At 38.0% G+C, this 72,089-nt stretch overlaps 1 protein-coding gene across 2 annotated transcripts; it reads left to right on the top strand.

Annotated features, from left to right (window-relative positions):
- Nucleotides 1–11,718: 11,718 nt before the first annotated feature.
- LOC148407925 (polypyrimidine tract-binding protein 2-like) lies at nt 11,719–22,208 on the top strand. Of its 2 annotated transcripts, none has more exons than XM_088402273.1 (14): nt 11,719–11,823; nt 12,281–12,308; nt 12,839–12,899; nt 13,166–13,338; nt 13,431–13,571; nt 13,997–14,152; nt 14,234–14,344; nt 15,279–15,486; nt 15,590–15,705; nt 17,469–17,502; nt 18,009–18,101; nt 19,437–19,653; nt 19,773–19,850; nt 20,286–22,208. In XM_088402273.1, the coding sequence occupies exons 1-14, from the start codon at nt 11,816–11,818 to the stop codon at nt 20,413–20,415; spliced, it is 1,554 nt and encodes a 517-aa protein (XP_088258399.1). In that variant the 5' UTR covers nt 11,719–11,815; the 3' UTR covers nt 20,416–22,208. The 2 variants fall into 2 exon arrangements, with proteins under 2 accessions (XP_088258399.1, XP_088258400.1); XM_088402274.1 differs by having other exon boundaries at nt 15,279–15,474.
- Nucleotides 22,209–72,089: the final 49,881 nt, after the last annotated feature.

Raw genomic sequence — 72,089 nt, forward strand, 5'->3', positions numbered from 1 at the left:
CAAAAAAACAAAAAGGTCAGAATGTGCAGCGCAGATGCAAAATTGCGCAAAATATTGCTCCAATTTGCCATCAGATGAATGCGATGATGACAAAAGACGGCTTGCGGATCACTGAAATAGTTTCGACTTTTGTCCGTCATTTTACGTCACGTGACGACCTCATTTGGACTCAATCAAGATGTGCAAAAATCCAACGTGACGAACCGATGATTGCCTAGCTTGAAAAAAATGACGGAAAGAGGGGCGGGACCATGACGAATGACGACTGTCGGACCAGCAAAATACCGTAAATTGCCCAACTCTGCTAATTTTCAGCCGTAAAATCCATGAAAATAACCAAGGTCTCTTCACTATACAGTGGACCCCCGGGTTACAGGTCCCTGAATTACATTTTTTTCACGTTACGATGTGGAATACAGAGTTTTTTCTTCCCTTCTTTAAAGCATTTATCACCGCTTTACGATTAACATCAACAACTATGGGGCTGGTTGTGTTTGTTGTTTTGCCTCCCTCTTGAGGTGTTTTTAGGTAATTGCTCTTATTTTCTGTTGGTGTCAAACTGCCTCCACTGCAACGCGTCACTACAATGCTGGTCTACTATTGGTTGACGTCTCAACTCCCTAATATACTGGTCTACTGGTCTGCTATTGGTCGGCAAACAGGGTCACCAAAATGGCTGCCTAAAGACTTGATCTCATGTGAGAGTGCTTTCAATATCGTATTTTTTCTGCATTTTAGTTCTCAATTGAGACTTGAATTGGTTATACATGAGTCCCAAGATTGCTAGTGATGTGAAAGAGAAGTAAGAAGATGATTTACATGGAAACCAAGCTGAAGATAATCAAGAAATACGAAGAAAGCTAAGCTAGCCTAGCCTAGGCTACCCTAACTAGGGAATATGGCCATAACTCATCACTCAAAGGTAAATAAATCCTTTCCATATTTTATAATTATGTTATTGAATTTGTATACATGTATATTATATATACGTAACACTTACTATACTATTTTGATATGTATATTCAATTTTGGTGGTTTTTCCTGGGGTTTTACACGCATTAGCTATTTAGCATAGGTTTGGATTGCCCGTTCACGTTACCAACCCAACGCATTAATCTCGTAAACCGGGAGCCCACTGTACTCACCTTTTCATCATCTTGATTAAAAATTAAAAAAAAAAAATCGATGACAGTTTGTAAATTTGGTAAAAGCATCTCAGCGCGCCCCAGTAAGATTTAGTTTACTCCGGCGATAAAGACGAGCGCCCTAACCGATGAAGCTTTTCTATGTGCCGGCTGATTAGCTAGCGCGGCCCCATTAATCACAAACAACAGCTTTGGTGAAGGCTAATCTATTCTAATCAAATCAAAACAAATTGGTGCTATTGTTTGGAGAGGAGTGTGACTGCTTGGCACTGAGAGAAATTACATGGCTGGAGAATGAGGTTTGCCTCAGAAAGCCCTAATTGAGATATTGGAGTCGTCTCATCCCGGCAGATTGGGTTGAAGGAAGTAAGAGATCACTGGCGCCAAAAGAGTGGGCTTTTTGCATAAAGGCGCTTCCACTTTGATGGCGAGTTAGTCACGGAGGTGCCAGAGAGCGCTAACGCGCGCTAAGCCAACTTGGCTCCGATGGACGCCTGCTTCCAAGCCAAAAAGCCCGAGAAGCTCACGTTCCTGGACGTACATCTCTCTACGTCCGGATCTTCGGTCTCAACGCGGGTCATTTTGTCCGACACCAAGAAAAAAACAAAACAAGCTTTTCTCGGATTCCGTCTTTCATTTGGAGAAGTATCGTATTTTCCGGACTGTAAGGCGCACCGGCACAGGCTAGGTATCGGCCAGATACCAATACAGTGGGACCTCGTTTCCCGAGATCGATCCGTTCCGCGTTTGGGGTCGTGAGGGGAATTCGTCGTATGGCGGGCAATACTGCGGAGTTAAATAGCAGTTCAAACTGGAAATCAATACTCCGATAGCATTTTGTCTCCCGTTGTTTAATTGATACATTTACTGCAAATAAATAATATATACAAACATAAATACCGTATTTTCCACACTATAAGGCGCACCTAAAAGCCTTGAGGGTGCGCCTTATAATCGGATGCGCCTTATACATGGAAAAAGTTTTAAAATATGTCATTAATTGAGGGTGCGCCTTATAATCCGGTGCGCCTTATATATGGAAAAAGGTTTTAAAATGTCATTAATTGAGGGTGCGCCTTATAATCCGGTGCGCCTTGTATATGGAAAAAGTTTTAAAATATGTCATTAATTGAGGGTGCGCCTTATACTCCGGTGCGCCTTATATATGGAAAAGGTTTAAAAATATGTCATTAATTGAGAGTGCACCTTATAATCTGGCGGGCCTTATATATGGAAAAAAGTTTGAAAATATGTCATCAATTGAGGGTGCGCCTCATAATCCGGTGCGCCTTAGATGTGGAAAACGTTTTGAAATGTGTCATTATTTGAGGGTGCGCCTTATAATCCGGTGCACCTTATATATGGAAAACATTTTGAAATATGTCATTAATTGAGGGTGCGCCTTATAATCCAGTGCGCTTTATACATGGAAAACGTTTTAAAATATGTCATTAATTGAGAGTGCGCTTTATAATCCGGTGCGCCTTATACATGGAAAACGGTTCAAAATGTGTCATTAATTTAGGGTGCGCCTTATAATCCGGTGCCCCTTATAGTGTGGAAAATATGAAATACAATCATATATACTGTATACCGTATATCAAATTTACACGTCACAAACTTTTACACAAGATCATATTCAACCTTTTTTAAATATATTTCAATAAAATAATTTAAAATTCTTTTGATTGATTCACATCTTTTCAGTTCTATTTCCGAGTTTTTGCTAGACCGGTGGGGAAAAACCCGCAGATAAGCCGCACCGGACCATAAGCCGCAAATCATGAAGAAAAAGTCGCGGCTCCTCGTCCGAAAAATAAGATTGTTAAAAACGGGAGACTTCAATTTCCCCGCAGTACAATATAACCTTTATCTTAGTTTTTTTTTAAATTGCACATAAACAGCGCTTCCCGAAAAGCAATGGAAATGTCTCTCAATATGCAAAAACTGTGTTCACAGACCCCTTTTCCGGGTATCCTGTGATGTATATTTGAGATATGCAAATATGACATTTCTCTCTTGTGATTGCTTCTTCAATCCCTTGCTCCGCTTTTTCGCTCTATCGTCGGCGCTCAGTCGGTAAAAGGTGAAACGTCACCTGTTCATTTACCAGAAACTGAGCGGCGGATTAAAGAGGATGTTTGTTAAATCTAAGGATGGCGGGATATGCTTATTTTGTTTGGTATTATGATCGTTTTTTTTTTTTTTTTTTTGGGACTCATTTAGTTTTATAGAGCTGCGACGATTAATCGATGAAATCTTTCACCGTATTGGAGGTTAGCTGGGAATATGTCCCATTCACTGACGGCTCACTTGGTGAAATTTTCACATTTTTTTGGACTTTTTTTGGTAGTTGTAAATAGCGAGTGTCAAAAACCCAAGATGGAATTCTCGATTTAGTTTTTTCGACGAATTTTTTAGCGCTACGTATATCTCCGGTAACCGGCAGTTTAAGAACGCAAAACAAACTTTTGCAGCGTAATATTTGGTTTTATTTTGTATTTCATATTTAGTTGTACATCGAGAAACAACGTGTCCGAAAACCCATGATCGAATTCTCGATCCGATTTTCGGCAACCGCCATTTTTTAGGACAACGCAAAAAAAAAAACATGGAGCGTAATATTTGTTATAAAACAAACCATTGACTTAATTTTATTGCAATTTAAATTTGAAATTAGGAACTGTTAATGGAGGGAAATTAAATGTTATCCCGTTCATTGTATAAAAGACAAAATAAAAAAAAGAAAAAAAAAAAATATATATATATATAATGAAAAAAATATTATGTATTTTAAAAAAATAATTTTAAAAATGTTATTTAAAAATGTTAATCATGTTAACTACTAAAATATTTCCAGGAAGAAAAAAAAAAAATAAATAAATATATATATATATATATATATATATATATATATATATATATATATATATATATATATATATATATATATATATATATAGATATATATATATATATATATATATATATATATATATATATATATAGGACACACATATTTATATATATATATATATATATATATATAGGACACACATATTTATATATATATATATATATAATTCAATTCACCGATTATTCAAATTATATATATATATATATATATATATATATATATATATATATATATATATATATATATATATATATATATATATATATATATATATATATATATATATATATATATATATATATATATATATATATTGGACACACATATTTATATATATATATAATTCAATTCACCGATTATTCAATAATCGGTTCAATTTCATACTCTCCCCTGTCCTATTTTCCCGTCTCGTCTTGCTCGTTTTTGTTAATCTTGTAATTTGATTATTTTTCCACACAAAGCTTAATTTCAGGCTCATTGTCATGTTTCCCGGCAAATGTCATTGGCTAAGAATAGTGTGTGTGTCGTCAAGTGGAAGCCTGGCTTGGGAAGCTTGATGCTGTGAAAAAAAAAAAAAATGCGGGAAAGCAGATGCCTTTCAGCGAAAGTGTGAGATTTTTAAGCCCTGTTCGTTTATTTTGTCTGTAAAGCACATGCTGCGCTGGGATTTGCTGCCAGTAAGCTCTTGCATCTGGGAGGCTCTAGGAATTAAAGTGACAATTGTTTTTTTTATTAGTTAAAAAAAAAAAACTGCAAAAACCTGGAGTCAAAAATCCTACTAAATAATACCAAGATTTTAAAGGGACAGTGTGTAAAATTGAGATTGTTTTTCATTCAAATGGAATAAATTAAATGATTGTAAATTTCAGAAATATGCAAATGAATGTGTTCTTTATGAACAATTGTATGTTTTAAATGGAATCATAGGTCGAGTTATCATTAAATGATATCACATATGGCTGGCACTTCTCCGGAGGCGGCCATCTTTGTTATAGCTACAGACAATGGTGAATGCAGCACCTGCAGCAACTCCTGCTGACCGTAACGAAAAACATCTAAATCTTACACACTGTCCCTTTAAATGTTTATGGCTATTTTTTTTTATTTATTTTTTTTTTAGCAGCACCGTTATCTACTAGCTTTTCCATTGTTTTACAATGAAAACATAACGCCAAAAGGAGAAAAAAAGGGAAAAATGTCAGTATTTGTCTTGCTAAAATTAATGTAAAATTAAAATAAAAAAATTACATTAAATTAAATTAAAAATAAATAATTTAATTTAATAAATAAATTAAATTTAAATTAAAATTAAAATTAAAATTAAAATTAAAATTAAAATTAAAATTAAAATTAAAATACTATGAAGACTATTTTTCTTTAAAAGCATATTCAACAAATGGGGACCATTGCATATTGATATCACATTCTGTGATGCTTTGGAATCTTTTTTTTTTTTAACATAACTTTTAGGTGCCATTGATGTCAATATTGCACATCATGAAAATGTATTTTTTTAATATATTTTTTATATATATTTATATTGATATATATTTATATATATTATATATATATATATATATATATATATATATATATATATATATATATATATATATATATATATATATATATATATATATATATATTTATTTATTTATTTTTTTCCTCATCCCATTTATCTTAACAGAAAAGTTAGGGCATATTGTGTTGTTGTTGTTTTTTCTCCCAAGGGGAAATTAATTTGGATTTTAAAGCAACTTGTCCCTTTTATTTTGAACATCATTGTACGCACTTGTACCTGGCCTTTCTGCAAAAACACATCTTGAAACAGTTTTTCAAGTTGACCAAATTCAATTAACACGGCCCTCGGTGCAAAGCACTTGACAGCTGTAGCTTTTGTGGCGGCAAACGCGTTTCAAGGCAAAACATTTTTTTGCAGTGAATGGGCAACGCTGACTATTGTAATGAGCTGCAGGTGTTAAGTGTTTTCAATCCAAGTTTGCTTTCGCTAAATGCTTTTCACCGCGACGGCAGTCAGGTTGATGGCGCTTCGTTTTTGCCCAGGGTGGGATTTAGGTGCGCTTTCTTTCGAATTGAGATAAAGCATCCCCAAAAACACCTGGCTGAGGGACAAAGACAAAAAAAAAAGAAGAAGAAAAAAAGACATCGCCCTTGGGTGATGTCAATGAAATTGGCTCGGCTTGGATGCTACACAAATTATCATTATCTCCGTGTGTGAGGCTGACTTCATAACATTTACTCTTTAACTCGTTCGCACCACAAAAAAAAAAAAAAAAAAAAAAAAATATATATATATATATATATATATATATATATATACTATCTAGTATCTACACTATATACATGCCATATTTTATACTTTTCTCTCATGATTTGAGTCCTGCGGCTTATTGTCTAGTGCGGCTTTTCTGTTTTTTTTTTTTTTTTCTCGACACCAGGAGACTATTATGAATTGAAATATGTGAATCAATGGCCGTGCCAAAAATAATTTTCAAATATAGTGTTAAAAGTCTTAAAATTATTTTAAAATTATGTATAGATTGAAAAAACACTTTCATAAAAATTCATGTAAATTGTGGATATATATTTTTTTCTGTAAAAAAACAAAAAACAAACAAACAAACAAACAAAAAACAAAATCAAAAAACTATCTCTATAAATATATATATATATATATATATATATATATATATATATATATATATATATATATATAATATAAATAAACTTTTTTCTCATGATTTGAGCCCTGCGGCTTATAGTCCAGTGCGGCTTATCTGCAGTTACTTTTTGTATAGAAAAAACACTTTTATAAAAATTCATGTAAATTGTGTATATATATTTTTTTTCTGTAAATAATATATATATATATATATATATATATATATATATATATATATATATATATATATATATATATATATATATATATATATATATATATATATATATATAAAATGTACATGAATTTTTTTATAAAACTTTTTATTATTTTATTTATTTATTATTTAATTTATTTTCCTGTAAATATATTGGTGCTAAACATCCAGGCACGTTCAGTCTGTTGAAGTTAGGATGTTGCTGTAAGCATGAAATTAATAAAAGTTTGAAGTAAAAATACCATTTTTTAAATTTAAAAAAGGCGTCCATATACCATCTTTGTGTGTAAATATCTGGTGTTACGACCCTTGGCTTATAGTCCTTTGCAGCTTATCCATGACAATTTTATTTCTTTTTTGCTCAAATTTTGATGTTGCAGCTTATAGTCCAAAAAAATACAGTATTTTTTTTTTTTTTTTTCTCTGTTGGGCATGGTAAGGTTCTGAAATCGGCTGGTACCGAATGAGTTTATTGAATTACATCCCAGCATTTTTTTTTGTAAATAGGAAATGAAGAATCAACCCCGCCCCCCTTATCCCGCCTCCTCCCAGCACTCGCCCGATGCCACGGGAATTGTTTTTGGCTCCGTTCCGTTTTTACCCTTCACATTTCATTAATGTACGGCGTTGCAAAGCTGCAGAATTCAAACCTTCAATTAGTGCTTGCGGTGATGATTTCTCAATTGGCATTTGGAGGCACCTGCAAGAAAGCGCATGGAAACACTTTTAATGTTTATAAATGAGCTCGGAGTGCTTAAATGTGCACGCGCGTGTGCGTGCATGCGTCCGCGTGTTGATCACGGTGAGGTAGGAAGGAACTCCCATCCAGCTGGATTTTGGCGGGTTCTAATCACTCACTCTACAGCCAGGATACAATATACAGCGTTTTGCAAATGAGTCACAAAGCAAAATTTTGTGTCATGTTCCAATCAATTTGCTCTTAATTTGAAAGGAAAACATGAAACACATATAAGTTATATTAATAATTACCGTAACGGGATAAATTAGGTAAATGGCTCATGTCAGTTGACTGTTAGCATCCAGATGAGGTTGTTATACCACTATTTCTAATAAAAGAAGCGAGCAGACTGAACCAACGTGCGAGTCCACCCTTGTTCAAACGCAGGAATATTACTAAAACGGAGAAATTCAACGCGGCAATTCAATCCTTCAATTAGTGCTCAAAGTTTGCTTTATTGTCAATTCTACCACATGTGCAAGGACAGACAGAGAATTGAAATTACGTGACTCTCTAACCTCAGTGGCAAGTATGTGCATGCGTTGATCACGGTGAGGTTGGATCTCCATCCACTTCGATTTTGGCGGGCTCTAATCACTCACTCTACAGCCAGTATACAATATACAACGTTTTGCAAATAAGTCGCAAAACAAAATTTTGTGTCATGTTCCAATCAATTTGCTCTTAATTTGAAAGGAAAACATGAGACACATATTAGTTATATTAATAATTACCGTAACGGGATAAATTAGGTAAATGGCTCATGTCAGTTGGCTGTTAGCATCCAGATAAGATTGTAATACCACTATTTCAAATAAAAGAAGCGAGCAGACTGAACCAACGTGCGAGTCCATCACTGTTCACACGCAGGAATATTACTAAAACGGGGAGGGATCATGTAAAAGTTATGTTGTCTCCAGCTGATTCAATTAAGAGTGCATTGGTTAGGGAACAGAAAGGTGTTCCATTTGACACGTTTAATTCGCTTCTTTTGGCTTATACGCACAATCATAAACTTGTCGGAACACAAATTTTGCACAACCTCGAGTATTTATAGCAAAATGAACTTGAGCTGCGTCGCAAGTCAACGAAAAAACAACCGCTTGGAGCGCGTTCGACGTTACACCGGCGCTGCGTTCACTTGACCGCTCACAATGTGGGAAATCTGAAACACACCTAAGCCAAAACACATATATAACTCACAATTACGAACATAACAAAATCTGACGAATTTACAAAGGTGAGATTCATTCTGTTTTGCTATAATTTTTACGCGGTCGGTAACTCTACACAGTAACGCAGAAAATCGGCGAATTTGGTAAATTATCATCGGTGTTGTTCCTGCATTCAGTGGTTTCATCCAGTCTCGTTAGCTTCCCGCCCTGCGTGGCAGCGTTTAGTTCCTTCTCTTTTCTTGTCTTCCCCTGCTGTCTTTTCCTGTTAATTAGTCGGAGCGTATTGAGCTCCCCTCTGCCCGTACGGTTTTTATTTGTTTGTTTTGCGGCGCCGTCTTGTCATGCTTTGTTGTGTCACGTCACGTCAATTTTTGGATCCGCGATCTTAGTTGTCAGCTGCTTCATGAGTTACTCATAAATATTTGAGGGAAAAAAAAAAGAAGAAATGGTCCTTTTTGATTGGCCACTGGGGTTTTCTTTGCTTCAGGGAATAATAAGTAAAAAATAAGTAAAATTGATTTGTTCTTTTATGCCATGAAAACAACGTAACTTTTTTTTCAAATTAAGAGCAAATGAATGGTAACATTAGAGCTTATTGCCAAATTAGCGATGTTTTTTTCCCCCACAGAACTAGAAATAAATAAAAAATCACAATCTATCACATCGTTTCTCAACTTTTTTTTACCACCTTTTTTTTATACTTCCCATGTATTTTAACCAGCAAATTTTTAAGATCAATCATGTAGCGTTATCGGTTTTACAAAATAAAAGCATACAATATTTTGCAAAGGAGTCACGATAACAACAAGCAATGCAATACAATGCTCAAAGTTCCAATCAACTTCCTTTCAAACTGAAAAGGAAAAAAAAAGTTTCAAGTTCCAATTCATTTGCTCTTGATTAGAAAAGATAATTATACTGTCCCTTTCACGACACTGAAAACTATTGAATTAGGTTTGATCCATGCTTGGTTCATTGATCTTCAAAAGTACATTTCGCCAGATGCAATTTATACAGCAGATTTTTAAGATAACTCATGTATTATAATTGGATTTATAAAATAAAGACATACAACATTTTGTAAAGGAGTCACGATAACAACATTTAGCAATACAATGCTTCACGTTCCAATCAATTTCCTCTCAAATTGAAAATATACCTTATTCGGCTTCCAATTCATTTGCTCTGAATTTGAAAAGATAATTATACTGTCCCTGTCACGACATTGAAAAGCATTAAATTCGATTTGATCCGTATTCGGTTTATAAAACTTTAAAACTAAACTTCTCCAGATGTATTTTATTCAGCAGATTCTTAAGATAAATCATGTAACAATCGGTTTTACAAAACAAAGACATCCAACGTTTTGCAAAGGAGTCACGGTAATAAGATTTTGCAAAACAATGCTTCATGTTCCAATCAATTTGCTCTTGATTTGAAAAGAAGCACGTACAATTCCTGTCACATCATTAAAAAGCATTATATTAGACACGCTAATACCTGTTAAAATATCACATACCCCCTAAAGTGCCTTCTTGAACCCTTCTTGTTTGGAACCGCATTAGTCAAGTGTGAGAATTAGGGCGTTTTTGTAAATACCTCGGGGTGCCTTGGATGCAGAGTACAGAAGCTTTCGCATCGCTGATAAAATACCGTTTGTCTGCGGTGACCCCCGAGCTTATTACTGAAACATATTCACCCTCCTATTTTAACCGCATTGTTTGTTTACATATCACATTTTGATAGGGTTGTTTTGTCCCCTTTTCTCGTGATTAATGTCATTATGCCATACAGGCTTTCAGTCAGTCCACTGTTATTTCCTGAACAGCGAGCAGGGCTGATAAACGGCGGTGATTTGCCGTTTGACAGAGTGTTTGACAGTTTTCTTATTTCCCTAGCTCAGAGGGCCCCTCATCAGCTAATTTCAACACGGCAGCCTCAGAAGCTGAAGTCTTCAGGGAAATGTCATTTTTAATTAAATCCCAGGTCCTTTAAGATAAGCAGTTGGGCGTTAATTTCACCCAGGGCGTGACGTTGTCAGGAGCCCGGGAGCATGACGTCTGTCTGTCAAGATTAATCGTCATGCGTAAACTGTCCTCTTTTTTTTTTCTGTCGTATTCTCCCCGTAAAGCGGAGTTCTTTGCCTCGCACAAAAAAAAAGAGAAAACACAGGCCATTTATCAAATCAAATAACGTGGGGAATATCCATCCATTTTCTCAGCCTCTTATCTTTGCTTGTGTCACCAACATGCTGGAACCTAGCCCAGCTTTCATTGGGCAAGAGACTGGATACGGTCTGAACTGGTTGCCAGACGATTGCATATTAATATGGCAATATAATATAAAAAGTATATTTTTATAGTAACTTCAAAACTTCCATTTAATGCTTTGAATGCTCTAATAAAATATTTTTAAATATATATTTAAATTTACATACGTGTCTGTTTTTGCAACTATATTAGTGTGCGAATGTGAATGAGTGGGATAAACTTAATAGAATTCAGTTTTGCATTATTTGAAGAGGCAGTTAACACATTCAATATGGCGGATGGGCTGACGCATCCTATCGAACGAGCAAATAACAAGCAAAAGTCACCCCATGTGACCTGAGTCAACCAATCGAATTCAGATGACTTGTTTCAGGGCAACCGCGTTTACCCGACCTAATCTCAAATTTGGGTGTTCATATAATTTTTGTTTCATGTATTTTTCCTTCGGTTGTCTAAAATGGAGGGCTTTTGTTTATTTTGTTTGCATATTTTACTTATTTATTTTTTTGCTCGGAAAATCTTCGGGCGTTTTCGTCCATTTCCGTTTAACTTCGTCTCCTGTCGGAACTAACGACGCCTCCATTTTGGTCTGGTGTGTTTTGTTAGTGCACCGTGATTGAAAACTGGAGGTACAAAAGGACCGACCGCAGACTTATTACATATCCAGAAATGGACGGGTAATATTTTGTTATTTTCGTTCTGAATCCCACCGAATGAACGAATGCTAATTTCATTGGGTTAAGCTCGCCATTAGAGCGTTAACGGCTCTATATGACTCTCATTATAACCTAACAAAATTGTAGCAGCTTTTTATGCACTATATATTCGTTTCAGTTGTAGTAAACGCGTGGAATAAATGCAAAATATATTGACGTTGAACCACTTGAATTGAGAAACGCTATATCGGTCACTCTTTGTGTTTAATGTATATCTAACGTTAGCTTAAATAGCTAAATGCTTCCCACACACTTTGAGACTGTGCCGTAATTAGGTGCACGTTATTGTCGTGATTTTTTTTTCCACGACGTGCAACGGCAGTTGATTAGCGATTAGCACCAATATTGATAATGAATTCTCAATCAAGGCTAAGCTGTCTTTTGACCTATCAGTAATGAGAAATGATTTCTTTTTCAGCATCAGCGATGTGGCGGTTGGCGTGAAGGTGAGTTTGCGACGCTCATTTCACCGATTTCAGCCGTAAAAAGTTCATATTTTTGGCTGTAGTTGATTCGATGACTAAATTATTTTTCACGTGGAAATATTAACAATTTACCACCTGCTGTTGACTGAAAATGACGTAACGTAAAACAGCCAATCATAGCTCAGCTTATGAATGTCACATGACCGACAGGTGAACTGTGATTGGTGATTCTTGAGTAGGAGTTGACGGCATCATTGGAAAATAATCTACAAAATAGTAAATAAAATAAAAGTGCTATCTTTCTAATATTTCTGCGTCACATGCTACATTTAAAAAAAATACAATTTTATTTTAAAATAAATTTCTCATCAATTTATAAACCCTGCCTTAAAAACGTAATATTTTATTTCTTTTATTAAAATTTATTCTAATATTTCTGCGCCACATGCTACATGTAGGTTTAAAATATAAAATGCTCATTTAATTTCTAATCCCTGCCTTAAAAACCGAGTATTTTTTTCAATATTATTTATTTTTTATTTTTATTGTAGAGAGGATCCGATGAGCTGAGTATGTACAACAGTCCCAACTCTGGCACGAGCAGTATGAGCGGTGAGTTCTTGACGACCATTCCTGAAAAGTAAACACACAATGGAGCACCTCAATCAAATAAAAATATTCTAATATTAATTAAAAATAATTATAGGTAATTGGTAACTTTAGGTACTAAAGTAATCATATAGAACAATTGCTTTGGGATGCTTAAAAACACCCCAAAATGTCTTTGAGATTGATACTTTAAAATGATTGAATAGAGAATCTTGATGTTTACACAATTTCCTCACAAAGTTATATATATGTATATATATATTTTTAAGATGGGAGTTCGAGCGGCAGCGAAAGCAAAAAGCTGAGGGTGGAAGAGGCGCCGCCATCTCGTGTGCTTCACATCAGGAAGTTACCCAATGAAGCCTCAGAGACGGAAATCATTGCACTCGGCTTACCTTTTGGAAAAGTCACAAATATCCTCACGCTTAAGGGAAAGAACCAAGTGAGTTACCAAGTGTTTTTTTTTTTTTGTTTTGTACTGTTTTTTTACATCATTTTCTTTAATGTTCGTCTTTTTTTTTTCATAAATACCAGGCTTTTTTGGAGATGGGCACCGAGGATGCTGCAGTCACTATGGTGAACTACTACACCACTGTCAATCCTCATATTCGCAACGTCCCCGTCTTTATTCAATACTCAAATCACAAGGAGCTCAAAACCGATGCCGGCAATCAGGTTAGTAGTATCGGAAAGAATTAACTCTGACCACACATGATAACAATCACAGTTCACACTTGAAATTCCAATTTATTACAAAATAATTATATGAAAGAGATTTACAAAGCTCCGGTACAGCACTGCTCTTTTCTCCTCTCCCTTCACCTCTACCTAACAGCGTGTATGAGTTTCATGAGGGAGACGGGCACTCCTACAAGACACGTGATTGGCTCCCGAGGTGACTATCGATGAATGTAGACAGGAGTTGTAATCTACTCCTGCCCAGGAATTGTATCTACTCCTGCCCTCATTGGTGGATGGTTACGCTAAGAGCCAATCACGTGTCTTGTAGGAGAACTCGGATGTGTGCATACAAATCAAATATTCTTGTCACTCTCTCGCTGGAGACAGTTTCTTCTCAATGACTCAAATTTTGTTTGCAGCGAACCCAGGCGGTGCTGCAGGCGGTTTCGGCGGTTCAGGCCGGTGGCTCACCTGCCTCGGATGTTCAGGAAATACTCGCTAGCGCCTCCAGTCCAGTTCTGCGGATCATCATCGACAACATGTTTTACCCTGTAACACTGGATGTGCTACAACAGGTAGAAATACAGTGGTATAAAAATGCTTCGTAGGTCTTGTAGTGGTTTATTCATTAAGAATCTAATTAATTTTGTTGTTAGATTTTTTCCAAATTTGGGACCGTCATGAAGATCATCACATTTACCAAGAACAACCAGTTCCAAGCCCTTTTGCAGTTCAGCGAACCTGTCAATGCACAACAGGCTAAACTGGTAAGAAATGAGACATTTTTTGTGGACTAAAGCTTACAACGATGAATCGCCATTTAAACAATAATTATTCTTCAAACTTGATTACATTTTTAAAGACCAAAACTGTCCAAATCCCAAGGATTCCAGCGTCTCGATAGCAATTATTATTTAGATTTATTTACTCCCTTATGGAAGCAGACTGATAATAATTTTATGAATTCATTCACTGCCCTTGATAGCTAGATCCATCTGAGAGACAGCCTGTTTAGTATTGTCCACTGTTGTGGACATTTGTTTTTGTCTATTGTCTTTTGACTCATATAAACTACCCCACTAAATCCGAGTGTCCTCAGCAGAGGACATTTTGGACATTATGCCTTTAGTATTCTTGCCTAGGATGGCACACTCTTGGACGTGTGATAACTATGTGGTTGTGCCATTTTGAACTTTGACATAATGCCACCATCTGAGTGAAATTTCAGCTCCCTGGTGTTTTATTTCTTTCTTTGTGTATTTCCTTTGATGTTACACACCTTTGATGTTGAAAGTCCCAAGACGTGGACACAGTACCACGCACGGTTAATGCTGTAACAGGAAAAGCACATTTTTCTTTTCCAATCAAGATCAAATTAATTGGAACATTAGGTGACTAAATTATTAGTCACGCCTTTGCAAATAGTCGCATGTCTTTATCGTGCTGAGTTTTATACGGTCATTAGTGCCAAAATTTATCAAGAGGACAAGCCAGAAATAAATCAAATTATGTCATACAATTTTTTTCTTTTCAAAATGTCATAAATGGGCCACAGGTGGTACAGTATTGCTTATACAAAATGGATAAAAAAGTGGACAGAAATGAACGGGGCTGGCACCGAAAGAGTAAATTGCGAATTGACGATTAAAATAACCATATACCGTATTTCCTCTGGCACTCACTGAGCTTTTGTCTCGTTAGGCACTGGATGGCCAGAATATCTACAACGCGTGCTGCACGCTGCGAATCGACTTCTCCAAGCTTGTCAACCTAAATGTCAAGTACAACAACGATAAAAGTCGCGATTACACACGACCCGAGCTGCCAGCCGGCGACGGCCAAGCCGCCATGGACCCCGCCATAGCGGTCGCTCTAAGCAAAGACAACTCCCTCCTCGGTAAGATTCCAGGTACATGCAACTTTTCTCTTTATTCATCAAGTCTCTGTCATGATTTTTTCATTTAGAGTCCAGCTCACTTTTTTTTTTTTATTATTTTGCAACGACTTGGCAGGAGCCCTCAATCCGCTCAGCGCAGCGGCGGTTGCTGCTGCCGCTGCGGGGAGGGTGGCTCTCGCTGGACAGACGGGGTCCAGCGGCGTGCTTTTGGTCAGCAATCTCAATGAAGAGGTCAGTAACACACCAGCAGCTGGATGAAAGATCCAAATATTCAAACTTTACACCATCACCCCCGCATGCACTGTGTCGGTTAATCTTCAATACATACGCTATGAGTGTTGCCATATTCCAGCCGCGTTACGTCGAGAAAAATTACGTTGCAAATATAACCAGGGCGCCATTGAGCTAGTTTGCCAGAGACGTTTATTCACTAGCCTTGAGTGTATAAAGGAGATAAACTGTCAAGGGTTTGCAGAGATATTAAGAACAGGTTTCCACTGATGATTCGGCCGATTTATAGTCCTTCCAACATGGGCCAAAAATAATCAAATAGACACCATCATTTACCTTTATGTTCTCTAATCATGAACAGATGTTGTACGCAAGTCAGTATTTCATACATGTAAATCGATACCATAACCTTGTATACTGAAATATACAGTGTGAAGATGTCCAACAGCCTGTTAATACTCGGTCTTGTTCAGCCGTAAATGGAGCTGCCAGTCATTTTACATCAATGTAGTCATAGCAATTTTTAAGGGTGTTTTGGCAAAAGCTTTTTATGACTCAGGCAGTGCGCTTGTGGCTGTGAGTGAGAGAGCTGTGCGGAGACATACATGTAGAGAGGGGGTGGGGTGTGGGTGGATGACATTAACGATGTGTAATTCGCTTAACCCGAAAACAAGGCATGAAATTTGACGTATTCCAATCTATATACAAATTATGTTTTCAAAACAAAGCAAATGTCAATTTTTAAAAGTGTATAATTGGTAATTGTGTGTCTTTATTTTCTTGCCAAAAATCTGCACTGGTCTTTAAAAAAAAAAAGGAAAAATCCATATTGTTTGGGCACTAAATTGTATTACAGCAGATTTGGTGAAATGGCGCTGATATAAAAGGCGTTATAAAACGTTATAATGATTTCGGTATCGCTGCCTTTCACTAAATAAATGAACGAGTCAACTCTTGGATGGTCCCAGACAGTTGGATTACAAAAAAAAAAAAAAAGGATTCAACACGTGGATGGTTTTGAATAAGTGAATTATAACATGGACGTCCCAACTTCAAATAAGGGCCCGTCTCATGGCTACATTCTTGTCATCCCTGAGTATGAACGCTTTTGTCATTCTGGTTGTATAACCGTATCATACCGAAGTGATGATACCGCGCCTCACAAGGCTCACAAGGCCTTCACGTCAACTCTCGCATGCCACGCCCAAATCTGAACTTGCATGCCGGCAGAAAGCTAATGTTGGCACTTTCTACTAATGTTCTCTTTTCAGATTGCTGCATGTCCTTTTTGTTTTCCTACCATGCTCACGACTATCGTTTATGATTTTTTTGACACAAATGTATTTTTGACCCTTTTGCAGGGCAAGATACATTTTGTTCAAATGATCGCTGGAAAACATTGATCCAAGCCATGATCGCTGACCAAACGACCTGTGTACTGACCTATATATTTTTTGTCCCCCCCCCTCACTTTTTACCCCCCCCCCCCTTCCCAATTTACATTAACCTCCTTTCACTTCCCAATTGTTCCCCTCCTTACGTCACATGTTGGTAAAATAACCCCCCCCCCCTCCTCCTTTCACGACTTTTCTCTCCTCCATGACCACCATCTCCATCACTCTCCGGGGGGAGAACAAAAAACACCATTCCTTCTACCTACCTCCGTTCTGGATCGATCTGTCCATCTCTACCTCCGCTCCGCTCCGACTCTTCTACCTCTCTACCTGTCTCACGCTGCTTGTTGCTCTTCTCTCCCTCTAAAGATGGTTACGCCCCAAAGTCTGTTTACCCTCTTCGGTATGTTATCGTTGGCTCTTGCTCTCCTCTTCTTTTTCTGCTATCAACTTTTTTTTTTTTTTTTCAATTTTCATCCTCTTTATATTCCTCATTACAATTGTTAGTGATTATTAACATCAGGAGTGTGTTTTAGTGTGTGTGCACGCACACAATAGCTGAAGTAACCTGAAAAGGATATAGCAGTTAATTGGTTTGGGTTAATGTTGGTAATCTGTCACACTTTCACTAAAGCAAATGATAATGCATGGTTAAGTAATATAGATATTTTTTTGCATGTTTTTTTTTTCCCAAACTGAATCTAAGAAGCTGTTTCTGCTGTTTTTTTTTTCTTTTAATATTCTTAGCACACACCTCTCCCTGCAATCTATAAATTCCATCTGTGTGCTCCTCTCTTCTCTCTTCTTTGATTCTCGTCAAAGATATCCTTGCCTTCCTCTGCTCCTTTTTGATATTGGAGTTTTCTAACGACCTGCTTTGTGTCCACTTACGTCCTGGCTCTCGTGTAGGAGTCTATGGTGACGTCCAGAGGGTGAAAATCCTTTACAATAAGAAAGACAGCGCCCTCATTCAAATGGCGGACGCCAACCAGGCTCAATTGGGTGAGTAGCAAAACCCTCAGAACGTTCCCTAGGATTTGAAACCTATCATCACACCTGAAAGACAAACAAAAATACAAGAATGGTATTTTACACAATATACACGCGCCGTATTGTTGAGCGATCACGGGGTCTGTTTCTGTACTCAGTTAAAATGTTTTTCTGATTGGTATAGCGCTGCCAACGTACGAATTGCACGTATTACGTAATTTTTTTTTTTTGCGCCGCTAGTGTAAGTACTGTACGTTATACGTAATATTCTCGGTTTGGTTTAGCACCACCAATTTAGGTGCTGTTCGTATTGCGTAGTGTTCTGTGATTGTTTATCGCTGACAGCGTACGTACTGTATAAGTTCCTTCGCGTAGTGTACGTTATACGTAATATTCTCAGTTTGGTTTAGCACCGCCAATTTAGGTACTGTACGTATTGCGTAGTGTTCTGTGATTGTTTATCGCTGCCAGCGTACGTACTGTATAAGTTGCTTCACTTACGTCGCCGCATCAGAGGTAAACGGTCTGAAAAACAGTCAAGCGGGTTTAACAAAACATTTTTACAGATTTTGGCGCACTGGATTTTAGGCGCACTGTTGATTGTTAGAGAAAATTAAAGGCTTGTATTTGCGCCTTACGCTACCGAAAATACGGTAACTTATTCATGGCTTGACGTTTTCGGACCTTGAGTTTTTAAAAATAAACAAAAACTTTCGATTTAATGTCAACTCTTGAAAGGTATGTAAAAGCACGTCTTTAGGATTGGATGAGTTAATCGGCAAACTGCCTGCATTTCAATTTACTGACTAATCGATTACAGAGTTTATTGATAATTATTTTTGGTGATCAGTCGGCTTTTTCACAGTTGACTGAGTTGAATCAAATGACAGCTTTGCAAACATCTGCTTTTACTTTGAAAACAATGAGCAATATTTTTGATCTCACTTAAATTACGTTTTTGCATTTTCAATTGGATTTTTTTTTTCAATACAGGGATAGAAATAACTTTTTTTTTCTGATTTATAGACAGATTAATTGATTATTAAAACAGTCATTAGTTGCAGCCTTGACGATTTTGAAGCCTTTTTTGCTGAAAGATGACAAACAAGAAGCAGGTTTCAAAGAATGGCGAAGGTAATGGATGACAACGAACAGTTGCATTATAAACGTCGACGCGTTGATAGCACTGATTAAATCTGCTTCCAATTGTTTAGTCCAAAACAGCATCGTAAAATAGATTAGCAGTGCTAATTTCTATTCTGGAAAAAAAAAAAAAATCCCCTCATCTCCTCGCTATTTCCTGCAAGGGGAATTCACACTTTTGCTATGAATTGTTTCCCTCTCAAGCCATGAGCCACTTGAATGGGCAAAAGATGTACGGGAAAATTATCAGGGCAACGCTGTCCAAACACCAGACGGTGGCGCTCCCTCGCGACGGCCTGGACGACCAGGGCCTGACCAAGGACTATACCAACTCTACCCTCCATCGTTTCAAAAAACCCGGATCCAAAAACTTCCAAAACATTTTCCCGCCGTCGGCCACGCTCCATCTCTCCAACATCCCGTAAGTGCTCATTGATTAGTTCGCCATCGTTTTTTGTTTTGTTTTGTTTTGTTTGTTTCTCTCCGCGTGTGATAATGGAAACAACTGACACCGTTTCACCTTTTTTTTTTTTTTTACAGGCAAGATGTAACAGAGGATGATTTGCGGATGCTTTTCTCAAACGCTGGAGGGAGCGTGAAAGCATTTAAGTTTTTCCAGTACGTATTTACGAGACTTTTAATTCTTCTGGCATTATGTCAAAAATTATGGAAATTCCTTACATATATATTCCTAATGATATCATAAACGAATCAATGGGGACAAAAACTAGGGAGCTGAAATTTCCAGCAGAGGATTAGAACATGTAAAATTTCAAAATGCAATGATTCTGACATTTCTATCTAAGTTTTTGTGTGCTAAAGTAATCATAGTCCAAATTTTGGACCATATAAAACCATTGTAATTCCCATTTTTGAGATGTGTTTTGATAGGATTTATCACATGGATTTTTCCTGCGGGTTTTGCTTCATTCCGTTGAGCGGCGGTCAAACTATGGTCAGCAAACGGAAAATTCTTTGTTGACTTGTGTTTCACCTCAAGACAGTAGGTGGCAGTAGAGACCAGTTAATTCCCACCCGATTTTTGTTTTTCAGGGATCGCAAAATGGCATTGATCCAGATGTCAACGGTGGAAGAGTCTGTCCAAGCTTTGATTGACCTTCACAACTACAACATGGGATGCAACCAACACCTCAGAGTTTCCTTCTCAAAATCGACCATTTAACAGTATGATCCCCAAGTGGGAAAAAAAAAAATATCACACCGTTGGAAGAAAAATTGAGGATTTTGCTCTCAATACCTCTTGGAAAATTTCGACATTGATTGTCATCCCGTATGATGGTTTGATGTAGAGCAGCATTTATTTCTTAATGTAGACAAAAAAAATATACATGTGCCTTATTTGATATCAGCTGTCCACTACACACACAATTTCTTCACTGCCAGCCCAAGTACAAATGTTTGAACTCATTCAATCCCAAAGACGTATTTTCATGTTTTTTAAATATCAAGACAGTCTCAATCCAACGTACTCACTTTGTATGTATTTTTTTCCAAATGTTTTCTGGTGCTAAAAATGGCTTGTGTCAAAAGAATCTAGTAGTAACCTTAGGTATTGAAGTGCTAAAGTAATGGATTACTTTAGTATTACAGCACCTAATGTCAATTACTTTAGTACTTAATTATACATAATAATCAATTAAGTAATTACCTAGAGATCGATTTATATAGCACTTAATGACCTAAAGGAATCGATTACCTTTACTAAAGTATTTGATTCCTTTTGTACCTAAAGTAATGGAATACTTTAGTGCATCAGTACCTCGGATCACCAATTACTTTAGTACTTAATTATACAAAATAATCAATTACTTTAGAACTTACATAAGAGAGCGATCAAGTTTTTTTTTAACTACTTAATTACTCAAAGTAGTGGGATACTTCTGTACTTAATTATCTATAGTTTTGATTATTTTAATTGTGTATCTACAGCATAGAGTAGCACATCAATACCTAAGATCATCAATTGTGTTCGTACTTAATAACGCAAACTAATCAATTACTGTAGAATGTAATTACCAGTTGATTTATTTAGTATTTGAGTACGTAAAGTATTTGTTTACTTTCGTACCGACTGTAATCGAGTACTTTAGCACTTTTAATACTCGATATAATCAGTTACTTTAGTACTTTAACAAAATAATCAATTACTTTAGGACGTAATTACCTTTTATGTTTGGTATATTTTTTACTAAGTGCGAAAATTATAGATTACTTTAGTACCGACTGTAATCGAGTATTTTAGCACTTTTAATACTCGATATAATCCGTTACTTTAGTACTTTAACAAAATAATCAATTACTTTAGGACGTAATTACCTTTTATGTTTGGTATATTTTTTACTAAGTGCTAAAATTATAGATTACTTCAGTACTTATTTCCCTGAAGTAGTTGATTACTTTAATACTGAAATTTTTCATTTTAGCAAACCTTTGGAAAAAAATGATAAAAAAGTACCTGTATTTGAAACAAACATTTCTCTGGGATTGAACGAGTTAAAAGTTAACAAATGGACTTTATTTAGATTGTCGGACATGACACATTTTTGTTTTTGGTGAAGTATCAAAATGTGGCTCGCAATTTTTGTTTTTCCTCGTCGGAACAATGAATGGTTACAAAACAGGTTGCTTGAGACTTCTATTCAGTTGGACCAAAGTTTCTGTGCCTTAAGTATTCCTGTAAAACAAAAACAAACAAAAAAAAAGCAGAAAGCTGTCCTCGGTTTCAAGCGTTCCTAAATTTTCCATCGTTTGTAAGAGCGCAGTAACTATTGTCTGAAACGCTCAATGAAAAATGACCACGTAAAGTTTTCGCTTTCAGATTTTGTGGTTTCTCAAATGGTGAAGGTCTTTTTTTTGTCATTGAAAAAGTGTTTTTCCAGGATTTCTAACGCCGGTTAGAGTCTCATGGATTTTGCATTTCTTATGTAGCATGCTCAATAAAACTTTTCTGGAATAGTTCTTCATTCATTTCTGCATTGCTTTGTTGTCAGTTTGGAGTTCTGTGGCATTATGTTACAAATTATGGACTTTTTTTTTTTTTTTTCATGATATAAAAGAATCAACGGGAAAAAACACTAGGGAGCTGAAATTTGCAGTATATGATTAAAACATGTCGGATTTCAAAATGCAACAATTCTGACATTTCTATGTGATTGCAGATTTTGTCCACAAAAATAATCATTGTCCAAATTTTGGACCATATAAAACCATTATAAATACCGTACCATTTTTTAGATGCATTTAAATCAAATTTGTTACATCGATTTTCCTTCCAATTTTTGCAACATTCTGTTGCGCTGTGTCAAACCTTCAGCAAACAGAAAATTCTTTGTTGACTTGTGTTTCACCCCAAGACATTAGGTGGCGGTAGAGACCAGTTCATGTGTCATCATCACAGGCTACAAAGACATAACATTGTTTTCATATTTTTTGTGGTCGTTAATACATTTAACCTACAAATGTTTGGACAGAACTGTGGCCACTGAACAATTTGAAGGAAAAAAAAAAATGACGCCTTTAAAAGCATTTACAAAATTAGAAAAAAATGCAATGTGTATAGTTTGCAAAGTGTGCACAAGGGTTAAAGTGGAAGTGAACCTATTTTATAATTATTTTTTTCTTTTACATTGTGTTCTGATCAACAAAATTCACTTGCTTTTATTGATCTTTTTTTATTGAGGTTGCGGCCAATCAGACTCCGCTTGCAAACATCACATGACCAAACTCAGAAAACAGGTGAGCCATGATTGCTCGTTAACTCGAGCCCTTAGCAACTGTGATGTCGTTTTTTTTTTGTGGAAGGAACGTGTCAAAATGGCCGCCCACCCAAAGCAGACTAAAACAGGTGAGTTTTGAATTCATATTCCACAAATACAGTATTTCAGAATTACATTTTCAATGAGGCTGCAAAGAATATACTAAAGATTTTTTTTTTTTTTTGTGGGTTGAGAATCATTTACCGGGTAACAAATGGTTCCAAGATCAAGTAAAAATAACAGATATGTTTTTTAAACCGTATTTAAGGCACAATCTTAATAAGCAGGAGTATTATTTTGAAATTTCCAGATATAAGGTGCGACCTGGTATCATGCACAAAGAAAAATACAAACCAAAACAGCAAATGAGCCAAACTTTATTCAACTTGAATTTGACATCAGGTGCACCTGATTATACGCGCACTGTCGTGTTTTGATCATATGAAAGCATTTTAAGCGCATATAGTCTAGGAAATACGGTAATAATGAATACAATTGAAAAGAAAATCTGTTGATTTTGATGGGGGTTTTTTTTGTAATGCTTTGTAATGCTTTTTATTTGTATTTTTTTCCCCAATCTTTTAGGGGAAAAAATAATTTACCTATAACAGTGAAATGAAAGCTTGTGATAAATGTGTGAAGTGATTTTTTTTTTTTTTTGCATTTACAACCTCTAACAGTACATGACTCATTAAGATAATTAAGAGTTGGCTATACCCTGATTTCCTCCCACTTGCAAAAAAAAAAAATGGACTCGCAATTAATCTAGACTTTATCCCCCTCCCCCTCCCACCGGGGGTCAGCTCAGTAACACGCTAAATAGTATTAAAAAAACTCAAGAATAAATTGAAAATATAATCACAATGTCATGTTCTTTTTTTTAATTTTTACATTAATGAAGCTTGTGATTAAAAGCTGTCGCTTTAGAATTCAATTTGGTCGTGTCATTGCGTGTCCCTGAAATGCTATAAAATATTTAAAAAAACAAAACAAAAAAAAACATGCTGAGTTTGACTTTGACTGGCACTGTGTCCAAAAAATAAAAAAAAATTATTAATAGGATGCCATTTAAAATGCAGAGCTGCCCGGAGGTGTTTTATGTCATGGGGGGGCACGATGTTGACAGCTCAGTTCAATTATGAAGTAGGCATGTTCTTAACTTCATGGCATGTACAATTACAACATAATTAACTGTCTGTGTGCCTGTGTGTGTGTGTGTGTGTGCGGTAGTGGTTACCATAGCAACAAGCCTTCCCTCCTTGAGTTATGGTCAGCTTTTCTCCAACTACGACAACCTGTAAGATCCTGCTCGTATGCTTTTTTAAATTCCAACTTCTTGACAAATTCCGAGAAACTCAATGAGGCAATTTTCTACTAAACACATGAGGCGTCATTGGACGGGCCAGGATGTCCTCTGCTGAGGACACTAGGTCTTGGTTGGGTCAAATGAATCGAACGATATAGACCAAATACACATGTTAGACACAAAAGAATTGGCTGCTTTTGCAATGAGTGCAGTAGTAAAGCGGCTTCATATTCTACTTGATTTGCCTTTAATTTGAAAACAAAAGCTTAACTGGAACGGCATTAAAGTCATTCACTGTTAAAGACATTTTGTTTTTATATATAATATATATATATATATATATATATATATATATATATATATGATCCATTACTTTAGGTACTTAAGGACGAAAGTAATCGAAAATCAAGTAATCATTTACTTTAGCTACTACAGTATGTATGCAATTGATTACATTAAATGCTAAATTAATCAATTACTAAAGCCCTAAAGTAATTGATTACTTTATGTACTAAAAGTAATTGATTACTTCAGTACCTTAATTTATCAATTAAATGATTACTTTAGAACTGCGTCAATTAGTACCAGCCATTTTACACGATCTCTAGTACCTGGTATTGAACGTCTCATTTCTTGAATAGACGGAAATATACGTCTTTGGCATTGAACTGGTCGAGAAGCACGAAATTAGATTTGCTAATAAACATGCAGTTATTATATTGAGTTAATTAGAACACAACTTACGAACTGAAACAGTATTTAAAGAGAGAAAATATTTAAATACAGTCCTATTAATTTGTGTCCACTACTGTGTCCTTTTTGTCTCAGCAAGACAGCAGAGTGAATGGGGTCGATTTCAAACACAAAACATCACTAGAAAGTCTGGAATGTCTTCTACTGAGGACACTAGGACTTGATAAAGTAACTCCAAAAAGTAGACCAATACAAATATCCACTACAGTGGACACAAATGAATGTAAATTTATGAATACGTAATAAATTACAAACCCCCACACAGGTCGTAAACACAGCAGCAGTTGGACTATCAGTGAAGTTCTTCTACACTGCTGGCACAAATGCAACAAACCACAAGGGTGTGAAATTACAGGACGCTTTCATAAGAATGAATCTGCATCCTGCAGGTTGGGAGGGTAGCAACGCTGTTACTAGGGGAATTAATTTTTTCAAAGGAAAAAAAATATGTATGAGTAGATAGGAAAACACTTGTGGGTGTTTTTGCGGTTGGTTGGCCAAATCCAAATTTAGTGGCACTGATCTTTTTTACACTTGGTAAGAGGACAAAATGCAACGTGTTGTGTGGAATTTCGGTTTCAATTGATTGTATCGATCGCGCGGTCTCGGGTCATTTAAGAATCGGATAAATGTTGATTCATTGTCAGTCGGGGTGGGGTTTCGAAGCGGAGGGTCACGGTTCAGCTCCAAAATAAATTGCAAACAAGCGTTTGTGAAAAGAGCCAAGGCTTCACTCCCTATTCAAACTTTCGTCTTTTACGGACTGTTCCAAAAATCCACAGCACACCTCATAATCAAGTGAGCCTTATGAATGAATGTCGACTTTTCTGTGTGTCATCTTGAATGAAATTCCATTCTATTTGTTTTCACTTTAAAACCCCGTACACGTTATTGTCCCCTTTATAACTTTGCGTACATTATAATTTGATGTGCCTACAAAAACTAAGATATAAAAAAATGTTTTGACCTGCCTTATTTTTCAAATACAGCTGCCGGTGACCTCACTCTTACCCGTACCCGTTTTTCAGTTTTAAAATAATTATTTTCCATTCCCCTTGCTTTATCTCCACTTGAGCACAAACAGATTCCTCCCTTTTTATTCCAGAAGACAGTAATAACATATTGACCGTGTCGCGATACGTCTTACTTAGGTTGCGTTAACTCAAATTGTATAAAAATATAATCGCTAACAGCACTAAGATCGTTCTTCTAGCATTGATATAAATAAAGGGCAATGTGCACTCAAAACACCATCCATTTCAAAACACATCATCGGACATGTTTGCCTTTTTGGGCCATTAATTTGAATCAGTATAACCCGGGGACCTCGGAATACGTTTAAAACTTAAATTAATCTTAGTCTACGTTATCTTCTTAGCCGAAAAGTGCCAAGAAGCAAAATTGACCCCGAATGGACATTTATCGTGGCTCGTATGCAGCATCAGAAAACAATATGCTTTCCTCAACCACATTTCGACGGGTTCGGTTTTTGACTGACTCGTTGAAGCTTTTGGACCTTAGCAGCTGATCCTTTAAGTTCTTTAAATTGCACGGATCTCGGATCTCACTTGTACATGAAGCCCACATCACAAATGCTCAATTATATTGAGATCTGGGGAATTTGGAGGCCAGGTCACCATATTGAATATGTCTTCCTGAAACTACAAGAGTCAGCAAGCTCATCCACACCAAACTTTTTCCGGTTGTATATTTTTTTTCTCCAAGTATGAAATGTGTTTAAAAAAAAAGGCTGGTATGTCCTCTAGTGAGGACAATAGGACAGCTTGAATGATTCTAACACAATTTGGTAATAAGTTACGTCATGTTCCAATTAGTTTGTTCTTAATTCGAAAACACACCTGCATTAAAAAGCAGTGTATTAGATTGGCTCTATTGAGTCAAAATAGACCAAAAATAAATGTCCACTACAGTGGACACAAGCTCAATCATATCTTATGTGTTGTAGTGTTATACTTTTCTGAGCCAATGATTCGCTAATGTGTGCAATTTTGACAGTTTTTTTGGTGGAAAAACAATACATCAAATTTTTTGCTTTTAATGTCATGAAAGAAAGAGCCCCTTATTATTTTCAAATTAAGAGTAAATCAGTTAGAAAATAGAAAGAAGACAGATCATGTTACGGAATCTGTCATGCCAAAGTCGTTGCACTGGTTAGGGCGTATTTGATTGGAGAATTAAAAAAAAAAAAATACTAGAAATGGTGGAGCAACACATGTGGACAGATAATATTGTTTTCCGACATTGTAATTGGAATTTCAGTTATGCTTTTAATGCCGCGAAAGCAAGAGTTCATTTTATTTTCAAATTAAGAGTCCAATTGAATCTTCTATATATAATTTTATTCTATATAATAATCTTTATCCTCTGCGAAGAATCATGAATATTACAGCTTAGTGGAGAGTCACAAATATTTTGATATTCTTCTAACAAATCGGTAAATTTATGACGGTCATTTTCACACGTAATAGTGATGCAATTGGAATTCCATTGCTACAGTATGCTCGTGCCTGAATTTTTATCATGACAATAAAACTTGACTCGTCGCCGCTTTGAACACAGAAATAAATAAGAGTGATATTTTCATTTCCCTCCATTTTCCCTCCATCTTGCTAAGCCCACACTTGATACAACTTTACAATCTTTATTTTATTTGCATTTTTTGGCCCCAAGGTGAAGAGAGGGATTTGGCAAAGGCCGTAAAAAATCCACAGTCGCCTTTTTTTATGTGTCTTACTTCACTGAGGAGTTGGGAAATTTATCGGCGCTGTACGTCACTTTGCTTTTTATGAGCCGCATTGATCACTGAGGTGTACGACCATTATCTTGCCGGGTACATTATTTTCTTCGTGTTTTTCAGTCCCCCCCCCCCTCCCACGGCACATGATAGTGACACGTCTGAACACGAGACGATCCGCCTTATATATATATATATATATATATATATATATATATATATATATATATATATATATATATATATATATATAATTGATAAGATTGGAAAAACTAGGATGTCCCCTAAGGACACTAGGACTTAGGAGTGTCTCTCCAAAAAGTGAAAAGACAGAGACCAAAAACAAATGTCCACCACAGTGGACAAAAAGGCTGGAAAGACCAGGATGTCCTTTTACTGAGGACACCAGGACATAGTAGAGTTCCTCCAAGAAGGGAAATGATAGAAAGCAAAAACAAATGTCCACTAGATTGGACACAAATGAAAAAGCTGGAAGTGCCAAGATGTCCACTGAGGCCCTTTCCTGAAGACACTAGGACTTCGAAGTGTCCCTCCAAAAAGTCAAGACAGACCAAAAACCACCACAGTGGACAAAAAGGCTGGAAAGACCAGGATGTCCTTTTACTGAGGACACCAGGACATAGTAGAGGTCCTCTAAGAAGGGAAATGATAGAAAGCAAAAACAAATGTCCCCTAGAGTGGACACAAATGAAAAAGCTGCAAAAGCCAGGATGTCCACTGAGGCCCTCTCCCGAGGACACAGGGACTTAGAAATGTCTCTCCAAAATGTTAAAAGACAGAGACCAAAAACTAATGTCCACCACAGTGGACATAAACAAAAAGGCTGGAAAAACCAGGACGTCCTATACTGAGGACACCAGGACATAGTAGAGTTCCACCAAGAAGGGAAATGATAGAAAGCAAAAACAAATATCCCCTAGAGTGGACACAAATGAAAAAGCTGGAAAAGCCAGGATGTCCACTGAGGCCCTCTCCTGAGGACACTGGGACTTAGAAATGTCTCTCCAAAATGTTCAAAGACAGAGACCAAAAATTAATGTCCACCACAGTGGACACAAACAAAAAGGCTGGAAAGACCAGGATGTCCTTTAATGGGGACACCAGGACATAGTAGAGTTCTTCCAAGAAGGGAAGATAGAAAACAAAAACAAATGTCCACTTGAGCGGACACAAATGAAAAAGCTGGAAAAGCCAGGATGTCCACTGAGGCCCTCTCCCGAGGACACTAGGACTCGGATCTCTCCAATGAGTCAGAAAAAGAGGAATCAAAACAAACGTCCACCAATGGACACAAAGACGACACCAGGACCTAGTCGTGTCAAAAACCCGAGACCAAAAACAAATGTCCACCACAGTGGACGCAGATTAATAGACTGGCTCTCAGAAGACACAGCAGTTTATAAAGTAGAGGAAAGTGCGCGTACGTACATCATCCCTTAATTAAAGCCAAGGCCGTAAAATCGGGAACATTTTGTGATATCCGCAGCGCCACGCCCCCTTTACACAAACACCCTGACATTTATCGAGATATTAAAACCAAATCTTCCAGATTGCTGTATAAAAAGGTAATTTACAATATTAAACTGACTTGTATCTATATGCAAATGACTCCCCTTCCTGCAACCTGCGTGAATAATTTATGTAAGAGCTTTATTTGGGAAAATGAGGTGTCTAAAATAATGCTATAAAAGAGACTATTAAGATCCTCACCAGTATTCGCTTTTCTCCCATTTCATTTTTTTTTTCCCCGTCTCCTCCGATTTTATTTCATTCAATTACACCAATAGCTTAGCCTTCAGGTAGGGAAGTGAGAAGGATTCACATGTTATTGCCTCCCTTCGTGAATGCACCCCCATGGGTGTTTCTCATATTTGTTCTTTCCGTTTGTTATCAATTATAGTGCGCCAGGCGTCCTCCAGGCACTCTCAGTATGCGTGACAGTTTTTTTTTTTCCCCCTTTGACCTTTTTTCATGTCTTGCTTGCTTCTTAACAGATGTGTTGAATATCGAATTTTTTTTTCAGCGATGATTGCTGGTCGTCAAAAAGGTCGATAACCAAAATGTGTAGCCGAAAAATGCTAGCTTAAGTTTTTTGTCACGATATGAAGTGGAATACTACGTTTTTTCATCTCTTCTTTACGGCATTTTTCACGTTTTATGACATCAACAACTGCCATGACCTGTGGAGTTGGCTGTGTTTGTTGTTTTGCCTCCCTCTTCAGGCGTTTGTCTTGCTTGCTTCTAAAAAGATGTGTTGAATATCACATTTTTTTTCAGCGATGATTGCTGGTCGTCAAAAAGGTCGATAACCAAAATCTGTAGCCGAAAAATGCTAGCTTAAGTTTTTTGTCACGATATGAAGTGGAATACTACGTTTTTTCATCCCTTCTTTACGGCATTTTTCACGTTTTATGACAGCAACAACTGTCATGACCTGTGGAGTTGGCTGTGTTTGTTGTTTTGCCTCCCTCTTCAGGCGTTTGTCTTGCTTGCTTCTAAAAAGATGTGTTGAATATCAATTTTTTTTTTCAGGGATGATTGCTGGTCGTCAAAAAGGTCGATAACCAAAATGTGTAGCCGAAAAACTATATAATACGGCGTCCCTAGCTTAGATTTTTTTTCACGATAGGAAGTGGAATACTACGTTTTTTTCATCCCTTCTTTACGGCATTTTTCCCACTTTACGACATCGACAACTGTCATGACCTGTGGAGTTGGCTGTGTTTATGTTGTTTTGCCTCCCTCTTCAGGCGTTTGTCTTTCTCGCTTCTTAAGAGATGTGTTGAATATCACTTTTTTTTTCAGGGCTGATTATTGGTTGTCAAAAAAGTCGATAAACAAAATGTGTAGCTGATACTCAAAAAGAGGGTGAAAAAAATGTTATATTGTGGCGTCCCTGGCTCACGTTTTTTTTTCAAGTTATGAAGTGGAATACTAAGTTTTTTCATCCCTTCTTTATGGCATTTTTCCCGCTTTACGACATCAACAACTGTCATGACCTGTGGAGTTGGCTGTGTTTATGTTGTTTTGCCTCCCTCTTCAGGAGTTTTTAGTTAATTGCTCTTATTTTCTGCTGCTGGCTATTTCTTTTTTTCTTTTTTTTTTAATTTTACTTGTGAAATCACCCACTGGTTATATGATTCACCGTAGCTTTCAATGTCGGCCGTATGCGTTCAGGTCCCACTCAGCGAAAATGAGACGTGACCCCCAACCAGATCCTGCTTGCGTTTCAATGCCCGTTTTTTTAGAGAACTCTTTACGTATCCTGAAAAAATCGAAAGCAGTTCCAAAAATCCCTAATCTGTACTATTAACGGCGAGGAATGCCCCACGCAGTTCATTTATTTGCATCGCGGGGACCTCGCCAACATGAATCGAATGTTTGAAAGCCCATTATTGCCCCGAGACCGGCTATGATCATGAGTGAGTCACATTCCGAATAATGAGGCAGCATCAGACTCTCGGAAGGTTAGCAGAGGTGCCATCTCGACGCCAGTGGCTAATTGACGATTATGTAGAGTACACGGTCTGGGCAAAATGTTTCATTTTAATGGGGTGATTATTGGCAGGAAGGATCCGCGGCATAGAGGCCCGACAGCGGCCTCTGAGGGACACGGCGCAACGGGGGGTTAGATCCGCCGCTGAGGTGACTTCGCCGGGCTAATCTAATCTCTTGCTTCTCCTTGCGAGGAACTAGCAGGAAAATAAAACAAGATTAATTTCCTGTTTCTTCCACTCAGGATATGTACCTTGATGCGGAGGGGTGTCGCTGAGGGCAGCGGCGAAAAAAAAAAAAAAAGAGCCACCGAACAGACATTGCTGATTGTATCGTATTTTAATATTTTTCTTGATCAAACTGCTCGGACGCTTTTGGGGCGTGGCATCCACGCAGACAACAAAGGCATCGGCGTAGCATTTGGATTTGTGACCGTTATTCTTATAACACACACACATACACACACACACACACATATATATATATATATATATATATATATATATATATATATATATATATATATATATATATATATTAATTTTTTTCCCAAGTATCTTTAACTTTATTGTTGATTATTAATGTTGTACAAAATAAATAAGTACATCACTACTAATCAAAAAATATTAACATAACTATTAATCAAAACATTTCAAGTTTATCATTTATTTTAAAAAAAAAACAAACAAAAATCAGCTCCTTTTTACCCTTTACAAAATCATCTCGTGGACCGGATTAAACCCATTTGTGGGCCAGAACCGGCCGGTATGTTTTACACCCCTGATATACGAATATATATACGAATATACTTATATACACGGTATATCCGTTCACCCATTTTCCAAAGCCACTTATCTTTATTTTATACTAATTCATATACATATACTTACATTCTATTCTCAAGTAAAATCATGGTATTAATATATATATAACTTTAAAACTACAAATTCAACGGTCTTATTCTGTTTGAATACTGTGCAAAATAAAACAGTAAAATATAAAATATGAACATCGCTAATAATCAAACCATTTCGAGTTTATGATTTATTTAAAAAATTCAAGTCATTTTTATACTTTACAGTATCATCTGGCTGGCCGGATTAAACCCATTTATGGGCCGGAAACGGCCCGCGGGCCTTATTTTTTACACCCCCGATATAAGTATATACTTACACATACGGTACATCCATCTACCCTTTTTTCATAGTTGCTTATCTTTATATATACATATATATAAGCCGCAGTAGAGTAATTGATTAAAAATTCAAAAGATATTCCTGTATTTGTATTTTTTTTTGGGGGGGGCGCATATTTCAGAGATAATTATCCTCGGTGTAAGCTTTGTTCTAGTGAATAATTAACGGAGACTATTGTAATAAATGAAGGCCTGCGTGAAGGCACGGATGAGAATGAGGCATGGGCGTCTGGCAATTAAGGTGACGAAGATGCCACGCGAATGCAAAGCGTTTGGAGTTGACGAGGCTGTAATTGCACTCGGATAATAAAGTCACGCATGGGAAAATCTTGGTCAGTCGGTAAATAAACGCAGCCTGCCAAAACATTTCATTTTGACCCGGATAAACATAACACACAATACGATGCCAGTAAAATGGAATTGCACCGCTTTGATTATAAATTACAAGATGCAGTTTTTAGTTTTGATCGGTCAATCCCAAAAATGTCTTTTTTTGTTGTTTTTTATATTCAATCCCAGGTAACTTATTTAGTTTTTGGCTAAAGAGGGGTCCAAAAAAATATTCAGTACAAATTAATTAATTAATGAAGAACTAAATTTGTTACTTTCGATCGTTAAGTACTAATGTAATCAATTTACCAATTTTGTACTTAATCAATTTTTGATTGATTCTAAAGATACAAATTAATCAATTCATTTAGTTAATTAAGTGTTAATCCATTAGTTTTGGTATTTAAAGGACTAAAGTAATCGATATTTTATGTAAGTTCGTAATCTAATGAAATCAATTGAGCAATTTTGTACCTGATCAATTTTTGAGTTTGTACCTGATCTATTTCTGATTGATTTTAAAGTCTCAAAGTAATCGATTTCTGATTTTGTGCCTGATCGATTTCTGATTGATTTTAAAGTTTCAAAGTAATCTATTACATTAAGTGATTAAAGTGCGAAAGTTTTAATTCCCTTTGGTACTAAAGGGACTAAAGCGATCAAATTTGAGGTCATTGAGAAATTTAATGTAATCAATTTAGCATTGTTGTACCTAATCAATTTCTGTTTTCAAGTTTCAAAGTAATCAATTATTTTAAGTAATTAAGGGACTAAAGTTGTCAGTACTTCTGGTAATTGAGTACAAAAGTACTAAAGTACAAAGTACTAAATTTAGGAACTGACGAAAGTAATTGAATATATTACGAAATTACGTGACGAAAGTAATTGAATAACTTAATCCTTTATGACCTAAAGTAATGAATTACTTAGTACTTAACTACCAAGAGTAATTGCTTACTTTAGTTCTCAATTCATTTTGTACCAACCATTTCCAGACCGTTCTTCAGCCAAAAAAAAAAAAACGAGTTAAGACGCGTAAATCTATGTAAACAAATTCATCACTAAATTCAGTTTGTTTTTTTCGAAATGACTATTTCATATGTTGAAAATGCACAATTATCAGTAGCGATACTCATCTAATTACCAGCCGGTAAATATTTAGATGGACGTCTTGTTTCTCATCTGAGCCGTCAACCGCAAGTCCTTCTGTTTCCATTCTCGTATGGCGTCGGCTTAACAAGGTCTCCTCGGAAATCATTTCCAATACAAAATGTTCCCCTAATTGGCACTAGTTAATAAGTTTATTTTAGGCACATGCTTGGGTGCTTCTGTTATAGCTCAGAGGGGTCTGATATTCTCCACGGGCTTTTGTGAGGAATTAAACCAAGGATACAGTGTACTAATTAAGCAGCAAAGGGAATATTAGAGCCACAGATTAGTCGGAGAAAAGTCTGTTGTCTGAAAGGTTACGCGGCATGCCTGACGAGCCTTGATTTTCAATTTCCGGTTGTTCGGGATTTGGCCCCTTGCCATATTCAAATATTTATTAACTATATATACATAAATATATATATATATATATATATATATATATATATATATATATATATATATATATATATATATATATATATATAGATGGAGTTGGCTGCGTTTCTGTTGTTTTGCCTCCCTCTTCAGGCCTTTGTCATGCTTCTTAAGAGATGTGTTGAATATCACATTTATTTTCAGGGCTGATTATTGGTTGTCAAAAAGGTCGATAACCAAAACGTGTAGCCGATATTCAAAAAGAGGGGGAAAAAATGTTATAATATGGCGTCCCTGGCTTACGTTTTTTTTCACGTTATGAAGTGGAATACTATTTTTTTTTCATCCCTGCTTTAAGGCATTTTTCCCGCTTTACGACATCAACATCATCAAAAATGACCTGTGGGGTTGGCCGTGTTCATGTTGTTTTGCCTCCCTCTTCAGGTGTTTTTTGGTAATTGACCTCATTTCTGTTCGCGTCTGCCTCCTAACTGCCTCTAACTGCGTGTCACTAAGCTGCTGGTCTGCTATTGGTCGGTGCCACGGTGTCACTAATGCCGGCATTCTAAAAAACATGCAACATTTATGACAGGAACCGTTAATTAGAACATTGAGCAATGAATTTTGCTATAGTGCAAAAAGTTCTACACCTTTATTTTGTTAAGTTTTATACCGATGCAGTTCATCAATAGTCATGCAATTTTCCCACAAACGTCATAAATAAAACAAATAAAAATAACCATAGAAAACTGTCCAATTATAGAATTTGGCATCTGTTGTTGCAATTAACTCATTCACTCCCAAAGACGTGTTTTTTTTTACATTTTTTTTTCTTTAGAAGTCCAGACATTCAATACAAGGTATCTATTTGTATTTTTTTTTTTTATGTCCCTTTAGTTTACGGTCCCTACTAAACCACACACTGTCTGAAGAAAAAAAAAAATTAAAAAAATGCAATAGGTGAATGACCCAGCGGTTTCTGCCCCCCGAAACAAAATCAAATAGTACACGTTCTGCTCGAGTATTTGACACAACGTGGACTCTCAAATCCCCCGAATGTCATTTATTTCGTCTGTAAAAAGAGTCCCCTTCGAACGAAGGGTACGCCGACACGATTCTAAAAACTCATTAAGGAGCAGGCTACATAAGATCGTGACACGCCGGCTGTGTAGAATACGAAGTTCGGAATGTTCCGGCTAAGATGAAAATTACTGAGTCACAGAGGTGCGCAAAACAGTCTTTGAATATGTATCAGTGGCTTCGGAATCAAAGACTTTGAAAAGAAGAAATGGACGTATTTGAAAGCAACACAACTGTTGCCACACAGTCTGATTCATTTAATCTGGCCCTCCTGCTGGGAGCATGTTCCCGAGAGAGACCGTCTGGGTTTGTTGGCTAATTGGGGTGACTTAAACAGAAATCTGCGTGCGAGTGTGTGTGTGTTGGTTAGTCTGGCTCATCCCTCTGCTATGTTGGAAGAAAACCAAACATTTACATGCTCATTATCGTCTGCAGGCTTTTCGAGATGTATGGGCCCACCGCCGGCTGAGGGAACCGTAGCGAAGCGCCGATAGGGCCTACGTGTCATTTGTCAGGGTGAATACGATTTTAAGTTACAATTTATAAAGCGTTCGATCCCAAAGACGTATTTTTATGTTGTTTTTTTAACAAAGTCATGACGCCGTCCCTGGCTTATGTTTTTTTTTCACGTTACGAAGTGGAATACAAAGTTTTGCCTCCCTCTTCAGGTGTTTTTTAGGGAATTGCTCTTATTTTCTGGTCGTGTCAAACTGCCTGCACTAGAACGCTTCACTAAGATGCTGGTCTAGTGTTGGTCGGCGTCATGGTGTCGCCAAGATGCCGACATGCTAAACACTTGATCGCGTTTGAGTGCTTACAAAATCGTATTTATTGTGTGTTTTAGTGCTTAATTTAAACTTTAATTGGTTAGCCAAGATTGCTAGTGGTATTAAAGAAGATGATTAGTATGGAAACCAAACTGGAGATAATCAAGAAATACGTAGAAGGCTAGGCTAGGCCAGGCTACCCTCGCTAGGCTATATCCCTGTAAGTAGCTCAAGCCAACGTCACTCAAAGGTAAATAAAATTTTTGTTTGTATATATTTTTTATTTATGATATTACTTAATTCTATATACAGTATTTATATATTGGAAAAGATGTGGTAATTTGATGGACATAGTATACTTATGAGCTAATATGCAGTGCCACTATTAGCCTGATTCTGTTAGCTACAAAACTCCTGAAAAACAAATATGTCAACAATATTCCTGAATGCTAAGCGAAAAAAGTGAAATTTTAATTGAATACTTATTTGAATACGAAATGTTAGCGTGCTTGAAAATCAATGCTAACGGTTGAGTTTTTGCTCATGCTAGCTATCTGCTATGCTAACTTAACTGCTCAACTTTAGCCAAATAATAAAAGAAAAAGGTATTACAAAGTAACATGTTTTTTTCCTGTTGATATGATAATCGTACTTCGTTAAAAGTGCGAAAACATTGAATATAAGAAAAAAGAAGCGCTAAAGGTATGAACAATTAGCTAGTTGATGTCAATTCTGCTCCGTCGTATCTTTTGTTTCTTTTTCTCGCCTGTGTTCACAACATCAGAGTATAATTTGTACTCATTAAAGTAACGTGATTAAAAAACCCTTTAACGATTACAAGAAAGACGGAATAATCGATAAATAATTTCAAACTTAATCTGCGATGTCAGTCGTCGAGAGGGAGCGACGAGGAAAAAACATTGTTCCGTCTTCACATTAATTCTACATTAATATGAAATCCCCAAGTTTGACAAGCGCCGTCCGCCATTAATTCAAGATCGTCAACGTATGGTTGATCCCATGGAAAAAAAAAAAAAAAAAAAAAACGCGCATCAGACTGTCAGAGAAGTCGTTTCTTAAAATATAAGAAAGGTCAATCCTATTAAAAGCTGGCAGCTACACTCTAATTAGTCAATGATCAAAATAATGTCAAGAAAAAAAAAATCCAATTTTCTCTTTGTAAGAAGAGAAAATGTCAGTGAGGGGATGTTTTAAGATGTCATATAAATTTTTCTCGTGGAGAAAAAAATAGACTGATTTTTTTTGAGGGGGGAACTTGTCAGCGTGATATTTGAAGAAATAATAGATTCCTACTCACTGACTTGTAAGTATAACTTTGAAAATATGTGTAATTTCTTGATGACTAGACTCCCAACTTCCATAAAAGATTCATGGCCAGGAACAATTTGAAAAGTTTGTTTTCATGATATAGATTGTATTTAATTTAACCCTTGTGGCATTATGTTACAAATAATGGAAATTCCTTAGCTGTTTTTTTTTTAATGATATCATAAAAGAATCAATGGGAAAAAAACACAAGGGAGCTGAAATTTGAGATGATTAAAACGTGTAAAAGTTCAAAATGCAACAATTCTGAAAATTCTACATACCATATTTTCCGCACTATAAGGCGCACTGGATTATAAGGCGCACCCTCAATTAATGACATTTTAAAACTTTTTCCATATACAAGGCGCACCATATTATAAGGCGCACCCTCAATTAATGACATATTTTCAAACTTTTTCCATATACAAGGCGCACCATATTATAAGGCGCACCCTCAATAATGACATATTTTCAAACTTTTTCCATATATAAGGCGCACTGGATTATGAAGCGCACCCTCAATTAATGACATATTTTCAAACTTTTTCCATATATAAGGCGCACCCTCAATTAATGACATTTTAAAACTTTTTCCAAAATACCAGGCGCACCAGATAAGGCGCACCCTCAATTAATGACATATTTTCAAACTTTTTCAATCACAATATAGTAAACCTCAAAGTAATAACAATAATAACTCAAACAATAACTCTAAACTCTCAATAGCACAAAAAAATGAAGGCTTTTAGTGCGCCTTATAGTGTGGAAAATACGGTAATTGCAGCTGGACGTGCGAGATTTTGTGTACAAAAATAATCTAGGAAATAAAGCCTTTTCTTTAATCCAATGAATTGACAATACGGATGGATGAATCGATTATCAAAACTGTTATCCGTAGATATACTTCATATTTGCTCCGACAATAGGACGCACTAAATGTTTTCCTAAAATGGCTAGTGATGGCGGGACTTGAGCCGAGCAGGGCGAGTGGAGTGAAACGGACGCGGCTTCCAGCAGAGCTCGGGTACTTGTGTGTAGAATTTTCTTCTGCAGGGTGTCCCTCCAGCTTAGGGGTCATTGACTCCGCAGCATTGACTGCAATCACCTCACACTCCATTGGCTAGCTCCACGCCACTAGGCCCGCTTTCTGCTGTGCGACCGGCAAGCGCACACACGTGAGCGCACGGGGAAAGAAAAAGTAGGAGGAAGCCAATAAAATCGCTTAAATGGAGGGATACCAATCTGGTTGGAGTTCAGAAGTCTGATGCTAAATGGAACACACCGGTAACACCGTAGAATAATTGATAGGGAATTAATTATAACTAGGCTTTACTCACCGTATTTTCCACACTATAAGGCGCACCTAAAAGCCTTATTTTTTTTTTAAAAGCTGATGGTGCGCCTTATAATCCGGTGCGCCTTATATATGGATCAATATTGAGATTGTGATTGGTAGATGGGAAATGAAGTGATAAAGTAAGCTTTAGCTGTTTCTTTTGCATGTTTACCGTTGAACAAGGTTGCTCATATTGACATTGAGTTATTATGCTATTGAGAGTTGTTATTATTTGAGTTATTATTATTATTACTTTGAGTATTAGTATATTGTGATTGCACTGGGGGAAAAGTTCCCTGATAGAAATGTTGCACTACATGTTATATCTTGCTGTTAAAAGGTAAACTGTCACGGAAATACTAATAAAATAAAACGTAAGACAGTTGTTTATTCATTTTGGGAGTGAATGGAGTTGTCAGAAAGCTGGTTGGTCATCTACTAAGAAAGTTTGACTGCTTCTACTGTTGCGCCTTATAATGCGGCGCGCCTTATATATGGAAGAAGTTTGAAAATATGTCATTAATTGAGGGTGCGCCTTATAATTCGGTGCGCCTTATATATGGAAAACGTTTGAAAATGTGTAATTAATTGAGGGTGCGCCTTATAATCCGGTGCGCCTTATAGTGCGGAAAATACGGTACTCAGAAAGTGATTCGGTTATATAATAAAAGTGCCGTATTTTCCTGGCATAATGCACCAATAAAACCCTTCAAAAACTACAGCGCACCCTACAATTCGATCAGCCTTTTGTGTGCGTTAAATCCGAAGTACAAATTATACTCTGTTGCGAACACAGGCGAGAAAAAGAAACAAAAAATATAACTTAGCAGAATTGACATCATCGAGCTAATCGCTCATATCTTTAGCGCTTCTTTTTCCTACATTCCGACAAAATTGATACGTCTACTAATGTGGTAAATACCAATGAAAATGAATTTACGTTTTTTTTTTTTTTTTAAATGCGTTATAAGTTCAAAGGGACTGACAGGCGGGGTTACCCATCATGCATTGCGTGACAAAACGACGGGTAACATTACAACTCGAAATACACCAAACACACCACAAATTTGTTTAGCGTTGTTTGCATTTTCATATGATCTCCTTGTTTTTTGAAAAAGCAAATAGAAATGAAAATGTATTTCTTTCATCCAATTAAACAATTGGGAAAATCATTTTTAGTTATCGAATTTTACAGAGTACCTGCCATATTTTTTTTCATGCTTCGTGATGCATTTTTTTACTTGATTTAGTCATAACTGCGAAGATTAAAATATTCAAGATTTTTCCTCGGTCTCGTTACATCCGACCAATAAAATCAACAAACACTTCAAAGTAGACCAATGAAAACGTCAGCGTCCCTCCCCCATGCTGAATATTTACGAAGCGTTTATGGTAATGCGGAAAAGGCCATGTTTACCGTTTTTTTAAAATAAATCAAAATTGCGTAACGTTATTACCGACCGCAAATCATCCAATTCCCATCAGAACGTGTACAAGTGTGGAATAAAGTTGAAAAAAAAAAAAAAAACACAGCAGCAGGTTCTGGTGTAAATAACAGCAGGCCCGGTGGAATAGTGCACAACGGAGCAGATTGCATACTGTGTTGCAGTCGGTTTTACTGTGTTCGGTGCAGTGATGGCTTGTGGGAAGTAAAAAAGAGAGGATGATCAAAAGCGGAAGAATTTCTATCTATTTTCTTCGATAGAAAAATTGAAAACTAGTCTTGGGCGATGACAATAGCAACTCTTTGCAGGACTGTTGCTCCACTGTACTGACAGTCAACATTTTTTTTTTATTTTATTTCTTGGTTGTACTGACATCATGAACTTCTTTGACAGAAATATGAAAAATGAATCACTTGCTGTTTCCAACTCACACTAATTTATTAATGGCATCTCTGGACTCTCTTCTCTCTCTCTTCTTTTTTTTTTCTTTTTGCTATCAGCTTGTCTCTCAGATCCGTTCCAGGTCGTTCATGTTATGCATTTTACGGAACACGTTGATTTGAGGGAGGAGAAAAAAAGTCTACACACCCTTGAATCGCTGAGATTTCAGGTACAGTACTTGTTTCTTTTCAAATTAAGAGGAAATTGATTGGAACATGAAAGAACTATGGTGTGGTACAGTGGCTTATTTTCCAAATTTTGTACATTTTTAGTTCTTTAAGTTTTACACAGATTCCAAACTGCTCTGCACTGCTACGAGATGGTTGACTGAAAAAAAATCTTATCTGGTGTGGATTAGTTTTTCTACTTCTGCTATTCTCTTATTAAAAAAAAAAATGGTTACAGGAAATTTAAATTGATCCTTTTTAATACCAGGACAGGAAAAGTAAATATTTTCAAAGTAACCCTTGTACACACAATTTTTTTCCTATTTTTGTAAATGCTTTTAAAGGCGTAAAAATACGTTTTTTAAATTTTTTAAACACTCAAATTGTTATGTGTCATCACTTCTATCCTTACATATGTAAGTTAAATTTATTAGCACCCACAAAACATTGAAAAATGGTATGGTCTTTCTTTATAGTCAGTGACTTGATGTTTACCCTTAAAGACATAGCTATTAACTGGTCTCTACTGCCACCTACTGTCTTGAGGTGAAACAAAGCAATAAAGAATTAGTAGTTTGACTTGAATCGCTTGAAAATCAATGTCCTAAATCCTAATAAAACACATCTCAAAATTTGTCATTATAATGGTTTTATATGGTCCGAAATTTGGGCAATGCTTAGTTATGTACACAAAATTTCACACGTCCAGCTGCAATCACATAGAAACGTCAGAATGGTTGCATTTTGCTGACCAATTTTTCTGCTGAAAATTTCATTTTTCTTCCTCAATTGATTCTTTCATGATATAATAAAAAAAGTAAAAAGGATTTCCATAATTTTTAACGCCACAAAAGTTAGGAGCAAATCGATTGGAAGACCGAATTGCGTTATCGTGACTCCTTGGCAAAACGTCGCCATGCCATTTTATTTTCAAGCTTCATACGGATGTTCATTTTTATACGTTACACAATTTTCCGGTATTTCCACAATTAAACCTCTGCAAAAGTACTTCTGAAGTTTAGTAAATCAGAGACAGATGGCGCAGCCCTTTGTTTTAACCCCCCCCCCCCCCTGAAACAAAACCTCACATGGGGTCATTCGTAGTTAGGGGTGGGGGCCGAGAGCCACCGCTCCCGTCTTTCTGTCCAGCATGACGGTGTCGGTGTCTTTTACGAGCCCTCGCGCCCGGCGTCGCGTCCCGTGGCTTTCCCTGGCCAAAGCTTTGACAGCCTTGGTATTTGGCTCATCCAGTCATGCCTGGTGGCAGCGAGGCCCCCCTGCAGCAGCAACCCCACCGTGCTGGCCTACCCATCTGCCTGGTGAAATGAAATTAAAGAGGACTTGATGGCACAGTCATCCTCTCCCCACCCAGAGGCTGATTGTATTAGCCAAGCATAAACTCAATTTGGTACTTTTCTGAGGCCATCAGAGAGGAATTGATTAGGATTTAAACTAACAGGCCCTGCTACGTATCCTCAGCCAGCATCGCTGGCGCGGGGAACGGCCGCGCTGGTGAGCACCTTTTTTTTTTCCTCCGTCTAGGAATCGGTTCAAATACACAAAATATTCACCGTGAAAATTTGGAAAAATTCTCCAAATATAGGCCGCACCTTTGTATTAGACTCGCCGTTAATTTTAGGGTCAGATTTCGGTGTTTTCTATGTTACCGAGATGAATCGTTCCCACGGTCGGGGTGGTGAGGTGAATCGGTAAGGCGTCAACGGCAGTGAATGTGTGAAAACCAATCTACACAAAATATTCACCGTGAAAATTTGGACAAATCCTCCAAATATAGGCCGCACCTTTGTATAAGACTCGCCGTTAATTTTAGGGTCAGATTTCGGTGTTTTCTGTTACCGAGATGAATCGGTCCCACGGTCGGGGTGGTGAGGTGAATCGGTAAGGCGTCAACGGCAGTGAATGTGTGAAAAACAATCAGGTTATTTTTCGCAGCGCCATTGAATTTGATCTCTATAAAGACCGAAATCACTCAGAAAAGCAAATAGAAAAAATGTTGAAAAATTTACCGCACTTATATGAAGCGGTACGACATACGTAATCGTATATTATAATCATCCCGCAGCAGAAAAAAAAACTTCCTTTTAAAGTTTAGCTAGGCTGTAGCCATCAAACAAGACCTTCACATTTTCTGACAAAGATAACTTTGCTTTTTCCCATTTTCATTTGTACCTATGTGAAGGACATCCGCGCAGACACATGAATACTAGAGGGGAAAAAAAAAAAAAAAAATCTTTGGAATCCTCTTACCTTGTAATTATAGGAGGCCATGTTTTTGAATTGACGAGCAGCCAAAGAATGTCATCGCTTTTTATATTATGCTAATCTATCGTCGTGATTACTTAGGCTCGGCTTCAAAAGAATTGCTTCAGTGTGCGCGCGAGGGAAAAACGTTGTGATGTTTCTGAAGCGTGAGTGAAATTCCTTGAATTTACTTTCAAGCTCCCGCACTATTTGAACGTTACTTCTATGTGAGAACGATTTTTTTTTTTTTTTTTTTTTAGATCAAACTTAATGGAATTTTGAAAGAATATCTGAGGTAAGGACAGCAAAGAAGTCAGAAGATATCTGACCGTGTGTAGCTTTTTTTTATAACATCTGTGACCTTAAGATGAACCGCAGTTAGTATTCCGTCATCGTTATATTTTATGTATAGTAGTGTGGTGGGCTCATTATCTTACAAATTATGGAAATTCCATTTTTTTATGATAATAGAATCAATGGGAAAAAAACATAAGGTAGCCGAAACTACCAATAGATGATTAAAACGTAAAATTTTAAAATGCAACGATTCTGACATTTCTATGTGATTGCGGCTAGACGTGCAAAATTTTATGTGCAAAAATAATTTTCCAAATTTTGCACCGTATAAAACATTTACAATTATAATTTTAAAGGTTTTAATAGGCTCGTCTTTAATATAAATAAATGAATAAAAAAATCCGGTCAAATACGTTTTTTCATGGGGGTAGCTGACACCCTTGACTAGAATTTATCTAATAATAAGCCAGTTGAGCGTTGTCGTGATAACTGTGACCATTGGGTGGCAGTGTTGCCAAACATACACACAGAAGCCTTGTATCACTTGTAATTCTAAGTAAGGAATGGAACTCAATTTTTCATACACAGTTCGCACGTTGGGAACAATGAACACACATGATGTTCCCTTTTATTGACAAGCGTATGTTTTAGAATGCGCCTTATAATATGGTACGCCCTAAGTACGGAAATAGACGCCGTAATCGACACCGCACTGTATATATAATACGGTGCACGGTATGGTACGGAAAATACGGTTTGTTTACATTAATTCCACCAAAATGGGACAAATATGTCATTTACTAGCGACCGAACCAGTAAATTAATTTGTATTTCACAGCGGCCCATCCCCGTTAACTCTTTCAGTGCCATGGACGAGAATTTTCGTGATGTAAAATATTTAGGTTGCGTGCCAGTGACAAGACTGCAACGACGGCTGCATGTCATGATATTCAGTCATGCATTACATGTGTTTTTAATGGCAAAATAACAGTTTACAGTATCCATGCAAACTTATTTTGCGTGGATACAAAAACATATTTTCACTATTGTTGTTATTATATTATTTTGTTATTATAGTTTTATCGAAGGGAAGGGCTGTTGAGATGTCTCAGATGCTACTAAAAAACATTTTGTGTCAAAGACTAGAATCTGATCTTTCATATATGTGCATTGACGTAGCACACAATATTTTCGCGACCTTGAAAGATCCGTCAAAATGCATATCGGTTAGCATTGTAGGCGTTGCTTTTTTGGGTAACGCTTGGCACAGAAAACCATAATTGTGAATATACCGTATTTTCGGGTTATAAATCGCATTTAGAATGCTTTAACTTGATCAAAAATTGCCAGCGCGCCTTATGAATGGGTGTTAAATTGAAATTATAACCCGGTACGCCTTATTACCGTGCGCCTTAAAAAATAGACCTGTTCATTGAGAACCTTATAATCCGTAGCCGAAAAATACGGTTCTCATCATTTTTTTCAATTTCACCTCCCTTCCTGACAGCAAATATTTTTTGTTAGATCAAAGTCGAAAAGTTATCGTGAACAGCACTGTATCCTTCCGACGCTCTTGTCAGTTCGTGTAGAATTCGCCGGCAGTGTTTATGTGCCGCCGCCGCGTTTTCCGCAGCGGTCTTGTTTTGACGGCAACAACCAGGATTCACGGAGCCTAATGAGCTTTCTTTGCACCCCGTTATTCCATCCCAGAGTCCAAATCTTGGACGAGCATGCCTGCCTGCCCGCATTAATGCGAAGACTTGCCCCGCAATCGCAAGGCCCCTTATGTTAAGCCCTGTTCTCGTGTGCACCGCAATGTTTGATCACTCTCCATCACCGTCTTAACCCTGCGCGGAGAGGGGAAATGTATTAATTTAAATAGAGAGCGCACTAGATTTGGACCTCCCTCTTATGTGCCAGAGTCATTAACTCGAGTGCGTGGCGAGAAATTTCAAAGAAAGAAAGATAGAGATCGTGTCATTTAAAGGTCCCGTTCCTATCTTGGGTAAATGCCAATATGTTGTTTTGGGGAGGGTCGCGGTACTTGTTATGCCTGACAAAATCGAGACACGTGGCGCTTTTATCACTGAATGTACTACGACGCGCTATTTATAACCGTTACACATCATTTACAAATATATACACAGGTTGCCGGTGCGCATTAGTGGCACATACCATTTTTACCTCATTTGAGAGATGCGGGAATCTAAAGCCACACCGCCCACTCCCGGCGCTCCCGCCGCTTATGGAAGCGCTGATGAGCATTTGTCTGGCCCAGAGTTCATTGCTGCAGCACCAAGCTTGATGCCATGTTGATATTTAATGATGAGCTGCCAAACACCGACAAAGCCAACGCGAGGGCTGCACAACCCTGTCAGAAACAATCGGGCCACGGGAAATGTCATTCTAATTAGCCGTTCTTTCTTTTTTTTTTGTTTTGCACGGAATGGACCGGTAAATATCTGCACACGTCTTTATGATCTTTTGTTAGTTTGCAGTGAAACATACGCGCGCGCACACACGCGTACAGTATTCTTTTAGTGGCCTTGCTGTTTCACAGATTTTCCAATTTTGTCACATATTTTCTACAAAGGTTTAAACTTTGGAGGTTTGAAGCAAAGCGAGATGTGAGGAAATGTGAAGGCCTGCCTGAAAAATGTCGGAAGAGGAGTTTTACAGCCTTCCAGTGTGTATAACGAACAAAAAATAAACAGAAAATACAAGCATATAGACTAATAAACAATCATGAAAAAATAATTCAAACCAGAGCTAGTTGTAATCGGGCTGTCGTGGTTTTTTTTTTTCAAGATTTTGTTGTAAAAAACTCGCCAACAAGTCAACCAGTCCAAGCCGCTTCAGTAAACAAGCAAATATCCTCAGACGAGGTAGACATGAGGCGCGCTTGCTTAGCTTTAAGAACGGCAAGGAGAAAACGTTTACATAGAGGTTGCGTTGTTTCTGCGTTTTTTTCTCACCACCGAGCAAGAGGGCGATTAGTTATTGCTTCACTAGATTTTGTCACTAGTTTGTTAGCAATAAGTTGCACTGTATTCCCTTGTTCTTTTCATACTTGTCAAATAAAGCATCGACCCTGTACACACCGTTATTGTCTGCTAGCTTAGGGTTAGGGTTAGGGGAAAAAATTGTTCAGCTCAGGCTCGGTTGTTGTTATGGGTAAAAGTTAAATAGGGGACGCAAAGTGAAGTGAGGCACGCTATTTTACGCATCAGTGATTTCTTTCGCACAAGCGTACGCATCGGATGCATAATTTTTGACCAAAAAAAAAAAATCATCCATCTGCTCTTTTATACAGCAAATTTGACCACGTACGACCATTTTTAATAACGTCGTCCACCAAGTTTGTTTAATCTCGCAGGTCACGTTGTCTCATTTTTACCCGAGATCTCGCTGTCGTTAGACTTTGTTTGCTGGATCCCGTTGATGGAAAAAAAACGCCTTATTAAAAAAGTGTGATTTTTGGGCCTGAAACAACATAAACTCTGCATATTTTTTCGTATCGTGAGAAGTCAAATAATAAACAATCAGGGACCAATGAGTTAGCAAGCAAAAAACTAAACGTTTCAAAAGATTGAGAAGAGGAACAAAACAAGCATGTTCAAATTAAACGATTAAGTTGGAGTCAAAACAAAGTTAGATCAGTGCGATATTATGAAGATGGCATTTTACTATAGCATTGGTTTATCTGTTTTGTTCACATCTTGTAAACGCAGTTTGAAACTTACATACGTTGTATTTTTATGTTGTATTTTTTAGGCTACAAATATTCCTGTCAATCCCAGGGAGCCAAAACTTTCCAGAGGTAAAATGAGCACTGTACACACACGATGTTATGTGTATTTCAACTTTGACAGAAAAAAAAGTAAACCAACACCCACACGTTTGGCCCAACCTACAGAAAACAGTTTTTGGGAAAAAAAATAATTTAATCAAAACATGACTTGTGGGGTTTTGGCCTGATGCCAGCAAATGTATGTCAGTATATATATTTATTTATGCAAGTGTAAGTACAGTATGGATGGGAATGTGTGTATATTGTACTCGATTTTCCAGGCCTTGAGGCCAACCAGATTATAAAACATCATCTCCACTCTTTTGGGAAATTTCCATATACTGCACATTAAGGGAAAAAAATACAACTTAAAATTTCGATTGGACCCTTAAGATTATATTTTAAAAGATATTTAAAGGAACGTTAGGTGAAATACAAATACGTCTGCACGAAAGCACATTGAACCATTAAAAGTCAATGAGTTCCAGCATGTAGGAACCCGAAATGGCAACATGAAAGTGTAAGCGCTTGTAGACAACATTTCGGTAAAAGGTACCCGCTGAGCTAGTCGCAAAAAGAATCTCTCTGGCCCCTTGGCTGTTGCCATTTTGTCCTCACAGTGTGACGTGGAACATAGCCCGAGAGCGAAAGAAAGAACGGGGGTCACGCTTGACCTTTCGGTGTTTATCAGTAAATCAGAACTACTCTTCATATCTAATGATGCAGAAACAGTCAAACTTGACATTTAATCTAACAATAGGCCTCCTGCACTCTGGCATCGAAGGTAGTCCCAACTATGATCACAATATCCACAAGTACAGTCTCGTTGGTAATTTCCAGTCACAAGCAGGTAAGACACACAAGAAACATAATCGGTATATCGTCGACGTAAAAAGCCAGATTCTCCCCCTTACTAGAAAGGTTTGACCCTATATGTCACGTGCCGCCGCTCGTTACCTGTCAAATGAACGATTTATTTTGAACACGTCTATGAATCCAAAAGAGGAAAATTTAAGTTGAATATTTTTTTGTTGTTGCTGGTTTTTGTGTGGTTTGGTAGTTTGAGGGTTCTCCCCCAAACTAGAATGGTTTGACCTAACATGTCACCTGCCGCCGCTCGTTACCTGTCAATGATTTATTTTTGGTGAACACATCTATAAATCCAAAAGAGGAAAATTTAAGTTGAGTATTTTTTTGTTGTTGCTGGTTTTTGTGTGGTTTGGGAGTTTGAGGGTTCTCCTCCATACTAGAATGGTTTGACCCAACATGTTAACTGCTGCCGCTCGTTACTTGTCAAATTAATGATTTATTTTTGGTGAACACATCTATAAATCCAAAAGAGGAAAATTTAAGTTGAGTATTTTTTTGTTGTTGCTGGTTTTTGTGTAGTTTGGGAGTTTGAGGGTTCTGCGCAGTATCTTCGATGTTCCTAGGACCACACACTTGCGGACTGAGTTTTCAGATGTTGTTCCCGGGATTTGCTGGAGTCACTCACCCAGTTTAGGGGTTACTGCCCCAAGTGCCCCCACTACCACAGGGACCGCGTAACCCTTGACCTTCCAAATCCGTTCCAGCTGCTCTTTCAATGTTGGCGTCAGCCGGGATCGCCACATCTATCACCACTACCCTCTTGTGCTCTTTGTCCACCAGTCCTTTATGTTTTTTGACACAATTCGAGGAAAATTAATTCGTCAGCCACATAAGTTGAATTTTGACTTTCAGATGTACTTTTTTATTGTATTCTTACTTAAAATGAACACTAACGGGACGAGCTAGAGAGCGGACGCCAGTTGGTGGTTGTTGCATCTAACAGCAGCTCGTGTTAGTGTGAGGTTATTACGGCATTAATTTCGATAAAAGAGGCAAGCAGACTGAACCAACGTCCGAGCACTGGTTATAGAACACGGAAAGATATTCCATTTGACTTAATAATTGTGTTCTTTTGGCATAGACACACAATCATAAACTTGGTGGAACACGGATGCTGCGAAGTTTTGAACGGAAAAACAACCGCTTGCATGGCATTCAACGTTACACTGGTGCGGCGTTCACTGACTGCTCACAATATGGGAAATCTCAAACACACTTAACTTAAACCGCGACAAATGTATAACTAACAGATATGAGCACAAGAAAACGTGAAAAAGTTACAAAGATGTGATTTATTCGGTTTCGCAGTAGTTTTTACGTTGTCGCCAAACTATTGGCGCGTCCTCTACACGGCACCACAAAATACAAGACTCTGAGCCTAAAATTAAGATTGCGCCCTACACACAGCTGCGTCCTGTATTTGAAGAATCATGATACCCTTGATTGGTCACTAGGCTAAACCGGTTCGTGAGAAAACGCAACCTGTTATAATTCGCATTCGTCGCCGTCTCTATTCGGAAATGAAGATTTAGCAACATGTGCGTGGAGAGTGTCAGAATGCTGGCTGGCTGCCGTGCGTGAACCCGGACTTGCCTGCCAGTCGCATATAATGCCTGATGAATGCCCGTCTTTATTACGAACCATTAATAAGGCGGCTTGCCTCTCACCATCCCATCCTCTTAAAGACAATGTGTGTCAACATGAACAATTACCAAGCTGATAAAATGCATGCGGCCCCGTCTTACTCATTGTCAGGGCCGTGATAGATTACAGGGGACATTTATTTAACTGCGCGGGGGCTCACATGAATCATTAACAATCTGCTGGCCTGTGATCAAAACAGACAGACTGCGACCGGGTGAGGAATGATCCCTTTCGCTACATTTCGCTCATTCCTTTTAATAACGGAGCGCCACGTCTCGCCGCTCAGCAGTCCAGAGGTCGCGGGGTCGAATCTGCTCAGGCCCTCCCGCGTGGAGTTTACATGTTCTCCCCGATTTTCTCGTTTGGCACATAGAGGCTCCCAGCTTTCGCACTCTTCAATCACTTCAAGCCCGTCCCACACGCACACAGACACTTCCCTGGTTTTCCACCAAACCCCCGCTGGGCTCTCACCCAGTCACCCACACGGCGCCTTTAGAAACATACAACGCTGTGAAATGACTTCTGCTCGATGAAGATGCGGAGCGAGTAAAGCGGGACTTGGTGGAAGTAACTCGGTTCATTCACCCATGTCAAAACTAACTATTGTGTCCATTTTGAATCAACAAGATGGTCAAATTAATATCTTCCCCAGCCAAAATTATTAAAAATGATTGTAAAGGCGGCGATGTCCTCTACTGAGAACTTTAGGACCTTGTAGGGGAGCCTCAATGAGTCAAAAGATATACGGTAGAATCCCAACCCAAAAGTACTGACAGAAAGTGGGTTTTTGTCCAAAATTGTGTTGTCACTCTCAGGCAGAGTTTGGCAGTCCATCAGGGACAGACGGACTGTCCGCTGATGCGTCACTTATGGACACTTAATTTGCCGATAAGTGAAAAATCACAAGGAAAACCGAAAGATTAATCCAAGGTTTTTGTCCCACACGGTATTTGTCACTCACTGACAGAGTTTGGACTGACGGACTGTCTTGACACTCTATCACTGATGGAAAAATTATGACAAATGACAAATTATGAGAAAAAAACGCCCTAAGCTTTGACGGAAAATCGGTATTTGAAAGCTCAATGACTTGTTCCGTTTCATCCAAGTGCGATTACGATTCTATTAGCTACAATGTCATTTTTGTTGTCATTTTAACTACATTAGAATTAAACCCGTCAGTAAGGTAAATTGGTCATTTCCTTTAAAGTCATATCCATCCCAAAAATTGATACGTAGCTCATTATATTTCAAAATTGAACGATTCGGTTCTATTATCGCGATTAGAATTTCCCCGTTCAAACCGGAACATTCAAAATCGTGAAATAATCTTTCAAGCGTACGCTTTTGATTCTGCTCATCTAAAAACAGACACACGTATATTTTTTTAAATTGCAGTTTTCATTTTATCCTTCTCTTATTTTAAGTGACTCAGTCCCCTTTTATTGAGCAGTTGCTACTGACAGATATATGAAAACTCCCTATTTTGCTTGGGCCTCCATCTCCAAACTTGATTACCTTGACTGTATTTTATTCTGTATTTTATAACCGGACTCCTACGATGGCACCCCAAGTCCAGTATTCGTATGGTACATAGCCGGATTCATTTATCTTACTGGAAACGCCCGATGTTATTTTGAGTTGCAGAAAGCGCGGAGGCTGCTTCAGTGTTGGAATTGCTTTGTCGGACATCACATTTCTTTGCACATTTGTTCCCCCGCTGTGCCACTAAATTGCTCCTGGCCAAGTGAATTAATGCTGCAGCATATTGTTACCTCTCTTACCGTTGTTATTTTTTTCTCCCCGTCTTCGCTCAGAATCGAACGTATTCATCAGTTTGTTTAACTTTAGTTTCCGAACGGTATTTCTTTAACGCACGCGCGCCGTTACAATCATCTTATGGATAAACGGCGTTTCAGTGGGAGGAGGAAAACAGCACGCGTGGAGAAAACAGAAGCGGGGACTGAGAAGCATAATAATTGTGTGATTTATCCTCACGGAACCACCTCAATCACAGCGTAATTAAACATGAAAAGCTAAATTTATCATGGTGGGCTCAGCCTCCTCATTAATTTAAAGCTGAGACATTAAGAGAGGAGGTCCTTTCTAATCCACCCACAGATTTTCTTGTTTTCTTTTCACCTTCTCTCCCTCGCTTGCAATCCCTCCATCCCTTCGCCATTGCAGAGCATTAAAATGTATATTACCACAGAGCTCCATCATCATAAACCACAGAGCCCGTTAGGGGGTGGGAGTGATGAAACTGTGGAAAGAAATCCTCAGAGACGCAAGACCGTTGAGAGAGTCCGGAGAGTAATTAAGAGTAAGAAAGGTTCTCATTAAGAGAGAGCTGTCAGGGCTCACTGTCCGGCAAACTAGTTTTCCCAAAACCCCAGCCCCTACAAACGCCTTAGCTCCCACGCTGCCGTCAGGGTTTTGATACCTCAACTAGGATGAAGATTGCGTCCACGTTATCAACATATTTACGATTACTCTCAACGATCGGGTTTATTTTTTTGGAATGTCCGAGTATAGGCTGTGCGAGTTATACAGTGCACGGTTATGATAGGCTATCAATAAATAGGTATAGGTAATAGAGGGCTCAACTAACTGGTTTTTGTTTTTGGACTATAAGACACACTCTCAAAGAACAAGTTTATTTTTGGGAATGTCCAAGTGGAGATTTATACGGTGCACGGTTATAATGGGCTACCGATAAATAGGTATAGGTAATAGAGGGCTCAACTAATTATATTTTTCGGACTATAAGACGCACTCTCAATGAACAGGTTTATTTTTTGGAACGTCCTTGTGTAGAGTGTACAGGTTATACGGTGAACGGTTATAATTGGCTACCTATAAATAGGTATAGGTAATAGAGGGCTCAACTAATTATATTATATTTTTTTGGACTATAAGACGCACTCTCAATGAACAGGTTTATTTTTTGGAATGTCCATGTGTAGAGTGTTCGGGTTATATGGTAAATGGTTATAAAGGGCTGCCAATAAATAGGTAATAGAGGGCTCAATAACTATATTGTATTTTTCGGACTATAAGACGCACTCTCAATGAACAAGTTTATTTTTTGGAATGTCCATGAGTAGCGTGTACGGGTTATATGGTATATGGTTATAAAGGGCTGCCAATAAATAGGTATAGGTAATAGAGGGCTCAACTAATTATATTGTATTTTTCGGACTATAAGACGCACTCTCAATGAACAAGTTTATTTTTTGGAATGTCCATGAGTAGAGTTTACAGGTTATATGGTAAATGGTTATAAAGGGCTGCCAATAAATAGGTAATAGAGGGCTCAATAACTATATTTTATTTTTCGGACTATAAGACGCACTCCCAATGAACAGGTTTATTTTTTGGAATGTCCATGAGTAGCGTGTACGGGTTATATGGTATATGGTTATAAAGGGCTGCCAATAAATAGGTATAGGTAATAGAGGGCTCAACTAATTATATTGTATTTTTCGGACTATAAGACGCACTCTCAATGAACAAGTTTATTTTTTGGAATGTCCATGAGTAGAGTTTACAGGTTATATGGTAAATGGTTATAAAGGGCTGCCAATAAATAGGTAATAGAGGGCTCAATAACTATATTTTATTTTTCGGACTATAAGACGCACTCCCAATGAACAGGTTTATTTTTTGGAATGCCCATGTGTAGAGTGTACGGGTTATACGGTGAACGGTTATAAAGGGCTGCCAATAAATAGGTATAAGTAATAGAGGGCTCAATAACTATATTGTATTTTTCGGACTATAAGACGCACTCTCAATGAACAGGTTTATTTTTTGGAATGTCCAAGTGTAGAGTTATACAATGCACGGTTATAAAGGGCTGCCAATAAACAGGTATAGGTAATAGAGGGCTCATCTAACTATGTTATATTTATATAACATAGTATATTTATAGTATATTTATATTATACTTTATATTATACTCTACATAAAGGGAAACAAACCAATCTAACAAATTAGTCAAACATTAGACAACTTCAATGTGATCCATAAAGAAGTCGCACCTGATAAGGTGCGCGCTCCGCTTTTGAAAAAAATTAAAGGACAATGGAAGATATTATATTTGTATAATATGGTATCTATATATAAAATGAATGTTTCTGGATGGCTGTAAAGCATTCTAAAAAAACAGGACTAGTATCCATCTGCATAGTAGTAATACTGAAGTGCATTGTTGGTATTGTATTTACGTTTTCCATACGGTATATGTACAACCATATGTTTGATAACTGTGTTGTGTTTGTTTGGCTTGCGTCCTCAAACTGTAAATCAGAAGAAGCGATATCACAGGGAGAGCTAATCACCCACTTGTTCATCTACCTTCATGAATAATACAATGAGCTATACAACAGTTTGTTGCCTGTCAGAAAAACTGCACCGGTCCTGTCAGTACGCTAGCAATTTACCTCAGCATGTTTTATACTCTGGTTGCTATGTTCTGTTACCGTATTAGCTGCTTATATTAGTTTATAAATCCCTATTTTTAGTAGTAATAAAAGTACAGTGGACCCCTGGGTTACGACGTCCCTGGCTTACGTTTTTTTCACATTGAGTTTTTTTTTTGTCCCCTCTGTAAGGCATTTTTTTCGCTTTAGGATTAACATCAACAGCTGTCATGACCTGTGGGGTTGATTGTGTGTTGTTTTGCCTCCCCCTTGAGGCGTTTTTAGGCAATTGTTTTTATTTTTTGTTGGCGTCAAACTGATGCAACACGTCACTACACTACTGGTTTGCTATTGGTTGGCGCCCCGACTCCATAAAATACTGGTCAACTATTGGTTAGCGTTATAGGGTCACGAAGATGCTGGTCTGCCATTGGTCGGCGCACGGGGTCACAAAGACGGCTGCCTAAAGACTTGATCCTGTGTGAGAATGCTTTCAGTATCGTATTTATTATGCATTTTAGTGCTTAATTCAAACTTTAATTGATTAGCCATGAGTCCCAAGATTGCTAGTGATGTTAAAGAGAGAAGTAAGAAGATGATTTATATGGAAACAAAGCTGGAGATAATCAAGAAATATGGAGAAAGCTAAGCTAGCCTAGCCTAGGCTACCTTTACTAGGGAATAGGGCCATAACAAGGTAAATAAATCCTTTTTATGTTTTGTATTGATGATGTTATTTAATTGTATGCATTTATGTTATGTATAAGTATCAATTTACTATTTTGATATCAATATTTAATACGTATCTACAATTTTGATGTTTTTACCTGGGGTTTTTCACGCATTAGCTAATTAGCATAGGTACGGATTGCCCGTCATGCGGCGAATTTATTAGCATGCCAACCGTTTGCAGGTTGGTACTAATAAATCCTGCAATTCCATGAGTTAACATCAGAATATGAAGGTATTTGAATAAATTCCAAAGGTTCAGCTGCCCTCTCGTAAAAAGCCACAGGAGATAATCAATATCTGCTATTTCTGTAAGCGGGACACCCTAATCCTCTCACATTAGATCACATTTTATAATAAGCTTGCGGAATAAAAGTGTTAATAGGTATTTGTCTTGTTTCACACTGTTGGACGGCTTAAAGGGATTGCTTTGACTGGATTTGAGGTTGCAGTAGGTCTTACCCTTCTACTGATTAGCCAGGACCGCAGTCCTTAGATGTACAGTTATTGTCATGGCTGTCTGGGGTACCTCGATAGGCTGTTTCATTAGATGGACTTTTACTGGACTCCTGAGACTTGGAGGCCATCTCTTTTTCTTTTTTTTTTTGCCTAAATGCTTTCTTCTTTTTTTCTGGAGAAAGCACTGATTCTAAAGATAGCTGGATCCCGAACGTTAGAATGGCGAGTGTGTGCAGAAACGTGAACAGTTTAAAAAAAAAAAAAAATCTCATTTCGAGTTTTGAAATGGTTTGGGTCTGTTGATGAATCTAGAAATTACAGAGCAAAACCCCTTGGAAACATTTTTGCAGGGAGATTAGGGGTAAAAAATTGGAAATTTTTGCTAGGTAAGAAGGAATGTTTTGTTGATATAAACGTAATAGTTTAAATTTGAGCATTTTGAATCAGTCCATAATTAGAAATTGCAGAAAAGAAATAAAAAAATCCAAGATTTTTTTTGTTGTTTTTGTATTTTAATTCATTCAATGCCATGGACGTATTTTCACGTTCTTACGATTCTTAAGTATCAATCTAATTCTTAAGTATGTGGAAATTAATGTCCTTAAAGTACTTAAGTATCGATTTAATGCTTAAGTATCTGGGATGTAATGCCCGGACTCCTAAAAAAACATAAAAATACGTCCCTGGCATTGAATGAGTTAATGGTTGAAAAGGATGGATTTTTGTATGTAGAAAATAATGTGAATATAGTGAATGGTTTAATATTTAAATAGGAACTGAATCTTTTAATGACTTTCGGAAATAATATTACATTTTGGGTGGGAAAATTTTTAGATATTTTTTGTTTTTTAAATGTGAATTTCTGGAAAGAGAAAAATACACTGAACAGCAAATTTTTTTTGAAGCATGTTAAAAATGAAATTGTGTGAATTGAGGAATAAATGTAGAAATAATGAGCAATTGCATGCAACAGCAACAAGTTGTCCCGTATTTTGGTTTTCTTATTTTGAAAACAGCCTTAAAGCAATTTCGCACAGGAAAATGGAATTTTTTATCCAGAGTGCACGTTTCATATCGCCTGGGCTCCTTAGGTTGTTATGGCAACTACCTTGTGAATGAGAGTTGACGGAATGGACCGCACATGCAGCTCGCATTCTTTCCTCCAGTGCTTAAAAAGTCATCAAAACTCATCCGGACTGCGGTAGCAGAAGCTCATCTGTAAGCACTTGGGGGGTTTTAAACTGAAAAAAAAAAAATGGCTGAATCCCGACTACAATCGAGGCACCTTTGAGCAAGGCATTTCCTACCCCCAGATCATAATATTCAAATCGAATTTTCTGTTGCACAGCTTTGAAAAGGCAAATGTAATTTTAAAGATTACAAACGTGGTAGAGTTTGACAATTGGACGAGTGGTACGGTATCACCAGTGCTTGCAGAGTTGTCTCAACAAACTGCTGTTTTTTTCTTTTTTATCTCGGAGGCATGCGTGGAGGAGAACCCCTTCATCACGCCGGAAGATTTGACACGTTTACGTGTTGTCTAAGCCAATTAAAACGCTACGAATCTGATCCTGCCATAGTCGCCGTCCATTACCCGCCGTCGGCGATTATACTTGTTAATTCCCATTTTCAGCAAGGGAGCGTTTGATGCTCCTCCTTTGCGTATCTCAAAATTGTGAATATTTCCTAGGATGAAAAATATTCTCCCTACCTTCCGTTTTTTTTCAATTACGAGCAATTCCCTTTGACTGCGAGTCTCGCCGCTTGTTCTTCACCTCCAACCTTGCAGAAGCAGTAAATAATGTGATTTTGACGTCCCCCGCTGCGAATGTGTACGGGCAAGTCACGCTGGGTTGGTGTCATCGCCGTCCCCGTTCTCCCTCCCCCCCCCTCCCCGTCCGCCCCGAGGCCAGCCGTGCCCTTTGCACCGCAGGTGAGCTGTCAGTGCCGATCTGAGCTGCATGACATACTGACCTGCCAAGAATAGACTCAACTTCACTCTTGCAACTGATACACATGCTCGCACTTACATATTGACATTCACACCTGCCGGGCCGATACATAAAAGACCAGTGAGTGTTGTCGTTTTTGGAAAGGGGGGGCGGGGGGTGGTGCAATTCTTTTACAGATACACCGCAAGGTTTGTTTGTGTTGGTATGTGTGCATGTCTGTCGACCACTCATTTAAAATCACATTGCTGTTGTTTTTTTTTAACCCTTGTGCAGTATTTTGGGCAATCCTTTGATTTTTACATTAAAGGAACATTAAAAGACGGCATTTAGGGAGCTGAAATTTCACCCAGATGACGATATGTCAGTTTGAAATGGCATGACCAACTTAGCCTAGGTTCACACTGCAGCATCGTCAACCCCCCCCCCCCCCCCCCCCCCCCCCCCCCCACACACACACACACACACACATATTTTTTATTCAAATGCGACCCAGTCCATTGTGGTATGTAGTCTGAAATTTTAGCCCAATTTGGCTAAAATGCTGCGAGTAGAATGTGGAAGAATTTGTTCAAAAAAATGTAAGCAATACCGCGCAGGGTGTTATTATTTAGTATTATAATGAAGAGGTAAATCAAGCCCATTGCCGCATTTTATTTTCAACTCATTCACTGCCATTGACGACTATAGACGTCAAAGCTCTATTTTTACTTAATTTTAACCCGGAAATTATACTTGTGAACGGGTATTTTGTTTTTTAATGATTTTTGCGGTATTGAGCCACTCAATTTTTTCATTGGTATACCTTTCCATACAATTTATTACCCCTCTTTGGACAATGAAAGTCCAAATAAATGAACAAATACTGTTACAATTTTATTGATTTACCCTGCTGTGTGCTCCCAAAAACACATTTTCACCACTTCAGCATTCTCTGTTATTCAACATTGTACATATATGAAATAAATGAAACGTTGCTATTTACTTGGCTGACCCGGTGCAAAATTTCTCATCAATTCTGGAATTAAAATGAAACTAAAATACGTGGATAAAGTTGGTGTGTGTATATACTCTTGCACGGGTGGTACGTATGCGATTTAGGGGAGCTATGTTTTTTTCTGTCATCATGGATTTTTCTCAAGTCCGGTCGTGCGCAAGAATAAGCAAAGAATACTCAGGAATGCATCAGGGAGGGTATTCCTTGCATCTTCAACTCGCAAACATCTTCCGTCAACCATCGAATGGGTTCAGTCGTTTTGTTTTCGTTTATAACTATTGAGCCGATCCCCATTCGTCTATCATGTTACCACTTTTCCCCGCAGCTAACCACCCCCGGCGTCCATCTCACTCAATGTCATTAACTGAGACAGGGAATAGATTGACCCCTTGATTCTCCAGCTACTAACAGGTGTAAATAATTTCCTCGGTCCACCGTCAAACCTGTAAAAACATATAAGCAGTCATTTGATTTTTGAAAGTCCCACGGACGAAATGTAATTTTTGCGGCATTGCAGAGAAGGGAATTATTCCCATTTATCACTCTTCTAATGGGCCTCCCTCCTAGCCTTGCTTAATTCTTTCCTTTAGTTCATCCTCCCATCCCTCGACTCATTTGGCATTAACATATTACTGCTGTGAGCCCAGACACGCACACAATGGGGAGGCTCACCGTTCATGCGTGCCGCTGTGTAAACCGGGGTGACTTTGATCCGATAAAAACCTCTAATTTGTATGGTTGAAGAGTTTACATTCTTCCTTTTTTTTCTCCTCTCTACTCAAGCCTTTCTCTGGCTACGCATTTACATTTGGCTTCAATCCACAGTTTAAGCTTAACGTGGATGCTACAGAGAGAACATGTTTTGAAAATTGGCTAGGCTGAAGTCGTTTTTTTTTTTAACTCCTGCCTTGACAGACTCTGAGATTAAGACATTAAAAAAAAATCCATTGCATTTCCCTCAAGTAGCAGCAACTTTTCAGGTCTGAGTTTTTTTGTTGTTGTTGTTTTTTTCCAGACTTCGGCAGTCCTATGATAAAATTACAGAGATGTTGGACCACGGTTGTCTAGGGATGTGCAAGGAATTTTGAGAGCCTTCCCTTCTAGGCTGCCATGTTCACCCAGGCACCGGACTGTGATAGAATACGTCCAATACTTTAAAATATTAAATACGGCAGTACACTACAACCAGCAATTTCCCCGCGCGACCAGTCAATGTGAAGACTGAGCAATATCAGCTAGGGAATTCTCGGAATTGATTGGTTTTGTATAGTCATCCTTCTTTCCGCCCAAAGTATACACCGGTATTGCGGTTCTGTTCTGATCAATAACTATATCTCAGCTCCAGAATCTACAAGAACAGATAAAAGAATAAAATACCGCCCGTGCACAAATAGGAGCAAGACTAAGGTCTTATTTCAAGAGGAAACAGAAAAAAGATCGTGCTCCTGACTAAGGAGACATAAATGATGAAAAGATCCGCCTTCATATTTTGGATTGGTATATTTTTCAGGCTCAAGTAAGCTAAATAAATTTTAAAATAACGTTACTAAAATTGATTCTACGTTTTTCTTAAAATATGGGTTTTCCGGAGCTCCGAAGTTAAAAAACTTGTACAAAAAGGAAGGAAGGAAGGTATGTAGGTAAGTAGGTATGTAGGTAGGTACAGAGGTACATACAGAGGTAGGTACACCTCCGTACCTACCGCTGTACGTACCTCCGTACCTACCTCTGTACGTACCTCCGTACCTACCTCTGTACCTACCTCCGTACCTACCTCTGTACCTACCTCCGTACCTACCTCTGTACCTACCTCCGTACCTACCTCTGTACGTACCTCCGTACCTATCTCTGTACGTACCTCCGTACCTACCTCTGTACGTAGCTCCGTACCTACCTCTGTACGTACCTCCGTACCTATCTCTGTACGTACCTCCGTACCTACCTCTGTACGTAGCTCCGTACCTACCTCTGTACGTACCTTCGTACCTACCTCTGTACGTACCGCCGTACCTACATCCATTTTATCTGTACCTACCTCCGTACATTCCTTTGTACCTACCTCTGTACGTACCGCCGTACGTACCGTCGTACCTACATCCATTTTATCTGTACCTACCTCCGTTCATTCCTCCGTAACTACCGCTGTACGTACCGCCGTACCTACATCCGTTTTATCTGTACCTACCTCTGTACGTACCTCCTTACCTACCTCTGTACGTACCTCCGTATCTACCTCTGTACATACCTCCGTACCTACCTCTGTACGTACCGCCGTACCTACCTCTGCACGTACCGCCGTACCTACATCCATTTTATCTGTACCTACCTCCGTACATTCCTCCGTACCTACCTCTGTACGTACCGCCGTACCTACATCCGTTTTATCTGTACTTACCTCCGTACATTCCTCCGTACCTACCTACCTCGGTACGTACCACCATTACTACATCCGAATACAAGGTATGACATTTTGACTAAACAAGCTTGAGCTTGACTAAACAAGCTCTGAGATATTAGCAGAGATAAAGTTACATAGGAGATGATGGAGGAGAAGAAATAAAAACGAATCTTCGACTATACCCCAAACGAAAGGCTCGATTCATGTCTGAAAAAAATTCCAGACAGATTTCGACTTCGGTTTTTCAGCACGTTAAATTTCATATTTCGGTATAGCAAACAAAACAAGCACAAAAGCTGAAAATTACACCAAGTGGTCCCATTCTAACAGCTCATTTTACTGAGCTGAAATGTCATTCTACTTTGGAATTTTTTTTTTTTTCCCATCTGTTTGTTAATTAGCAAGCTAGCTCCTGATTAATGACAACCAGGCGGGTGGTGTCATTATGTTTCTGGGGGGTGGCCAGTTCCATTTAAAGACTTTAATAGTGATCATACAATCATGTATTTATAATATTTCAATCAAATAGTGATATATTCTCCATATATTAAAAACTTTTAATACATTGATGGCAAAGTTCTTCCATCCATATTTGTCCCCATTTTTTTGAGAAAAGGCTATTACAGCAACATTAAACTTTTGCACAGCTCCGTATCAGACTATAAACTGATAAAAGAGTTGCTAGAGCAACATTCAATTTGACGAAGGCAAACATTACACCATCACATGTGAAAAAGACTTTCCCATCTTTCTTTAATCGTCGCACCAAATTGTTTTCCGTTGTAGTAATGCGGAAAGGCGTTGCGATTCTGCAAGTGTCACAACCCCCATGCTGAGTTAAATAGAAGCATTTATTCCAGAAGCGAATCCGGCCGGTAGAAATCTATTAATTACAACAGTGGTTGTTTTTGTTGTTTATCAAAACGTGACAATGTGTCTCAACATGTCACCTCATTACGAACAACATGCATCATAGATACACTCCAATGATTTCAATTGCGGACAAACGCACGGATACTTTTCGAATGATTATTGATTTTAGTCATAATAACAACAGCGCTGAAGAGAAATACTTGAAAATAACCTTAAAGTGGGATAAGCTGATTGGATTTGTTTTGTGGAACTCATTCAATGCCAAAGACGTATTTTTACGATTTTTCAAAAGTGCAGACACACACACATATATATGTATTTTATTTTTTATTTTTTTCGGTATATTTGAATCATTTCAATCAACATCTGTGGATTATGCATATCTATTGTCACCTTTGTGTCATAAGAAATGCAACAGTTATCCTTAGAAACGGTCAATTGTTTATTGATATAAATTTGCTTGGCAGAAGGTCAATTACGGCAACGCAAGCGACGTTAGCAGGCAAATCATGTTCATACCTTTCTTTTTCATCTTTGACTTTTCTGTTAGTTTATATATTTATTTATTGAGTATGTTCAAATCAGTCATGCTGTGTGTGTCTTTTTTTCAAGTTGAATAAATGAAAACAAAACGATTACAAAACAAGACTACGAATGTGAAATACTTGCTATTCCTCCTCTTTAAATGGTGGAGTGGATTCTGAAAGAATTCAGATTCCAACCAAAATGTTACACCACTTTTATGTTCATTTATGACATGTTTTCACTTTTTATTTTCAATAATCAAAAATCTGTATTTAGTTCTTCTTGAAACAATAAGATGTTTAACCCTTGTGCAATATTTTGTCCGGTCCTTTGACCTTTACGTCAAAGGCGTTTTACATCAGAGGAAAAATTTTGAAACAAGACACCAGGGAGCTGAAATTTCACCCAGATAGTGACATCATGTTAAAGCTTTGAAATTGCCATCCCTTGGAAAATGTCCAAAAAATGGACACAATACTGCATAAAAGATAAGAATACCACTCCTTAGCTTGGATTAATCAGATATGATTGCCCTCTAAGACACCATGAGGACATTGGTTTTTGGTCTGTATCTTCTGACTTATTTGAACTACCTTACCAAGTCCTGGTGTGCTCAGTTGAGGACATCTAATAATTTAAAACATTTTTCGGTAGGATGCCATTAACTTTACTGTCTTGTTGAGACATAATGGACACAACAGTGGACACAAAATAGGCTGTGTCTCGATATGTTCTTTTTCTATATAGTGCGGTGGCATGCGCGTGTTTTGCCTTGTTGCTTTGTTTGAAGGAGATGGGGTGCAATATGAGTCTAGAGTGGCGCCCTCAGGCAGATGCATCAAAATGCAAATGCAAGAGTCAGACGTTCAAGACTTGAATGCGCTGATATATTCTAATCAACCAGACTTTTGCCGTCTCTTCTTGCCCCGGTCCCTTTGATTGCATTGCTTTTCCGCCACGACGCATGCTGCACCGGGCCACCAGTTCACAGTTTTTCTATTCACGCTACTTAAATGTGGATGTAAGAAAGAAAACTGAAATGTTAGATTTTGCATACCTGGGCTCAATAAATGTTTGATATCGTATATGAGATAAAGTTGAATTGCAAAATGTAATGTTAGCTGGTATACGTATGGTATATCGTATTGTCCAATTTTGGTCAATTTCTTTTTTAAAGAATAGGTTCTAGAAGTAGAGTTTATAAATACAGCACTTTCATTTGCCTGTGTCCCAGATGCATAATTTCTGACAGGTTTGCATACTTTCCAATTGCTCTGAGTCCATCAGTACCAATTCGACCATTTTGGTTCTGTCCTCCCAAGATGTTAAGGTGGTTTTCGTCAAGGTAGACAGACAGCGAACAGCAAAATGAGGGCAACTTCTTTAGTAGTTGTGTCGTTCTCCCTCATTTTTATTTTGGTAAAACTGCAAAGAATATATACCAAACGTAAGTATACATATGCGAAAATCACATCTTACCAAATGTAGACAACTGTGAAGATTAAATCAAACATACAACCACAAATAATGTTCTCTTCAATATGAAATGCTAATGGGCTAACACGAAAATGCTAACAAGCCAACACATACAAAGGCGGCACCGTTTAACATGCTGATATAAACTAACATTAGCCAGCTTATGATCTATAATGACGCGAACGACCAACCATGGGCATATTAGGGTAAATAATATTCCATTAAAGAAAACGACTCAGACACTCGTGGGTTAGCTCTCGTAAGGACGGACAACAACGTGTGGCACACGGGAACACCTCCCCCTCCCCATCAGAAATGCACTCCCAACAGCGGCCAGAGGCGGCGCCAAAAAACAAAAACCAAGGCACAAGTCTAACTGTTTTAACTGTTCCAGAACAGGTAGCAATTTTTAACACGTATGTACAATTTTGATGTTTTTACCTGGGGTTCTAAACGCATTAGCTATTTCACATAAGTTTGGTTTAACCGCCATACGGTGAATTCGTCTCACGAGCCCAACCGCGGAACGGATTTATCCGGTAACGCCGGGTCCCATTGTACAAGTTGCTAATCAATCGAACCGTTATCTAAATCCTCAACGGTTAAGTCATCCTTAAAACGGGGCAGACTTGGAACCCGACGCTAACTGCTAACACCTCGGTTTCCAAATGAGCAGTAAGTACTGTAAAAACATCTCATTTCACTCTGTTGACAATTTGAACCGAGTTGAGGGTGACTGATTTCATTTATTATGGTTGATTTACCCCGTGTACGATGATGTATCCTAATTATGAATAGCGTGCAACCACAAGTGCTAATGTGCTCGCACGAGTCTCGATATGCTTCTATTTGTTTGACTGCACCTGCTCTGCCCTGATCGTAGCGCTCTTAAGAATTTCTACACAGCCGTGCGCTCGGCTCAGTCAAGAAATGGAAGCGCTTGTGCGTGACATTCTTCCTCTGAGCACTCTGCAGTCAAATCAGAAATGAATCGATCAGCCAAGTGTGCTTGAAGATTTATAGTCAACGCTCGGTGCTAAAGGACTATCCACCCGTGTCTTGGGCTTTACTGATACCGGTTTCATCACGCTTAAAAATAACCGAGTCAAGTCCACGTTGATCGAATCCAATTCAAGTTCGGGTCGCAAAGGTCCGAGTCCAAGTCCAGTCAAAGACCGCAAGGCCGCAGAGGAAACTAAAAGGCAGAAACATATGAATTTCGTAGCGGAAAATTTGAGAGAATGCTTTATGCTCAACACTCTTCTTGGACGGGTGGAAACCTTGTCATTTTTTTTCCTAATATGAATAAAACTTGATTTTGAAGAAAGAATACTGCAGAGCGACGCTTTTCGTATTACCTTCTGCATGTGTCATAAAAAATTGAACATATGTGGCTGAAATTGTCTAACAGAATTGTCTTTGTTGCTTCTCTTTTTGGTGTGGTTAGCGGAAGTCCTCAAAATTTGATCAAATTAAATTTTATAACACCTAGGCTGACAAAAAACGTTTACGAGTCCAATTGTGAGAGTCAAATGTCAAGAAGTCAGAGTCAATTCTAGCTGAAAACCTTGTCGTCTAGAGCACAGGTGTGGAACTCCAGTCCTCGAGGGCCGATATCCTACATGTTTTCAAACCTTTTCCCTCAAAAACACCTGATTCAAATGATTGGGATCATTTTGAAGCTCCTGCAGAGCTTGCTAATGAGCTAATCATTTGAATCAGGTGTGTTGGGGAAAGAAAACCGGAAAACATGCAGGATGCCGGCCCACGAGGACTGGAGTTCCACACCTATGGTCTAGAGTACTACTGGCCTGCAATCATTTTTAAGGAGACCGTGCTTTTTACCCCATAATTTGAAATATTTCAAATCAAAGGGAGGAATGGGGAGTAGACCAGAGTCCATTCCAGTAAGCTCAGGGGAATATTGCGTGGTTTTGAGCAAGTTGGATTAGTTCTGAAGGACAAGTAGAGATGTATTGGTTGGGATCCCCTGATGGGTGATGGGCGCAGTCGTCAACACAAGTTGAGATGAAGGCATGAATAAGTCTTTCAGCACCTGGATCAGGGAGTAACGGCCCGATTTTTGAGATGGTTCTCAGACGAAAGAAGCTTGACTTGGTGGCTGATTTGATATGGGACTGAGACAAATGAGAGTGGAGGCTATGAGCACACCCGGGTTGCATGCGTCAGGGGACGGTGAGATTGTGAACCTGTGGATAGAGAAGCAGATCTCCACCTTTCCAAGCAATGCCTTGGGGGCGACAACCGTAAGCTCTGTTTTATTGCCGTTGATTATGATAGCGGTTATATGTCATCCAGGTTTTTTTTTATATAGGTGGTTGAGGACAGACAGAGGAGGAACAGAGGGTTGTTTGCAAATGTACAGTTATGTGGAATTGGAATACGCAAATGCTGTACATCCTGAAATTCCTTAGCAGAAGAAATACGTCTTCATGCATGCTTTTTACCCAGTAATACCCAATGTATAAAATTAATTCCCCAATTCTATAAACAGAGGGCTGCTTTGCAAACTAAGGACCTGGTCGAAGGGCTCCAGATAATATCAGGTCAGGTATCCTTTATTGTCATTACCTGTAGTACAAAGAAATTTCGAATCTTCCAAGATACGTTCAACACAATTACTGACAGGAGAGACAAGACGGCGGTGTGAAAACACAACAAATCTCGCAAGACAAAGGATGGGGCCTTGGGGGTGGTGGTGGGGGGCGTGATGTGGCCAGCTGCCGCAGCCAGTAGTCCCGTCACATGGGTGGAGATTAGAACCAGCGGCAACGTTGAAAATTGGTAAAGTGTGTGATTTGCAGTCTGTGAATGAGTGCGTAGAAGATACCCTTGAGCTGCCGGTCCAGTCCAACCAACAGTCTTAAGGCCACCTAGCGGGGGGCAGGGTAAAGATTGTTGTATCATGAGAACTCCTTGTCCTCCGGGGTAAGAAGTCCAAATAGCGATTGTCTCCAGTTCGAAGCACTCGGAATAGGCTTCAATTCAGCGATGAATCCTTCGACGCGCGCCTCCAGTTTCTCCATCACGACAACCGTTCTGCTCCAGGATTCCAGAACCACATCAAGTCCCGATAAATTCTGTCTACCACGAAACACCCCAGGCAAATATCCTTCCGTGCCCTGAAGCTCAACCGCACTTAGGTCACGCAGCAGCCTAACCACCTGAAACTCAAACAAACAAAAAATATCTTAGAGAGGCCGAATCCGGGTAGAGAGTTGAATTCTGTTGAGATGCTGTGGCATGACTTGGCTTCTGGCAGTTTGTGTCAACTCGTGAATTAACATCTACCTCGACAGGGAACAGAATTACCTGGCAGTGTCGGTAGAAATTGCACACACCTAATCTGTTAGCCCGAAGCTCTTAATAAAGAGCGCACCCCGTGGCTGCATTCTTTCTTTCGTTCTTTTACCCCACGCTTGATCAAATTTGTTGGGCTGTTTATTGCCATTCAGGAGCTCCTCACACCAAGCTAGCGGCTTTTAAACAGCGGGGATCTGTGTCTTCTCTTCATTTGTCTACCAAATCATTTCCCTCCGCTAACTGCTATTTCAGCTAACACGATTGACCTAAGCAAGCAAATATAAAAAAAACAATACTTTCTACTAATGTTGATTTGAGTTGAGTTTTTAAACGTATTTAAGATATCCTATAAAGAGCTTAGCTTTATCAATAAGAAACAGAACTGTATGTTCTGCCACGTTTTTAGCGCCTAACAAAACACCAGCTATTATGTAGCCGGTATTAGAGCTTGAACTCAAGGCTGCAGACTCCAGAGGGTGTATTTCAACCTGCTCCATAATTTTTCTCTCTCACAGCAGTGATACTTATCACAGCTGGCTGCTGTATATTAAAAAGAGGAACACAGCTTTGTAACTTTTTCAGCCTGCAGCAAACCCCGAAAATCAATACTGACAGGAGGAAACTATGGAAATAAATGACGAGTGGATTGTGATTTACATTAGTATCAACTATTTAGGAGCTAATCGACATAGAAATGAATTATAACGCAGCGATCCACGTTTAACGTAAGATGTTTAATGAAAAGAATTTTGTGAATAGTTTCTGATCCTATCATAGAAAAAAAATCCGTACTATGCTTTCTACTTGCTGATTTCTACCTTGTTTTTCGTAGCATAAGGCGCACTGTATTATAAGGTGCAGTCTCAATGAACAGGTTTATTTTTGGTAAGTTATATATGTGGTGCACTGATTTATGAAGGTGAATCGGTTAAAAGGTGCACCGGTTATAAGGTGCATCAAGAGAAACAAGACAGTTCAGGGATTAAGCCAAAAGTTATTCAACTTCAATTTGACATCCTTACATGAGGTACACTAGATTTTCTTTTTGAAAAAAAATTCAAGGTTTTTCAGAGCGTCCTATAGTCAGAAAAATACTGTAATTGGCCGTCGCAAACTGTTAAAGCGGTGTATCCTCAAATTACAATAACCTAGTATTGGTCTGCTTCCTTCCGTGAAAGGTGTTATTATTTATTGTTTATTCCGTCATTATTTATTCAAGCATCAAAATTTCATTGCCTTGTACTGTAGGTAATGACAATAAAGTCTACTTACCTACCTACCTACCTATATTGTTTTTTTTAATATTATAAAATCATATATGTGTGTTAAAGCCTAGCATGTAGGGGATAACATTGTAACATTTACGTCTTTGTTTTTAGCTAGCAGTGTATCCTCAAATTATAATAACTTAGTAGTGGTCTGCTTCCTTCCGTGAAAGGTGTCATTATTTATTCTGTTTATTTTGTCAATATTTATTCAGGCATCAACATTTCATTGCCTACCTACCTATATTATGTTTTTTTTAATATTATAAAATTATATATGTGTGTTAAAGCCTAGCATGTAGGGGACAACATTGTAACATTTACATCTTTTGTTAATATCTAGCAGTGTATCCTCAAATTACAATAACTTAGTAGCGGTGCGCTTCCTTCCGTGAAAGGTGTTATGATTTATTCTGTTTATTCTGTCATTATTTATTCAGGAATCAACATTTCATTGCCTTTTACTGTAGGTAATGACAATAAAGTCTACGTAGTTACTGCTTACTCACCTACCTACTTACCTACCTATGTTATGTTTTTTTTTTATTATAATCATAACCGTTCTTAATTGTATTCCTTCAAAATACATGATCATAAAAAGGTGAAAAGTTATCGCTAATTGTTTAATTTAAAAAGCATTTAAGATTGTTTTACACTACTTCTCCAAAATAACTGAAAGTTGCACCTCGTGGTTTTACCCTTGACTGTGTTTCCAGCGGGCTTCCTTTCATAGTACTTGCTATCATCCTGAATTGTTTGAAGCAGCAGTGTCAATAATTTATAGACACGGCAGATTTTTTTTTTTTTTTTTTTGGTCTCAAGATAAGTAAGCCATTGTTCACCGTAGGAGCACTCCCACTACCTCACATTTGATGCATTCCTAATGCTATTCATGGCTTTCTGTGACAGTCGTGTCAGTACGGGTCATACACATGGCGTCGACGCAGCCGTAGTATGTGTCGTTCTGGACGTTGGGTAGTGCTCCTGCTCTCCGCTACACCCTTAAGCACATCTGAAGACGCTCGCTCATAAGGGAAGTTCTAAAAGTATATTCGGAGGAATCGAAAAGCGAGTCTGGCCGCTGAATTTCTTTCATTTTTGCTTTGGGTAAAGAGAGCAGGCCGTTTTTGAGTTCCGCTGGGGGGTAGGGGGCCCAAGGCGTTCCAAGACTGACTGGGAGACATAGCCTGCGGCATGGTGCCCAGGTCTCCTCCCGGTTGGACATGCCAAACCGTGACTCACAATCTGGTTCTTTTTGTCGCCGTTCAAGGCGTCTAATTAGAAGTTGCGTTGGGCATACTGATTGATTGGTAAAATTGACAGCTTTGCCTTTTGGCTCGGCACGCTCTTCTAAATAAATAAATACTTTGAGATTGCTTTGGTACCGAGTCCTTGAGGAACATCCTCTGAGACTGTTGGAATGATTTGAGTTAAAAATTGTTTTTTAAGTGAAACATGTGCAGTGTATATATTTAATTGTGACGCGTTTTCACATAACTAGGTTTATCTCAAGGAGAATTTGAGTTATTGATGAAAATATGAATTTTGGACACAGATGCCCATTTTGGGATCAAGAAAAACAACGTCCTTAAATTTGGACTCGTTTCTCAGCAGCCAAAAGATTCAAATTGTACTCAAAGTATATGAAAATAAGGCATTAATAAAGGATGCGCACTTTTTCAACTTGGCAATATTCAAGTTGATGTAACTGACAATTTTCGAATTATACATAAGACATTTTTCTCAATAATGAAAGCCAAAAGTATGGGTCCATCGAATAAAGGGTAACCTAAAGATTAGAATATTTTTTCGACACCATTCAAGGAAGATTGATCCATCAGCCACATAAGCCGAGTTTTGCCGCATAGATATGCATTTTTATATCGGCCGTATCCTAATTTACAATAATGACTGTAACGGGTGGACATCAGTTGCAGCTTATAGCAGCTCGTGTTATCTGAGGTTGTTGCAGCATTAGTTTCAATAAAAGAAGTGAGCAGACTGAACCAACGGCCGAGTCTATTCTTGTCCTCACACAGGAATAATACTAAAGCGGAGAGGATCATGAAAAGGTTATCATATGTCCAGCTGATTTAAATAAGAGTGGCAAATTACGGAACTGTCGGCACGGTTTAGAGAACACGGAAAGGTAATCCATTTGACTTTTTTACTATTTGTGGTCCTTTATCATATACACACAATCATAAACGTAATGGAACAAGGTTGGTGCGCAACTTCGAGTACTTATGGCAAAAATTAACTCGAACTTCGTCACGAGGAAAGCGAAAAAAACAACTGCTTTGAGGGCGTTCAACGTTACACTGGTGCGGCGTTCACTGACCGTTCATAATGTAGGAAATCTCACATCGACTTAACTTCACCAACTACAACAAATATATAATTTATGAATGTGAGGAAAATATGAAGAATATAGCAAGATGAGAATTAATCTCTTACACGAAACTTGCGTTCTATGTACGGTATTACGGTATATAGCTTATCTCGATATCTCTGTTAATTTTATGTTATGTTAGTGGCGCTTGGGAGTCTAATTAAAGTGAAGCCTGTAGCTGACCAAACATGATAATGAGATTTTATGCTTGAAATTCCAATTTCTTACAAAAGAAATCTCGGTGAGGGATTAAAAACGCTCTGGTGCAGCGGGGTGTTCTTTCTCCCTCTTCCTTCACGTCTACCGTCTACACTGTATGAGTTTCATGAGGGAGACGGGCACTTCTACAAGACACGTGATTGGCTTCCACTGCAACCATAGACCAACGAGGGCAGGTGTTGTAATTTACCCCCGCTCAGGAGTTGTACCTACTCTTGTCCTCGATGGTTGCACCAGAAGCCAATCACGTGTCTTGTTGGAGTGCCTCACAAAAAAAAAAACGTGGTTACTGTGTACACACACACACACACACACATATATATATATATATATATATATATATATATATATATATATATATATATATATATATATATATATATATATTAGGGTCAGTTCACCACTTGGCATCTCGTTATTTCTTTTCTGCATCCAAATGTCAATTAAGGCCATTTATTATTCCAGTCAAGTCAGTCTCAGCGCCACAAGGACACAGCACCCACAATTTGCGGACGGGCAAACTTAAATCGGAACATACGTCCGACTGTCTCAATTATGCGGCTTCTGATTCATCATAGCTCGTGACGCAAAGAAAAATAAATGACAAGATGAAGTGGTGCTAGATATAATGACCTGATTGATTTTAACACAAGACGTACATCTCATTGACTTTTGAAATAAAAACAACAATATGAAGTTAATGTTCCCGAGCTCAGTGAATCGCTAAATTCATTCATTCAATCCCGTTGACGGTTTTATCCGTCAAAAAGCCATTTTTACTGCTTTAACTTATTCTCTTTTATTGACAGCTATAGTTTTGAAGCTATCACGTAATATTAAAAATATACAGCTTGTTTTTAACTTGATATTGATTGTGGTTGTTGAATTGAATGAAATCTTTTTTTTTATTGACTAGGACCACCATTTTGAATGGCACTCAGCCGTAAATGTTGATTACCGCTATTATTATTTTTACTATGAACAAGACTGACAGTCATAAAAGGTTTCAGTCTCATTCTTTTGTATTATTATTTGCACCACAGCAAGGTTTCATCTTTCTCTTCAGAAGCCGAGTATATAATTCAATACCAACACCGATCGTCACTTTCCACATGACAGCTAAATACTTTTTCTATCTGGATCTATTAAGATTGGAAATGGGCGCGGGGGGGGGGAGGGGGGGGGGGTGGATTTATTCCCTTTATGAGGATAAGACCCGCTCCCTCTGCAAAAAAAACGAA

The sequence above is a fragment of the Hippichthys cyanospilos genome, chromosome 19, assembly GCF_059441005.1.
Source record: "Hippichthys cyanospilos isolate Australia breed blue-spotted pipefish chromosome 19, RoL_Hcya_1.0, whole genome shotgun sequence".
Classification (NCBI taxonomy): Eukaryota; Metazoa; Chordata; class Actinopteri; order Syngnathiformes; family Syngnathidae; genus Hippichthys; species Hippichthys cyanospilos.

What these genes read in the sequence shown, in the direction of transcription:
- LOC148407925 (XM_088402273.1), top strand. An exon ending in CACTGGATGTGCTACAACAG is followed by an intron (nt 14,153 to 14,233) that starts GTAGAAATACAG and finishes TTTTGTTGTTAG; the next exon opens with ATTTTTTCCAAATTTGGGAC. An exon ending in TCAGCAATCTCAATGAAGAG is followed by an intron (nt 15,706 to 17,468) that starts GTCAGTAACACA and finishes CTCCCTCTAAAG; the next exon opens with ATGGTTACGCCCCAAAGTCT.